Raw genomic sequence first — 72,089 nt, forward strand, 5'->3', positions numbered from 1 at the left:
TGCTGTTTATGCCCTGTATTCCTTTTATGAGGAACGTCTGCAGACATTAAAGTTGTTGCATATCCCTGGTCAGGTACATACTGAAGGGAGTGTTATACTCAATGATGGGCCTGATGAAGGACAACTACAGTTAGGCTAAAAATCCCTGAAATGATTTGTCAAACCTATTTTCCGCAAAGGCTCTTCAAAGACCAGGGAACCCAAATAGCAACCTGATATTATGAATTACTCTGTGAGTGCACACTTAAGCTAGCAGTAGATTGCTAGTTAAAAATGCTCAGCATTGTTGATTTGTTTCAGAATATCTAATATTTTCTGCTGCTACTGTAGCTTAGCTGGATTTGTAGAACCCAGTAAACTAGTTTCTGAATGAATAATCCTCTCTCTCAACCCTCCAGTCAACCCCTCCTTAACAAGCATTCCTTATATATCTATAGGACTGATAACAGGAAATTTGTGTTTATTACTGACAGTATAATATTAAAGAGGTTTGGCACCCAAGAAAGTGTTTAATCCTAGTTAGAGAAAGTGCAATTACAAACAGCAAATAAGAAGCAGAGTACTGAAATCTATTAAAAGTTCCTTAGTGACTTAAAACAGAGCCATACACTGTAACAATGGAGGACAATAAGAAACATTAAACTAACTATTAAGGGGAAACCTTTAAAGATAAAGAGAGTGACATAGCACAGTGTCTGTGATATAGTATGTTGTTAAGAGATATTCAGTGTCTCCCTGGGGCACAAGGGGAGGATGCTTGAGAGGATCTAGTTATTAGCGTTTTTCCTAACTATAGATGTTATGTAGTCCTATCTCACCGTAATTCTTGCTGGATGGGTTCGGCTCTGACTCGGCCGATATTAAAGCTTGAGAGATTTTACTGGCTCGAGGCTATCCCCTATCCCATGGTGTACCACAGCAATTCCCCAGATCTCATTTGCCTTGAAAGCTTCGAGGTTTTCTTTACTGGCTCATTGGCTAAGTAGAATTTTTCGATATTTTTGCCTATTTTTCTTATTCCTTTTTATTAATAGTTTTACCTTTATTATCTAGAGTGATTGCATGAGTGTTATCATCCCCTGTCCCTTTCTTTAAGGATTGTATGGCCCATTTAAGTTAGAGGGCCGTAATCGCCTGTTTAAATTAGAGGGTCTTCCTCTCTGTGTGCTAGTTTCTTCTTTTTTCTTTTCTTAAAAAAAAAAAAAATCAAAATGTCAAAGGATAAAGATAGAGAACACAGAGAACACCACCCTTCTAGCTTTAAAAAGTGTGATAAGTGTTCTCAGAAAATGTCGTTCACCGACAATCACACCAGTTGTGTATATTGTCTTGGGGAGCCTCATTGGCAAGAACCCTGTACTTTTTGTCATATGTTCAGTACCATGGTTCGTAATGAATGTAAAAGGAAACTTATTGATAGGGGTCTGATAAGAAGTTCCTTCCAAGAACAGCTGGAACAAGGTCAGATGGGCCGTATTGTGCTGGAGCCCTCGGTTCCGAGAACTCTTTCTGCTTCCTCGGAATCAGTAACTCTAACTTCATCTGTTCATTCTGGAGCCAAAGAGTCTGGGAGCCGACACTCTCCAGTCGACTCCAGAAGGGATAGTCGCACTGTTTTTTTTTCCAATCCGACCCTCCCTCTCAGTGTTTTGGCTCGTGTGAGCGTGGCTGCCACATCCACTTCGGAGCCTGCTCCTCTGGTTTGGAGTCAACCTACCGCTTCCTCAGAGCATAGGTCTTCTTCAGAGTGTAGTGGTGAGGCCTTTGAGGCAATAGAGAGAGCTTTGTCAAGTACTAAAGCCCTGCCATTGGACCTTAAGTCCCTCCAGCAGCCGGTAGCAGCTTCTTCTCCCCCGCCTGCCCCCAAGCATAGGGAACCAGACCCACAAGGAGCCCCCATAGGAGGTGCCCTCTCTTCCAAAACCTTCACAGATTACCCCACTGGAAAGGTCCCTTGGAAGAGAGTTTGCAAGAGGAAGCATATTGACTCTCCCAAGTCTGTCACTTCTGACACTGATTTGGCTGAGTCAGAAGGGTCCCCAAGATCCCCCTCTGAAGATGTCTCTTTTGCAGACATCCTAGAAATCCTCAGACAGAGGGGTGATTGGAAGACCGCTAACCCTACTGAGGACGAATCAGTATTACTTGAGGCTTTTGGTTCCCGACCTTCCATCTCCTGGGTGACACTGCCATATGATCAACTGCTAGGGGTCATATCTCGGAAAGCTTGGAAATCTCTGGACACAGTGGAGCCTGTCCTGAAGAGGCCAAATAAATTTATTACTGCTCCAGAAGACAAAACCTTTCTAACCAAGGGAGTACTTGTGAATGCTATGGTGGCAGCAGCAGCCACAAAGAAGGCATTATCTGAGACATCCTCAAATATCCATCCTCCTAATAAAGAGTCTAGGACGATGGATAGGTATGGAAAGCATACTTTTTCTTCGGTGGCTTTTACCTTATGATCGCTGAACTACCTGTCCCATTTTCCTAGGCTACAAAGGGATCTCCTAAAAGAGTTGGGATATTCCCTTCAGGGTTCAGTAGCTTCGGGATCCGCTGACAAGGTATTTTCTCAGCTCTCTACACTTACCTCTATTGCTAACTCCTCCATGAGACTGATTTCTTATGCAGCTGATGGAGCGAACAGGGTGGCTGCATCAGGAATATCTCTTAGGAGATATTCCTGGATGCGTCTATGCAATTTTGTGGAATTCTTTAAGTCTTCCTTTACCAGTGTCCCCTTTGATGGTTCAACTCTTTTTGGACCTCAGGTAAAAGAGACTTTGACCACGTGTGAGCAGGAATGGAAAACCTTATCTTCTGTGGGCGTCCGTTTTTCCCTTCCTTCCAGACTCTATCCCAAGGGTCACACAGGAGGAAAAATGTGGTTCCATAAATCACAAAAAGGTTTCCCTCAAGCACATGGTCAACCCTCCCCTAGAGGCAGAGGGGGAGGTAACAATGGAAGGCGCCGTTCTCACAGCAGAGGGGGTCCACAACACCAGGGTGATAGAGATGCTTTCTCTGATCAGCCCTTTCATCGCCCCTGAAGGGTTGCCCGACTCTGGAGGCAGTCAGGGGTCATATCTCACTGTACCCAAGCACCTGGCTACAGATTTCTCAAGATCGATGGGTACAAAATATAATTTCCAGAGGTTGCCTCATTTCTTTTGTTTCTGATCCCCCTACAAATCAGTCTTTACCAGAGGTACCACCCAAACAGATAGACTGTGCAACATTAGAGGTTATCTCGTTGCTTCAAAAAAGAGTCATCCAAGATATCCCCACAGAGCAAATAGGATCCAGACCTTACTCACGATTTTTTTAGTTCCAAATAAGACCGGGTACTGGAGACCAGTTCTAGATCTCAGCAAGCTGAACAAGTCTGTAAAAAATATCGAAGTTCCGAATGATCACTCTGCAGTCAATTTTTTCGTTTATTGGAAAAGACAATTGGATGTGTTCCATAGATCTTCAGGACACGTACTACCATATCAAAATGGACAGGCACTCCAGAAGACACCTACTCTTTCGGCTGGGAAACAGTCATTTTCAATTTCAGGCACTGCCCTTTGGCCTCACTACAGCCCCCAGAGTGTTTACCAAATGTATGGTGGTGGTCATGGCTCATCTGAGACATCAGGGATTCCGGGTGTTTCTGTACTTAGACGATTGGCTCCTACATCAGATTCAGATGAAGTCTTGTGCCTAAGACGAAAGTGCTTATGGTAGTTGCTCCTGTGTTCGTTTTTCAATAAAGTGGATTATTGATGGACTTTTTGGTCGTTTTTACTGGTATTTGGACAGCATTTTTCTGCAAACATTTGTAGGTTGCTTCCAAGATGGCCGCACACAGATCAACAGCTTCACTTTAGCTCTCCCAGTGTGAAAACAGAAACTGAGAATCAACAGCCAGTGATATTATCAGCTTGAGTAAAATTCATTTACTGACTACTAAGTACTCTGCCTGGATGCAAGCAAAGAAGAAATTTAGAGAACCTGAAAGAAAATCAACCAGAAAAGGTGAAGAGAAAACACTGTTTGGGAAGAATCCTGTAGCTGTTCAGCAAAAAGCAGTTCAAGCTCCAGCATTGGAGCAAGAGATGGCTTCCAGCAATTTAGAGGAAATAAATAAGTCAAATGTGCTCAGAGTTGATTAAAATAAACAAAACATTGAAGAAGTATATCAACTCAGATAAAAAAGGGCTGGAAAACGATTTCAACAGCTGTTCAGACAAACTGATAAACCTGCAAACATCAAAGGTTGAAATGAAGGAAAGGCTAGCTAAGTATGAGAATGTCCACAAAGAGGTGGAAACATAAGTGAAATGTACTCAGATTTGATTAAAATAAATAAAACATTGAAGGAATATATCAACTCAGATAACAAAAGGCCGGAAAATGGAAGAATATTTCAACAGCTGTTCAGACGAACTGATAAACCTGCAAAAATCAAAGACTGAAATCAAGGAAAGGCTGGCTGAGTATGAGAGTACTCAAGAAGAGCTGTTTCAAAAAATAGTAGAGCTAGAGGACATAGTACACAGAGAAAACCTGGATTTTCTGCTGTACCTGAGAAACTGGAAGGAATACATTGTAATAATTTTATGGAAACACATATAAGTAACTGGCCTGGTATTGCAAAGGAGGATTTGTTAACTGAAACAGCACATTGTGTGTATGCTCCAAATCTGGCCATAAGAAAGCATCCAAGACCTGTATTACTAAAGATGTAGTCATACCATCAGAAAGAGTTGATCCTGACAAACTGTGGGAGAAGGGCAAAGTATTAAAAGCTGAAGACAGTAGAGTGTTTGTGGAAAATGGTTATTCACTGTACAACAGGCAGAAGAGAAGCCCATTTATCCCAGCAATCAGGGAAAGTCAAGAGACAGGTGTGATATTCAGGCTGCTGTACCTAGCTGTCACCAGAATATTTTTTCCTGGAGGATCAAAGTCATTTTTGATGCAGAACAGGCTAAGGAGAAATACAAATTCTGTCCAGCAAGGGGTGAGCCATCAGACAGAAGCAGACCCTGCTTCTCATTCTTCTGATGCTAAGAATCATAGACAGACATTGCTAGTGAAACCTTTTCCAATGTTCCAAAGGAAAATGCTTGAGAGACAGAAAAAAAGTGCAGGAGTTGACTAGAAAGTTCTGGAGTACATTGGAGTTGAACTGAAGCCTGGGATTGGGAGAGAGAGATAAACAGGAAACCAGCAAGACTAAAATTAATGAATACGTGTGAGACTATAAAGCACCAATCACACTTGTGAAATCTGGCTTTACAAGATAAAGTGGCTGAGAAAGGTTGGATTTTTGTTGACTTTGTTAAACTTGTTGGGGGACTGACAGGCTAATGCCTACTTCAAGTCATTAATGTTTGGAAGGACACTAAAATGAAAAAGGAGGGAAAAGAAAAGAAAAAATAACTGTAAGTAAAACAATTTTAACAGTATTTGCAAGGGAGGAGGATTACTCTGGCATGTATTTATATTCCAACGACAACTGCTATTATGGAGCTTAAGAGCTTTCAGAAGGAAATATTACTTATCGGTGGGGACTGGAACTTGATTTGCAACAGTGAGGCTGTATCTGGGGACATAGAATGGAAATTATAACAAAAGATGGTACATTTCTGAAGAAATTTATGAAAATATTTGGTATGGAAGATGCAAATTCAGTAGTAGGAAAGTAGAGAGAATTTACATATTATTGCCCAAGGTACAGTACCTGGGCTAGATTAGGCAGAAATTATATTCTCAGGCACATCAGCATTTAATTAAAAGTCTCTATACACAGCCAATAACAATTTCAGCACTAGTAATGCACTAGTAATAACTATGATAAAATGCAGGATAATAAAGTAGAAAGGAGACACTGGTGATTCCCCACCTACCTGTTAAAAAGAGAGGAATTTAAGGATTGGGTAGTGGAAATTATTAGACAGTTATTAGGGAAGATAGACATTTCTTCAGAAGGTATAGCTAGTCAGTGGAATAAAACAAAAGTGGAGTTTAAAAACAGGATAGAGATAAAAGAAAAAGAGATCTGGTTAAGTAGTAACAATAATTATTTATACTGACTGGCAAAGGTTAAAGCATTGCAGAATAAGATGGATCTCACAAAACAAGAAGAGGTGCAAACGTAGAGTGATATAAAGAAAACAAGGGAGTTTCTGGATAACGTGCATGAATTTAGAAAGATTGCTGTTAAGCAACTGCTTTTTGATAACTCCAGAGCAGAAAAACTTTCAGCACAACGATTTAGGCAGGACAACGTAGAAAGGGTTGTTGCTAAATGCAGGGAGAAAATAAGAAAGAAACAAGAAAAATAGCCAGACATCCTATAGAGGTGTAACAGATATTTCAGAAATTTTATGAAAATTTCTATAAAGCAGAGGGGATGTGGAAATCAAGAAAAATATCAAATATGCCAAGGTTAGGATAAGAGGAGAGATAAAAATGGTGATGTATAATCAGTCTGCAGGAAAATCTCCAGGAATAGATGATATTCCTGTGGAGGTTTGGATGGTAGAAAGGAAGAAAGTAATAAGGATCTGGAAGGTTTTGTTTAACAGCATTTTAAATGGATGGGAAGCACCAATATTGCGGAAGAAAGCTGTGATGGCTATAATATCTAAAGATAGTAAGACTCATAAGAGCCAGCTTCATGTAGGCCCATATAAGTTTTAAATGATGATTATAATGTGTTTATGTCTATAATAGCTAAAAGAATGGCAAAGGTGTTGCTAAAATTGATAGATATGGACCAACATGGTTTTGTGGAGGGGAGGTAAATGTTTAACAGGATTAATAGGACAATGATGATTCAGAGGAAAACAGAATGTAAGAAAATACTGCTGTTGTTGTTGGGTCATGATAGGGAAAAAGCATTCAACAGAGTAAGTTGGGAATTTTCAAGTAGTGCAATGGAAGCATTTGCATTCCACTGATATAATAATAAGGTTAGTTAAGAGAATATGTGAGGGATCAGAGGCAAAAATTGAATGGGGAGGGTTCCCCTATGATAAATTGTGTCTGAACAGAGTAACCAGGCAGGGGTGTCCCCTTTCCCCTTTGTTGTTTGCAATATATTTAGAACAACTGGCAAAGAAAATAAGGGACTCAGAAATTCAAGGATATAGTTGGTATGGTAATCAAGAAAATCTGGCTTTATTTGCAGATGATATTATTTTGTACTTGATAAAACTAGAAAAGGACATCTCAGTGTTGTGGAATATTCTGAGAGCATTTTAAGTCTTTTCAGGATATAAAATTAATTAAGATAAAACAAAGCCTATAGTTGTAAACCACATACTCACACATGAATTGGTTGCATAATGTTTGTATAACACGCAGATACACACACACACACACACACACACACACACATATATGTATATATATATATATATATAGAGAGAGAGAGAAAGAGAGAGATAGATATAGATATTAATATACATGAGAATCAGCAACTTTTTGGTTGAATGTTTGGAATATTGAATGCTTGTATTTCTGGCAAAATATGATCACAGACTGCAGGAATTACTTAGTAGGAGATTGTGGTACAGCAGGGATTGGGAATTTGCCCTTTCCCTGCTATTGTGCGACCTCAGAGTTTGTATTTATAAGTAGCAGGGAGTGTGGGGGTGTGGGGGATTCCCCCTGCAAATTTTTATTTATTTATTTTATGTTTTGACTTTTGATCTTTTTAGATCAATCAATTTATGGTTAATTTTGTGAGTTTTTGACTAGAGGTAGTATCGGGTTGGTATATCAGTTTGTGGGCAGTGGTAAGCTGTGTGTAGGTTAGATAGTGTGGTAGTTTTAACCAGTTGAGTTGTTGTAGGGCAAAGCAGTGATGGGATCTGTGTGGGGAGTTTATAGCAAATGTAGGTATTTTCTCATAGCAAGCTTCAAGTTTTATTAAATCAGTGTTCTTTAGTTTAGTAAAGATAGGGGAGGCATACAGCAGAGTAGGGAGAAGATTGGGTTTGGCAATTGCCTGTTTTGTAGTGTTAGTGAGGAATGGTTTAATTCTCTAGAGTGAACCTAGTTTTATACGAGTCTTGATAGTCTGAGATAAGTGTTTGTCAAACTTCAGGTTATTATCAATTTGAAATCATAACAGTTTTGTTTGGGATACTATATCAATTATGGAATTATTGGAGGATTATATGTTTAGTGAAGATGGGGAGCCTGTAGATTTAATGGGGCCAAAGAGCATGATTTTGGTTTTACTTGGATTAAGAATCAGATGTGAGTTAGACAGCCAGGATTCCTCATCAGAAAATTACTGTCGTGTCAATGCTTCAAGTCACTGTAGGGTGGGTGCAGATGATGAGAGTAGAGTCACATGCATACTGAACAATGGAGGTGAGATGGGTAGCAGTATGAAGTTTATTAGTGAAAATATTGAAGAAAGAAAAGGACCACGAATTGAGCCCTGGACCCCCATGGTGACTGGCAGAAAGGAAGGGATATCTTGGTGCCATTTAATAGCTTGTTGACATCCAGTTAGATAGTTATGGAACCATGCAAGTGTGGAGTAACTGAGTTTTAGGATAGAGAGTTTAGTGAGGAGTTTCTGGTGGGAGATGGTATCAAAGGCTTTGGACAGGTCCTAGAAGATGGAAGATTCTAGTTTACTTTCATTTCTACATTGGTTGATAATATTAATAAAACTTAGAAGGGCAGCTGTGGTACTGTTATGAGGCTGGAAACTATGCTGTGTATTAGCTAGGAGGTTATTAGATAACAGGTAGTTTGTGAGCTGGGTATGGAAACATTTTTCTAGTATTTTGGCAAGGAGGGATAAAATTGCTATCTGTCTGTAGTTTGAGAGCTCACTAGCCTTCCCTCCCTTATGTAATGGGAAGACATAGGACATTTTCCAAATTGCAGGAATGTACTGTTCTCTAATTGAACATTTAATCAGGATGGAGATAGGCAGTAGATGGTGTCAGCTGCTAGTTTAAGGAATTTTGCAGATAAGTTGTCTGCTGTGAGGGTCGTAGGTTTAAGTTTCCTAAGTAGTTTTTTTATGGTATTAGTTGGGATAGGATTAAAGGAAAAAGTATCCTTGTTTTCCTTAGGTAGCATGGGGTGGTTAGGGGAGAACTACGGTAGTTCTTGGTGAGAGATAGTATGGAATTTTTAAAGAATGTGTTGAATTACATAGCTATACTGTCTTTATTGCTTATGGTTGATGGTGTTGGTACTAATAGTTGGCCAGGCTGAAGGAGTTTATTTATGGTGGACCAGAATTTTTGTGGTTGTTATGGTGTTTTTGCTGAATTTTGCTATAGTAATTTTTTTGTCTAGTTTTATCTGGGTTTTGACTTTATTTCTAAGTTGTTGATAGTAATCAAGGGAGATTTGAATTTTGTTTTTATGGCAAAAGGTCCAAGCTTTAGCTCTTTTCTTAAGTAGTCGTGTACTTTATTTTGATACTCAAGAAGTATAGTTTGATTTCACTCAAATAGTTCTGCAAGGAGCTAATTTATTTAGTATGTCAAGGAAGGTACTGTTAAAGTAGTCTGAGGTATTATCTAGGGGTAAAGTCTTAAGTGGGGACCAGTTTCTGAGTTGCAGGGTGGAGCTGAAGGTTTGAGGGTTGAATGCTTTTCTCTTTCGAATTTGATAATAGGTAGGGTTTCTGCGTGGATTAAGACATTGTCTTAGTAGGAAAGTGGGGAGATGATTGCTAATGCTATCAGAGAGACAGCCTGTTTGGAGTGCATGGGATTGTTTATTTGCTAAGGTCCAATCAAGTATAGACTGCCTTTTGGTGATTTTGTCTATTCTGATAGCCGATTGTATAATTTGGGTAAAGCTGTGCAAGCTTAGGAAGTTAGAATGTTTTTCAGAGTTAAGGAGAACCAGTCTGTGTTAAAGTCATCCATTATAATAGTTTCCTGATGAAATGTTAATGATGTCCAGTGTAGAATTTCTTCAACTATAGTGACGTTATTGCCAGGAGGAATATATGTCCCGATAATGGTTATGTGTTTATTGGAGTTTATTTCGAGTTTGGTAAATAATATCTCAGAGTTGTGAAATTCTGGAATGCTAGGTTCGATAAGTTCTAGTTTGAGATGCTTTTTATAAATAATGGCTATACCACCACCTTGTTTTTTCGTATGTTATACCCTGGGGAAGAATTTCTTTACTGTTTATTTCTGGTTTAAGCCAGGTTTCTGTAAGTACTGCAGTATCGGGGGAGTAGCATGAAAGGTTGGCGATCATGTGTCTTATTGACTATGCTCCTAAGATACATATTAAAGAGTAATAGGTTTGATCCCTTAGGGGGCTATTGACTATGCTCCTAAGATTTATATTAAAGAGTAGTAGGTTTGATCCCTTAGCGGACGTATTTGTTATACTGCATGGCTGTAATGTTGGGGGGGTGGATGGATTGTTGCTGACTGGGTGTTAGGTTTAGATGCACTGGGGGGGTGGGTGAGAATTGGGGGTAGGGTAGGGGAGTGGAAAGAGCCTGAGCAGAGTGAGGGCTAACAGAGCAGGTAGAACCTGACAGCCAGTGAACCTGAGACTACTGAAAACTATCAGTGAGTGAAAAAACAAAGCAGGTCTGTGCCAAAATAGATGCATTTCAAATACACTATAGCAAGATACAGCTAAGTTAAATCCAAGATTTTTTCTGCTTTACTGGCAATACAGTCAGAGTCTTATTGTTTTAACATCCATACATATGCTATTGGCATTCAGCATGGTAAGTACTATTTAGAAGAAAAAGCAGGGAAGTATGATAACAATCTACTGTGATATACCTACTTGCAAATCTAAATAAAAAGACTAAGGACTATAGACTACTATAGAGAGATAAGTGAGGGGAACTAATGGAACTGTCTCTAGTTAGTGTGCACTCCACTTTTCATATATACCTCAAATTAAAAGTGTTTAAAGTACCAGTTAAATTATAGGGCGATGACATGCATTATGGTTAAAACAACTTCTTCTTCTTCTTCTTCCGGCTTTTTTCAGTTTAGGGGTCACCACAGCAGATAGCCTGTCACTCATGATTGGCAGTGGAGTTTTTACGGTGTCGAGTTGCCAGCCCGGCACCCAACCTTCCATGGAAGGCACACACATACACACACTCACACCTAGGGCCAGTTTAGAGCATCCAATCCACCTACAGCATGTCTTTGGGATGTGGGAGGAAACAGAAACACCCGGAGGAAACCCACATGACCACAGGGAGGACATGCAAACTCCACACAGAGGGCACCCTAACCAAGGATCGAACCGGAGAACCTCTTGCTGTGAGGCAGCAACGCTAACTACTGCACCACCGTGGCCACCCCCTTATGGTTAAAACAATATTTTTTCCAATTTAAGGGCATATTCTAGTTGCTGAAATTGGGTCAACCACTCAGTGTCAGAGTGAAGGAGGGGGGGGACATGAGTGAGAATATAAACGCATTGGTGGTAATGTTTATGATAAGACAACTTTGGACAGAGAGTTTGACATAGTTACATCCAAGTTAACTAGCAGGGGTTATTCTAAGGACATTTTGAAAAAAGCTGAAGACAGGGCCAGAGGTGATATTATTCCCTCGAGGTCATCAGGTTGTAGAAAAGCCCCTAGGCACAATGGTTCTAAGAACATTTCTAAGGATGACATATTTTTTGTTAAACAAATGTTCTCTTTTTTCAGGGACTTTGAAAGCCCTTGTACATAGATTTTGGCCCATCATCAAACAGGATGATGAGGTGGGGAGGTTCTTCACTGGTAACGTTGTATTTTCACACAGTAGATTTTTTAATCTAAAGGAGTTACTCAATGTGAAGGCCACCAATACAGCTACTGATAATGGTAGTTTGGTGGGCACCTTCAGGTGCAGAAGATACACAGTAGATTTTTTAATCTAAAGGAGTTACTCAATGTGAAGGCCACCAATACAGCTACTGATAATGGTAGTTTGGTGGGCACCTTCAGGTGCAGAGGATGTAAGATATGTGATAAAGTTAAGAACACCTCAGGGAACTTGATTAATGGGAAATAATTCAGGGCCTCAGGGTCTTATAATTGCAATAGCAGTGGTGTTGTTTATGCCATTGGATGTAGTTGTCAGCCCATTAAATGGTATATTGGAGAAACCAGATGGATGGTTAAGAAAAGAATTATGGAACATTTAGGTGATGTTAGAAATAAGAGGTTCAACAATCCTGTAGTTCAGCATTTCCACTCTGCCCATAATGGAAGTACTAGTGATTTATTTTTTACTGTATTAAACAAGCCATATGTAAAACAAGGTGTTGATCATGTATGTACCCTTTTAAGAATGGAGTGTAGATGCATTATCAATTATGGGACCTTATGGCCTGGTGGTCTTAACATGGAATTGGATTTATATGTATAAAATCAGTTGCAATATCAGTGTTATAGCATTAGTTGAAATTCATACAGTGTTTTGCAGTATACATGTTTTTATTCTAAATGTTATTTGATTTATTAGTTCTCTGGCACACATTTGCTGAATACATATGAGTTGTTATATAGTTCCAGTGTTTAAGAATGTAGGTTTTTCATTTGTATGTATTGGCATTTTATATAGCAAAATGAAAGACAAGCTAGTAGTAAGTCAGAGTTGATTATCTTATTCAGCTGTTAATGTTTTGATGTATTTTTGTCACCACGACTCACCCATTGGTTAATTGTTTTATTGAATTGTATTTAATTCAGCACTAACATTGGGATGAATTATTCCCTGGAAGGCATTATGCCAAAGTACTAAGAAGCACAGTAAAGTTTGGATAGTGACCGTTAACTCCAGTTTCTGTGTGTGTTTTGGGGTTTTTGATAGTTTTTTTACTGCTCTTGCAGTGTGGTGTTTTTTTTTTAAAAAACAAAGTAGGTCAGTGCCAAAGTAACCACATTTCAAATACTCTATAGAAAGATGCAGCTAAGTTAAATGTGTGTGTGTGTGTGTGTGTGTGTGTGTGTGTGTGTGTGTGTGTGTGTGTGTGTGTATATATATATATATATATATATATATATATATATATATATATATATATATCTGTATATAAAAACACATGCACGTATATATGTGTGTGTTCATTCTTATTGCCATATTAAGTAGTGTTGTCAGCCTTACCTCTTTGTATTATTGTGCATCATACGTACACACACACACACACACACACACACACATATAGATAGCTATAGATATAGATATAGATGTCATCTCATATCATTGAATTATTATTATCTGGGTGTGCAGTATATTCTGTATGATCTGAATGTTCTCTGTTGTGATTACCTTATAACTTCCTCTTGGCCTCTGCTGAATATTAGATTTGTCCAAGTTGGACAATTCCATTTGCATATAAATGTAGCAGTAATTATGGATGAGTGGGCGGCCACAGTGGTGCAGCGGTTAGTGTTGTCACCTCACAGAAAGAGGTTCTCCGGTTTGATCCTCAGCTGGGATGCCTTCTGTGCGGAGTCTGCATGTCCTCCCTGTGGCCACGTGGGTTTCCTTTGGGTACTTCGGTTTCCTCCCACACCCCAAAGACATGTTGTAGGTGGATTGGACACTCTAAATTGGCCCTAGGTGTGAGTGTATGCATGTGTGTGTGCCTTCTGTGGAAGGTTGGGCGCCAGGCTGGCAACCCGACACTGCAAAACTCCACTGCCAATCATGAGCGGACAGGTGATCCTCTGTGGCGACCCCTAACCGGGAAAAGCCAAAAGAAGAAGTATCAGTTGCTCTACTCTACACTGAAAGCAGACGCAAATAAATATTTTACTAATGCTGTTAATAAGCTGCTTCCTTTAGTCAAAGGTATAGGGGTGGATTTCTTCCACTTCTATTTGCTTGCTGTGTGACTCTGAGCAATCCCCTTGATGAGAGAGTGCCCCTCAGGCTTACCTCTCAAATTTCCAGATTTTCCCAGAATGTCCAGATTTTTGCCTCATATTTTTGGTACATTCCTCATAAAATTTTGGTTTTCTGGCAAATCATTGAGGATTACAGTCAGAAAATAGTGATAGACATTTGGGTTTCAGACTTCATACCCTTCAGAAAATCCATGTTAATATAAACATGTTATTCCATCAACTTTCTAAGTTTATAAGAGCAATATTTAAAAAAATGTCTCAATTTTTGGGCCTTAGTCTCCGCTGTAATTTATGGCTTTGTCCAGATTTCTTGCCCTAAGAAGTTGAGAGGTATGTTCCCAAGTCACCCCTGTAAAGGGGCATTTCAATTCAGTGGGCTGACATGGTTAACAAATGTGTAAAATGGCTACTTATACTATATGTAATATTAAAAGACTTTCTAAACATCTGAGTAGTTACAGGAGATCTCATGATAATTACATCAGTGGGGCTGAGGATGATGTTTTGGATACTGATCCAAAATTATTAGTTACTGTATCTGCAAAGAAGTCTTCATCCTTATTTAAGGGTGCTGCAATGAACAATGAGCATGTTTATGGATGCTTTTGTTTAGTTCCTGCAATTTCACTTGCTGAGGTCAAGGAAGTACTAAGAGCTATAAAGCTGACAGCATCTGGGCCCAAAATTTAAATGTATTTCAGGTATCTATAAATCTTTGATTCCTTATATTCAATGGCTTTTTCAACTATCTTACAGTAAAGCTTTGTTCAACAAATTTGGAAAACTTCTATTACTGTACCTTAAGAAAAACGGGGCAGATAGTTGGTAATTAATAGAGCTGTATCAAATTCAGCATGCATATCCCAACTGTATAAGAAACTACTCATGCCGTAGTCTGTAGCACAAAGCAATGGTGCCATATTCTCAAATAACAGTGGGCCTGCATCTCTAAACTGTAAAAGGAAAAGTATGCACGCAGTACTTTGTAGGACAAAGAACCGAACATTATTTTAATGTATTCATTGGTTGTGGGTTCAAAAACTGCACTTCCCAAATATATAATACTGTTATGTTTTCATCCTTATTGGAAAGTAACTTCATACCTCTATATTATTGGCAAAAATTACCTTTTGTAATCTGTAATCAGTATAACTGGAACATGCATATGTGCAATATATGCACACATCAAGGATTGGTGGCTGTGCACCTCTTTTAAAAACTGGGTAGTATTAAAAGTAAGGAAGAAACTTGTCCCTTTTTTCTCTCACCCCAACACTTTTTCTTCTTTTTTGTGTTTATTATTTTTTTTGTTTACTTTTTTATTTTTTGTTTTTCCCATAGCACAGCAGGTTAGGACTATCCCATGGGATCCACCTGCCCCCACTCCACCAGCTACAGCACCACTGCCCGGCATGTCTGGTGTAGTACCTGATAGCACACTCCCTGCTGCCCATGCACTGCCCAGCCCCTCAGGTAGTTCTGCCTTGGAGGATAAGCCTGTGGCTCTCCTGAAGCAGTGGCAGAGGGGATGAGTTTATCACCCGTGGCAAACTGCTAGGGATTGTGCACAGGATTGTGTGCTGCACTGTTGGCACACTCCTACAATGGATGGAGCATCTGTTCTACATCCTAGTGCAGAGAACCCATAGGAGGCGCAGATGTTGGGCACTGCAGCCAGCAGTGCAGTGAGGTGACAGTGACGGCAGTCCACTTGGTGAGGAGTAGATTCTCACTGTCAACTACCTCAATGTGCATGGGACTGAGATTTCCCACCCTCCCCCCATCCATGGTGTTCACCTACCTCATGTATCCTTCACCATCCCTGTCTCTTGTCTTGTTTGTCTTGTCTGTCTGCAATTGCTTCCTCACCTGCCAAACTTACCTCACCCTGACATTCCTACAGCCCTTCCCAAACATTCCTCTCTTTCATGACACACATGATTCTTTCAAATTCTCTATACAATTCTGTATACAACAGACTGTGTTGTGGTCACCCCTCTCTCTGGGGGAGACGGTCCAAATTCAGCCAAATCTGTATGTTTTATTCTGGAAGACATGGATAGCTATGGTTCTTTCCTATATCCTTTCTGCACATTCCTGCCTTGTTTTCACTTTGTGCATTCTCCTGCTTGCTCTCCATTTCACCACTTTCCTGTCTTCCCCATTTTTTTTTCTTTAAAGTATAATTGTGAGATGGTGTGCAGTGCACACCAATGAGCAGCAATGGTAAAAGGCAGCAATATAAGTAGACTATAAGTCTCATACATGCTTGTAAAATGATTACTTTCACCCTTATTCGAACCCAGTACTATCTGCATCCAGCAACAATGCATTAACATTTGAGCAGTTAATTCTGCCATTTGCTATACAATCTCTAAAATACACCTGCTAATGAGCTGAGTCTGTAGCACCACCTCTTAATGCATTGATACATATATTTTTTTTGTTTAGATGGTACTTGGTTCAAATCTTAACAGTGTCAACTAATTTTATGTGTATATCGAAATTCTGAAGTGTGTTAGTTGTTATGGAGCATCCATAATATGGCTAGATGGTACTGGTTTTCAATCCAACTATATATTACTTAGAACTGGTTTTGCCGTAGCTGCGTGTTAATGTGGGATGCACACCATTGCACAATAATTCTTTAAAGAAAATAAATGGGGAAGACAGGAAAGTTTTGAAATGGGGAACAAGCAGGGGAATACGGAAAGTGAAAATAAGTCAGGAATTTCAGATGGAGACGCCCTGTGAGGCATCAGCTACTCTAGCTTGAAGAAGGCATGTGCAATATCTGTGTAAATATCCATCTAATACAGAATTAGAAACTACAAAAATAATACAAAACAGGAAGAGAAACAACACAAGGTTAGTCTATGGCAAAAATACCCTTCTAGACCTTCGATTTATGGGCTGCTTTCTCTAGGGCCTGTGAGTCCTAAAAAACTCTGAGAGATAAGAATCTTGTGTAATCTAGACTCAGAAGCTATGTTGCTGAAGCAGTGCTGTGTATGAACAAATACAGCCTACATTGCACCAGAAAGGAAGAGACAATTGAAGAGATGTGAAATACCTAGGAAAAGAGGAACTAGAGCTGGTATCAATGTCAGGCTATAAGGAATCCCTTACAGACCTGAACTCCCATCTATCAGGCTACAAAATTTTCGATCCCTGGAAAACAAAATGGGCTACCTAAGATTGGACCTAAGCATTTAATGTAGAGGTAAGAGACTGTTGTATGTTCATCTTTACAGAAAGCTGGCTAAATCCTAGTATCAGTGACAGTACTGTTCATGTAGATGGGCTATTATTATTTAGAGCAGACATAAGCCAGGCCCTTAGTAGCAAATCCAGGGCAGGTGGAGTTTGCATTTACATAAACAACAACTGGTGCTCAAACTGCAAGAAAGTCTCAACCCACTGCTCTGAGAATATAGAGTTCATGACAGTAAAATGTAGACCTTTTTACCTGCTGAGGGAATTCTCAGCTATTATCATCTCAGCTGTATATATTCCTCCAAGTGCAAACACAAATGAAGAGCTGGCCACTCTAAACCAGTCAATCAGCCAAATGCGGAACAAAAACCCTGATTGTGTCTATATCATAGCTTGTGACTTTATTTTTTTTTTTTCTCAAAAATCTTTTTATTGATTTACATAACAACAACAAGATGCATTGTTCTAGGAGTTGAGTGAAGATTTACAACCATTGGAAATAAATTGCAACTCATCCGGATAAGACAACATAACAAAACATCAATATGTACAATATATACAATAGGCAACCAATGAGCAATTCCAAAAAAAAAAAAAACTTAAAATTAAAGACATCATTAGAAAGTGTCATATGAGAGTAAATAAATTATACCTTATGTACCAAGACCAGAAAACATTACACCATTAAATATTGATAATACTCAGAACCTTTATTAAAACTTTGTTTTTGAGCCATTTTTTTGGGACTTTTTATCAAAGATTTTTGGGCGGCAATGTATAAGTGAGCCATTTTTCTAAAAGAATCCCAATTTAATTTAGTTCGGTCAAGCCAATTTTGGGTAATGTAAAGTTTAATAAGAGAGCAAATAAAAATCAATACCTGTATATCCATTTTGGAAAGATGCACAACAGGTATATGAAGTATAGCAATTTCCCAAGACAAGGTGGATTTATGATAACCCATTTTCTGCAACCTTACTTTTAAGGAGGTCCAAAGTTTATGGGAAAAATGACAATACCAAAGAATGTGTAAAAGATCAGCTCGGGGAAAGGAACAACACGTGCAAGAAGAAGATTTACTATCATTAAATTTATTCATTTTATAAGGAGTAAGATAGGCATTACTATTAATCATTAATTATGTATAAATCAATTTCTTAAATGGGGAGTATTCAAAAGTGTTTTTAATAGCCCTAAGTTTTTGATTCTCAGTTATTTGCGGATTATGTTTCAACCAGACATCAGATAAAAGACAGCTCGAGCCTTGTACTAATTTATTTAACAAGTTATAAGAGTTAGATAACATTTTTACAGGTGACGATATTGTTCTAATTATCGTTTCTAAGTTCTTAACATCTTGCTCGGTAGGTATTATGGGATCCCACTTTGCCATGAATCTCTTAATTGCCTTAAAATTAAGGTATACTTATAATTTACTTTCAAAGTATTACGAAGGTTTGCCATGGCCAAATCTTTATATTTCAATAGAGCTCAAACATTCAAGAACTTTATAAGGGGATACTTTGTTAGATTAAATGGTACTTTATCTAGCGTTATGTTAGGATTCAGATGAAGTGGTTGAAGCAAATGGAAAAACTTGTCAAGATTGATAAGTTTTAATAGCTCCTGAAAATCTTTGATCTTTTGTTTAAGAAAGTTAGATATTTTTAGATTATTCAGAATATCAATAGATATGAAAGGAATGGCCGCAGGATTTATATTCTTAGATAAAATGTAATGATACCATAGCTTAACCCAAGTTGGAGATTGTATGTGATGAATATTACTCATTTTAGAGATGGACCATAATTTATTTGCAGAAACAATTAAATAATAAAGATAAAAATTAGGTAGCCCTAAACCACCTCTGTCTTTAAGGATTGATAATCTAGAATAAGAAACCCTAACAGATTTAGGGAACCACATAAATTTAGCTAATTCCTTATTAATTTTGTCAAAGAAGGATTTTGGAATTATCTGATCTGAGGAATTAAACTGATATAAAAATTTGGGAAGAATGTTCATTTTGATTATTGCAGCTTTAGATAGAAGTGATAAATTCATATGTTCCCATCTACGCATGTCAGAAATTATTGATAGCCAAACCTTATTTAGGTTATTTTGAAATGCAGAATGATTATTATGTTCCATATAAATGCCCAAATATTTCACTCCTAAAGTAGTATGGAAACGAGAGTCAGAAAATAGGAAAGGTTTATGTACCAAATAATTCAAAGGAAGAATATGTGTTTTCAAAGGATTGATAAGATAATTCGAAGCAAGAGAAAAACATTCAATAGAGTTAATTATTTTATTAAGATCTGTGATAGGAGTTTGAAAATATAAGACTAGATCATCTGCAAAAGCAGAGAAAACTAAATTAGTATTAAGAATCCTAGGAAACCTGTGAAAAGTATTTTGAGTTATATATAATAATAATGGTTCTAAATATATATTAAAAAGAAAAGGAGACAAAGGACAACCTTGTCTCGTACCTCTGGTAATCTTTATAGGGGATGAAGCTGAACCATTAATGTAAAGTCTAGTAAAAGTTTCTTTATATAAGGTTTTTATAAAATTTATAAAAGACAAGGGGAACTTGAAACAGGACATTGTCTGAAATAGAAAATCCCAACACACTCTATCAAAAGCGTTGGATGCGTCCAGAATCAATGCATACAATGGGTTGTTGTCCCTTTTTGTAAGATGAATAATAGATTCCAAAGTCAAGGTGTTGTCCCATACATGTCTTTGAGACATAAACCCTGTTTGACCTGGGGAAATTATCAAAGGTAGAACCTGCTTCAATCTATTGGCAGGAATAGATGATAAAATTTTAATATCCAAATTAATTAATGAAATTGGTCGATAATTGTTAGGATCCGTCTTATCTTTATTATTTTTCAAAATTAGTATTGTTTTAGAAGTATTCCAATGAAGGTCAGCTATGTCTTTAATTTTTATGTAATTGTATACTTTGAGAAGAAAAGGAGCAATCACTGGTTTAAAAGATTTTAAAAATTCTGGTGTGAATCCATCAGGTCCAGGAGATTTACCAGATTTAAGTCTATCTATTGAATCATAAATCTCTTGAAGAGTAAGAGGAGCTGAAAAAAATTTGTTGATTTACATTTATCATAGGAAATATTAAAGAGTTTAAAAAACTGTTAATATGACTATTCACCTTAGCTTTGGAAGATTTAGAATATAACTCTGTATATAGTATTGTAAAAAGATTCAAAATTTCTTTGTCTGTATTATATAATTTGTTATTGTATTGTATGGACAATATTTTAGGCCTTTCAAAATTATTTTTAATAATTCTAGCCAAGGTCCTAGAAGGTATTTGAGCCCATTCAGAATACTGCTGAAAACACTGGAAGCAGACCACCACGATAGATAAAAGGCTTTAATGAAGGAGGACAAGCGCTTTCACGTACATTAAGCACGCTTCTTTAGATCCATAAAAACTACATACTGCTAGCATTTTATATATACTGAATTCTTTCAACTAATTAGTTAATTAATTGACAATAAAACAATTATAACAATTAAATAACAGTCAATCTCTAAGATCATTATTCAATCAGAAAACATTCAAATCACAGAACTTTGCTGGGAAACAAAGACAATGTGTAAGCTTTTAAGACATTTTAAAACATTTTTTAAAAACATTCGTAAAGCACTTTATATATGACTTCTAAGTCCATGTAAGCATTTAGACATTTGTATCTGAGACATTATTATTATTATAAGTAATTTCAATTCATCATGTACTAACCTAGCTGTATCAACTAAATGAACTGCATAACTATATAAAATAAAACGAATAAATAACCATAAATATAATAACAATGCAAAAATGCTAAAATGCTAAAAGTGTATGTGTAATAATAACCTCAACTTGCTTTATTAGATATTTCATATATGATCATTCTAAATAAGTTGAATTTCATTCTAGATAAATGAAATTAAATTTATTTTCATTCAGAATACGTCGCTAATAATCTTTGCTCCAATATTGATAAATTGTTTTGATGAAGTAAAATAAGATCTTTCTGACAATCTATAATTTGCTTTTCAAACACGGGATCAGGATTTAATTTACATTGTCTTTCAAGAGAGTGAATTTTTAGTTTAATAACTCTTTCTTTCTCATTAAATTGCTTTTTAAGATAAGCCGCTTTATCGATAAACATTCCTCTTAACCTCGCTTTACAAGCAGCCCACTGTATATCATATGGAATATCCGTTGAATCTAATTGTTTTTCCATATCTTGAATTATTTGTGTACATAATTTGCAAATTTCTTTATTTAGAAGAAGATTGTTATTCATTGTCCAATTATTTTGTTTGGATAGATTATCAGCTTTAAGATTTACATTTAATTTTAGTGAAATTCTAGAGTGATCTGAAAAAAATCTGGGTTCAATAACAAAGTCCAATAAACTATTTGAAAAAATATTAGATAACAGAAAGACATCTAATCTTGACTATGAACGATAACATTTTGAGTAATAAGTATATATATCTTTTTTACTTGAGTACTCTATAAAATGAAACGGGTCTATGAGATTATATTCTAAAATTAAATCTTCGAGAGCAAGAGATGCTTGTTTATTATAGGAAATAGAACAACTAGTGCGATCAATGTCTGGGTTTATAACAGCATTCCAATCCCCCCCACACTATAACGTAGTGGTCTTTATAAGAAATGAGTATATTATAAATTTGTAAAATAAATAGATGTTGTTGACTACAAGGCCCATATAAATTTAGTAGCAGAAGTGGTTTGTCCAAATTCTGTAAGGTAGCAGTAAAAAGGCACCACCTCCCCTCATCATCATATTTCTCATCAATAATAGTTCCTTGAAATTTTTGTTTAATAATAATAGCCACCCCCCTAGAATTTGAAGTGTCCCCAGAGGCTATTATTTTTTTGATCCATTTTTTACAATTAACTTTATCCCACTCATCTCTGGGAATATGTGTTTCTTGTATAAAGCATATATTAGCTTGTGATTTATACATCAGATGAAATAATAAAGATCTCTTATCTTTATTTTGGATTCCTCTTTCCAGGAATCAACTATTAATATGTTTGTCATGTACAAAATAAAGATTTGATATCAAACATAAAGGAAACTAGTATTATTTCTTGTAAATACAAGTTACCAATTAAAATAAGGCCTAAACTAATCTTGGTAAAACATTTACTCTCAAGTACTTTATGCTTCAACATAATAATGACCTTTAAAATTATAAACTTCCTTCTTCCCAACCCCAGTGCCTACCCACCATAACATATCTATAGAAGGAAGAAAAAACAATGTCAATATACAATTAATGAATTTGGTTGCCAATAACGTCATAATGAAAAAAGAAACTTTAAGTAAAGTCCTGAAAAGGACTAAAACACTATTAACCCAACTAAACATATTTACACAACTAACAAAGCACAAGATGTCCGACATATTCAATCCCCATTCAAATATACTCCCAAGTACTTATAAGACAAAAAAATTATTACACTAAAGTAATTAACCTTTTATAGCAAGTTTTATAATAGAGATAAAAAGAAGAAACAAAGGTCATAATGTTTTGGAGAAACTAATGAGATTTAAAATAAAATTAATAAAACCTATTAATTCTATGCATATTATAAGCTTAATACATGCAACACAACACAACAGCTCATCATAAATCATGGCACAGAGAAAGAACAGTATAAATATAAACTAAATATACTGTCCCAAAAAATGCACTACTTATATACCTATTTCTAATTAAAACAGTAAAGTGCCACCAATCAACTAAAGTTAACGTGATTAAACTATTACACACCAAAAATGTAATGTTACTAGTAATAATAAGATCATCCTCAGAACTAACTATGAGTCAACCAATAACATAAGACATCTCCCTACCCACCTTGAAATATGCTACACATTAATCAACATAACAATTATTATAAACTATAAAACATGACCATATAGTTCAGTCAAAAAACAGCCTAGACTAATTAGTCATTCCTTTAAATTTATGTAGAATGTGTATTGATATGTAATAATGGGTTACATGTTGCCCCTGACAGTCTGCAAGAGAAGAAGATATATAAACAATACCCCCGAATTTTTCATATTCCGTACCTCCCTATCTGGCTCATATTACAAGATAACTAACCCATTCACCATATGTTGCAAACGACTGTATAGTCAAAAAAAAAAACAGAATAATGACATTTTGTAATATATTACATACCCTCTCAGTTTAACGAGAGTTTAATATACATAGCATGAACTTTAGCGCTCTTTTCCTGTATGCGAAGTATCAGAACTTCCACATTCACGCAAATACCTGCAAGAGCGTTGAAAAGTCATTAGCAGAGTGTAAGACTTCTGACAGCACTTTGTTTTTCCTTTATTTCACATTACAAGTTAAAAAGACTGCTATGAAGAAAAATAGATGTTAAATAACTGGTGCTATCTTCAGTTTCATCTAACGGAACACTGACAACAGCCTTGAAGTGAGGAGTTACTTTCTATTTCTGATACCAAGATACGTCGCAATCATGTGACAGATATCCGAAACTCACTCCTAATTCCTTGCAGCAAATGCACAAAGGCGATAATTGTTTATTTAGAGATCTTGACGTCATCCTGAAGCCAAGCAGACCCAGAAAGAGTGCACGCATATTCCGGAGAGAAGGCTGAAAAGAAACTAAATGTTTTGGTAACTCTATAAAGTCTCGAGACCATAGAAATTTCCCTCCAATCTGTTTTTAACACTACCTCGTAAACACTGTTAACTTAAAGATTGTGAAAATAAAAATAATCTATGATAGTGACAACACAAAATAACAATAAAAGCGAATAAAAACATCCTCAGAAGCTATCTTAATTAATCTAATTATAAAACCAGTCACCAGTTCAATAAAAATTAATAAAAATATAACAAATTAAAGCATGTTGATTGAAACACAAACATCAATTACAGCTGATTAGGATATGACATTGATTCTGGAAGAGCCTTGAATATTTTAAGAAATGTATCTTTAGCTTCTTTGGGTTCTGTGACCATAAAACTTCTGTCATTATAACTAAAAGAAAGAGTGTTAGGATAGCGCATACAAAACCTTATCCCTCTTTTAATGAGATCTGCACAATATGGTGAAAGTTTTTGTCTGTTCATTTTTATTTGCGGAGGCAGATCCTGTGAGAATGACAGTTTATGATTATTCCAGACAAACTGTTTTTTCCTTTTAGCTGCTTCTAAAATATGATGAGCATCTTGAAAATTAAGTACTTTAGTATATATGATCCAAGGAGAGGTGGAATCCTGACTGGCACGCAGGGCTCTGTGCGCTCTTTCTATAATTACAGTTTTTGACATTGCCTCACAGTTTAATAATGCTTCAAAAATCTGTTTAGTCACTGACAATAAGTTTTCATTCTCATAGGATTCTGGTAGTCCTCTAATAATGATATTATTTCTGCGGCTCCTAGCTTCTAAGTCCAGTAATTTAGCTTGAATTTCTATAATAAGCTTATCTTTAGCTTTTATATCTCCTTCAACTGAGTCAGCTCTTATTTCTAAGGCTATACTTTTACTTTCAATAATGTCCATTCTTTCACTTATTTGTTTTAAAGTTTTGCCAAAATCAGTGAATTGTTCAGAGAAATTTTGTATAGCATTTTGAATAGGTTCTAATGCCATTTTTAGTTCATCTAAATTAAAATTAGAGTCATTTTTGTCTTTAGTACTTACTTTAATAATCTCAGAATATTGTTTAGTAGTTCTTAGTCTTTTTGAACTAGTGTCTTTTTCAGGTGACAGCAAAGAAGAGAATTTGGCCTTTGTTGTCTGTGACTCCATGGAATTAGAGTTGCCAGCCATATCCACAGCGGAAGTGTGAAGTCAGGGTAGCTGATTCTGAGAAGAGCCTTGAAGCTGCACGTGCCCAAAAACTGTTGAAGCCAAAATTGTTCTGAGGTAAAAAACTTCCAAAGCTGAATTTTCCAAAAGAATAAATAATCCTATTACATAGGCATAGACTCACAGGAACTTTGTGTAAGAAAAGCTGAGAAAAAATATTACTCCAAAGTTGTAAAAATTAGCCGGTTGTTATATAACAATGAGGAGCACAGTGAATAGAGACTAGTCTAGCCGGCAGACATCTTGGAACCTGATAGCTTGTGACTTTAACCGGGCTAATCTGAAAACAGTTCTACCACACTACTACCAGCACATAGACTTTGCCACCAGAGGTGCCAACATACTAGAAAATGTCAAACACCAATGTCAAAGAAGTGTTCAGGGCAAAGTCCTGCCCACACTTTGGTAATTCGGATCATCTATCCATTATGCTGACGCCAGCCTACAGACCATTACTAATCAGAGAGAAACCATCCAAGAAGCAAATAAGATTCTGGCCAGAAGGAGCAATGCCTGCACTTCAGGATTGCTTTTTGAATGCACAGACTGGAACACATTCAAAGAAGTCTCCACTGCAGATCAGCACACCAACCTGGAAGAGTACACTGAGTCAGTAGTAGGATTCACATCAAAGTGTGTGGATGACATGACAGTCACCAAGAACATCATCACATGTGCCAACGAGAAACCCTGGCTCACAAGTGACGTGTTTGAACTCCTAAGGGCACACAGTGCAGCCTTTAAGTCAGGAGATGAGGAAGCCCTCATGTCAGCCAGAGCAAACACAAACAAGGGAATAAAAACACCAAAAAGTGCATACAGTCAGAAGATCCAGAGTTACTTCAAAGACCTCAGAGACTCAAGGCGAGTGTGGCAAGGCATACAATCCATCACAGATTACAGGCTCATGTCAGCACAGTGTGATGACAATATTGACTTTCTCAACAAACTGAACACCTTCTTCAACAGATTTGAGGAAAGAAATAACACAACTGCAATGAAAGCCCCTACCAATCAAATGGAAGTACTACATTTAAACCCTACTGATGTTAGAACTCTGCACAGGGTTATCCCAGGGAAGGTGGCTGGACCTGACAGCTTCCTGGGATGGATGCTTAGAGAATACACTGACCAGCTGACACTTTCTTACAGATATCTACAACATCTCACTAAGTCAGGCTATTGTACCCAAATGTTTTAAAACTACAGCTATAATACCTATCACAAAGAAGTCCACACCATTGGATCTTAATAACTATCACCCCATAGCACTCACCTCTGTAGTAATGAAGTGGTTTTAGAGGCTGGTCAAGGACCATGTAACATCCAGTGTCCCTGCATCCTTAGATGCATTCCGGTTTGCATATTGACCAAATTTCTCCACAGAAGATACTATCTCAATGGCGCTTCAAGTATCCTTGGCCCACCTGGAGAATAAGAATTGTTATGTGCAAATGTTGTTTATAGACTTTAGCTCTGCCATCAACACAGTGATCCCCAATACCTGATAAAGAAACTTGACCAACTGAGAATAAACACACTATTATGCAATTAGATACTGGACATCCTCACAAACAGACCTCAGACAGTACGCATTGGAAATAACACCTCTGAGAGCATCACTATGAATACTGGGGTTCCTCGGGGTTGTGTACTAAGCCCTCTGTTGTTCACCTTGCTAACTCACGACTGCAAAGCCAAGTTCAATTCGAACCACATCATCAAGTTTGCAGACGACACAACTGTTATAGGTCTCGTCAGCAATTATGATGAATCAGCCTATAGAGAGGAAATTAGTCAACTCATCGTCTGGTGCGACAACACCAAAGAGATCATTGTTGATTTCAGCAGAAGGCATAAAGCACACTCTCCACTAACAATCCACAAAGAAATAGTAGAAAGAGTGGAAAGCACAAAATTTTGGAGGGTACATATCACAGATGACCTAACATGGAGCATTAATACTACTGCAGTTGTAAAGAAAGCACAGTAATGCCTTCATTTCCTGTGAAAGATGAGAAAGGCAAACCTCCCCTCTCCAATCCTTGCTATCTTTTACAGAGGTACCATAGAGAATATACTAACCAACAGTGTTGCAACCTGATACGGTAACTGTTCCACCTCGGACATAATGGCCCTTCAGTAAGTGGTTAAGGTAGCAGAGAAAATCATTGGAACCATGCTACCTGCCATCCAAGAAATACACCTGTCGTGATGTCTCTGTAGGGCCAACAACATTATCAGAGACATTACCTACACTCCCATTAACTCTCAACAACCACACTATCTCTCACCCTCACTTTATCTCTCTATCACTCTTTCCTATTTTACCCTTTGACCTCTTCAAACGCACCAGTTTTTCTACTTCACCTTCTTCCATTAACCGGAAACCAAGACATTCCACTATTTTAACCCTACTCACATATCTACTTACTTTCTTTGACACACTTCTCTTGGATGGGAACATCCACTCCCAACCCAGGACCTCCTGCCTTTAACTTTGACAAAATCTCTCCCACTCACCTACTCCACCATACCGACACTCCCTCACCCAAATCGCTAAAGATCTTCTTAAATATCCAAAGCATTGTAAATAAAATAACAGAACTTCACTCATGGATTTCTAACACTTCTCCACACATCCTATCCTTATCTGAAACATGGCTTAAACCACACATCCTTAACACAGAAATCTTACCTCCTGGTTACAACATATTTCGCTCAAACAGAACTAAGAAGCGGGGTGGGGGGGGTTGCTATCTTCTACTCTGAACAACTCAACCTGTCCCCACTCTCTATCCCTTTTCCTTGCTTTTCACCTGCAGAAATTTTTATGGTAAACTGTCACCTTAACCTTCACAAAAGGATTGTAATAGTCTCTATATACATTTCCCCCAGTGATAATATCCCCATCCTAGAGAACTTTCTATCCTGGCTCACTCAATATGTGTCTTATGAAACCATTATACTTGGGGATGTCAACACAGACTGGACTAAACTGTCCTCCACATCCCCTACCCACTATCTCAGCCTTCATGGATTTCACCAACTCATATCTACCCCCACTAGAATTAATAAAAACTCCACATCTAGTCCTATCCATGACTGGATCCTTACCTCAGCTCCTAACCACTATCATAACCCTGGTGTACTTCCTAACTCTTTAAGTGACCAGTCCCCAACCTTTATTCATAGATTTAACCTACATTTACCCAAAGATCATAAATACAGAGTATGCTATAACCTTTCCCACTTCAACTGAGATATATTTAACTCTAAACTACTTAACATTAAATGGTCCTTCCTATACCACCTCCCACTCAATGAGTCTGTAGAATCCTTCAATAACATTTTCCTCAACACACGACTCAATTTCCCCCTGTAGAAACATTAGAATTAAATCCAACCTTGCCCCCCTGGCTTACAAAACAAACCACCTGCTCAATCATGCACAAAAGAGATTGTGCCTGGAAAGCCTGGGCTAAAAACAAATCCCCTGTCTTATTTCAGAGATACACGGATCTTCAAAACATGACCAAAAACAATAGTCAACAAAAATAAGAAAGCTTTTTTCTGCTCTAACCAATGTAGCCCACACAAAAATCCTAAGAAATTCTGGACTACCATCAATAATCTGCTCCATCCTGGCAACCCTTCTACTCCCAACCCTTTTCCTCACAACACTGCAACTGAAACTGCCATCCTCCTTAACAAATACTTCATAGAAACAATCTGACAACTTACACAACATACACAAAATAGTACTTTTGACTTAACTCCTGCAACACCCCATAACAAAACTCTTCCCAACACATTCTCTTTCCAACTGGTTCCCACTTCCACTATTAAATCTCCTCTAAATAAACTTAAGCCTGGCTCCCCATCTGCTGATCAACTACCCTCCTATTTTGTAAAACTTGTTGCACATTCTAGCACCTACCCTGTCTCTATTATTATCATTTATTCCATTTCCGAAGCCCAAGTCCCACATATATGGAAATCCTTCGATACCATCCCCCTCCATAAAGGTGGAAACTCTACTGATCCTTCTAAATTTATACCTATTGCTATCCTGTCCCCCATACAAAATCTTGGAAAAATGCATCCATACTTAACTACTGAAACACATCCTCGACAATAACCTCCTCACTCCCACCCAACATGGCTTTAGACCCTACCATAGCACAGCTATTGCATTACTTTCACACAAACAGTAGCTGAAGCATGTGACAACAACTTGCTCATCTCCTGCCTATTTCTAGATCTTTCCAAGGCCTTCAATACAGTCTTTCACTCTAAACTCCTAACAAAACTTTCTGACTTTCATTTCTCTACCTCCTCTGTTAATTGGTTCTCTAGCTACTTTGGAAGTAGGCAACAATCCATCCACTGGCAAACTGTACACTCTCCTTTCCTCCCAGTAACTCTAGCATTACACAAGGATCCGTTCTGGGCGCCATCCTGTTTAATATATTCACTAATCAACTTCACACTGCTACTAATCTCTCTGTACTTCTACAATATGCCAATGACTCCCCTCTCATCACCTCTTCCCACAGCATCCTTGAACTTTTAGCACACACTCAACAAACGTTCTCCTCTGTAGAAACCTGACTCTCAGATAATCAACTTATACTAAATCCAAAAAAAAAACCTCCTTCTCTTCTTCCCCAAAACACTAGCTCACCTCAAACCTTCATTTTCCATCACCTCCCTCAACAATACCATTATTAAAGCTAAACCCCATACCAAACTACTTGGAGTTACTATTGATGATGAACTAAAATTCAATATTCATATTCAACAATGTATAAAAAAGACCCACCATAAACTCGGTTTTCTCTATCACAACCATACATTTCTTACATCCTTTAAACCCCTCCTAGCCCAATCCCTCCTCCTACCCTGCCTACTTTACGCTGCCCCTGTCCTTACTAATAATCAAACATGTCTCATGATCAAACTAGAGCAAACATACCACAAAATAGCCAGGCTCACCTCCAGTCTTCCTCATAAATCCCACCACTGCCTCATCCTTAAGACACTCCAATGGCCAGAATTCTCCAAACAACTACTACTTCCTGAACGTTATATTACACACACAATCCTGAATAACCCTTCTCCCTGTCCTGCCATCTCTAATCTAGTCTCCTACTGTGACCCCCATCACCACCTCCATACTACCAGCAAACACCTCCTTGACATATATAAACCAAATAAAAATACTGGAAAGTCCCTTTACAAATACTCTGTAGCCCATGTTTGGAACCCACTTCCTGTCAACATAAGAAGCACTCCTCAAAAGTACCACTTTAAACATGAACTAAAACTCTACCTATAAAAGACATGGTCCAACCCATGCCAAACCCCCCCCCCACATGACGTATTCTCCCCTCTCACTAACTCAGCCTCTACTCCCCATTAACCCATCACTTCATTCTACCTTTCCCTGTTTCTTTCTATATATATATAAAACATTTTTTTATACTACTACTGGCTCGTTATACAATTTCTGGCTGTTCTTTAAGTATGATTGGCTCTTTGTTCATTGAATCTACTTCATGTGTAATATTTATTTAATCTTTATTTGTCAACAATGTTACTTGCCGATTATTATGTTATTTGTTGACTCTATTTTGTGACTTTTTTAATGATTTTTATTTTCCTGAAGCTTTTCTCCCTGGGTCTCCACTGAAAATGGGCCCCTGTCTCAGCTGGACTAACCCAGTTAACAAATGTAAATAAATAAAAAATAAATAAAATTACCAACCCTGCCCATGGACTGTTTACTTGTTTATCTTCTGGTAAACACTATCGCAGTATCAGATGCAAAACAGCCAGATACAACAAGAGCTTTTTTACTAAACACTATGCTGAACTCTGAACTCTGAAAAGGCTGTTGGGATTTCCCTCAGTAGTAGCACATATTTTTGTGCAATAACGTTGGTGCAATAATCCCATTAGGATTCTCTTACTTCATATTGTTATGCAATCCCCAGTGTGTAGTAATGATTACAGCAATCCTAAATGTGCAATAATGATTACTGTGAAACTGTTCCCCTTTCTGTTCAATTTTTATGTATAGCTAGTTAAGAGTCTAAGTTAATAATGTGTGTCAAGTCTGTAGTAGTTGTTGTAATACAGATTGTCTATGGTGTGAAAATGCCACCACTTTGAGAAGGAGTAACGAAATTTCATTCAGTGATGCAGAAGTTGTATAATCTGAATGACAATAAAGTTTACTTTGACTTTGAATGCAGGAAGGATGTAAGAAAGAAACATAGCTATCCATTTCTTCTGGAATAAAACAACATTTTTTCTGAATTTGGACTGTCACCTTTATAGAGCGGGGTGACCACAACACAATTGGTTGTATAGAGAATTGAACAGAATCATGTGTGTCATGAAGACACATGTACAAAATGGAGAGCTATATGTAGGACACTTTTTTTTTGTGGGACAGGTGCCCATTTTTTTTTTGAGAGAGAGGAATGTTGGGAAGCACTGTAGGAATGTCTAGGTGAGGTAATTTGGGCAGGTGAGGAAGCAATTGCAGACAGACAAACAAGACAAGAGATAGACACAGTGAAGGATCCATAAGGTGGGTGAACACCATCATTGGGGTGCAGGTGGGGATATTGCAAACCCATGGACGTCAAGTTGGGTGGCAGTGAGAATCAAGTCCTCACCCAGTGAACTGTCATCACTGTCACCTCACCGCACCGATAGCTGCAATGTCTGACATCTGTGTCTCATGTTATTTAATACAACAAAGGAGAGCAGTGTCTCCAGCTGGCGTAGGCATACACCAGCAGTGCAGTGCACAATCCTACTCACCATCTCTGGCAGTTCATCATGGGTGGTAAACTCACCCCTCTGCCACTGCTCCCAGAGGGAACCATAGGCCTATCCTCTGGGGTAGAACTACTTGACGGGCCTGGTATGGGCAACAGAGGGGATGCTGCACCAGATGTGCTTGATCATGTGTGACAGTCCTACCCCACTGTGCTGTGGGAAAAACAAAAAAGAAAACACACAAAAAGTAATAATAAACCAAAACAAGAAGAAAAGGACAGAAAAGGTATGGGGTGAGAGAAAGTAAAGGGAGAACATTAGTAACATTAGTAACTTCATATGTGACATACAAAGCATTGATATAATTATTTTGACCCATTCTGTTAATCTGCTCTGTTCCCTTTACATTTAATAATGCAGACCTCTAACAAGTGCCTTTGTTTACTGTTAAGACTACCAAGCTTCTAACAGATGCACAATATACTACAGATTGTAGTAAGCAATCCTTGATGTGTGCATACATTGCACATATGTGTGGTCCAAATATACTAATTACAGTTTACAGCAAGCCAGACGTGACACTGCTTTACACCTTTGATATTACATTGCAATAGTGATTAAACCTTAACATATTTAATATATTATATATATTTAATATATTTGGGAAGTGTGGCTTTTGAAGGCACAACCTATGACTACTTGTAATAATGAACTGTTGTTTTGCCCTCCAGAGTAATGCATGCATACTTCCCTATTACATTTAAGAAATTAATGCTCAATTTGATACAGCTGTATAAGTAACAAATAAATGCACCATAAATTTTAATGCTAAAATAGCTCCACTGATAGGATGCATATATAGCACATGCATCTCGCATTCATGCCAATCTACTGACATGGGTTTGCACATTCAGTCTGTGATGGCTGCAGAAAAAACAGAATGCAACAGAATACCATTAAGCATATCAATCCTGGCTATATCCAGCTTTTAACTCTGACAAGTAGTCTCTGTAAGTAATACACATCTGTCGGGTGCCCTTAGTCCTACATTCCTTTATCCAATGGTCGAGGATATCCCTCTTCCTCATCCTGAGGTCCCTGTATAAAAAAATGTAGAAAAAGTGGGCCATTTTGAAATGTGAAGCCATTAGCCTGAAGAAGCCCTAGAGGTGAAAGTTTGTTTTACTAGCAATGACATTTTAATACATCTATTGTAAAGCATTTGTAATGCCTATTTAAATTAAACCTGATTTTTTACTATAGACATTGTTCTGTTTTTTTTCTACATTTGTTATATGATTTACTTGGATTACCAGATTTATTGTCAAGCAACTACTTTTCTTCTCTATCCTGAGGTCAATGTAGTGGTTCCTACATTGTTCACCAGTGTGGAGGATATTGGTAGCACTGGTTAGAACCTAAGCCAGACTATTCCATACTTCTGCCTTGTAATCTCAGCCACAATAGTCCCTCTGCAACAGCCTGAGTCCATTTTCATTGACTAGACTAGGGGTCCAACAAACACTTTGGACTTCTAGACACTCCATCTTTGAGCACAGAATCTCAAACACTCTCCAGAAATGCCAGCCATGCCTATCACAGATCAGGAACGATGTGGAATGATATTTTCCCACTAGTTGCTGGTATTGCGCTTACTGAGAGTGTGCACTTTCTGGATTTGCAACATTTGAAAGTGTTTTGCATTGCTTAACATCATCAAGCACATTGTGCGATAGTGCGTGCTGCCAAGAAATGTGTTTCCATGATGGCCAATAGTATTAATTGAATGTATCCGGTGGGTTCGTTCATAATTTCGAAATACTGAAATCCCGAATTTCAGTATTTCAAAATTATAACACCGAAGCCTTGAAATCCCGAAACACCAGAAGCTCGAAATTCAAAATCCCGAATTATGGAGATTTTGAATTAGCGCTTCTGGTGTTGCAGTGTGTAAATGGTTAGGTGTTAGTTCGGGTATTTATGTATGTGTAAGTGTGTTGGTTAAGGGCTTTAGTGTATGTCAGTGTGTGTTGTGACTGTGATGTGTGTGTGTGAGAGACTGTGAAATATGTGAATGTGAGTTACCTTTGTGTGTCTGATTGTGTGATCTCAAAGTTAGTGTATATAAGTAGGGGTGGGGGTGAAGCTCACCACATGGGGATGCAACCTTTAAACATATGTGTGTGGATTGCTGCTTTTTAATGTGCTTGTGGAGTGTGTGTGTGTGTTTCTCAGAACAGCAAATTTTTCCCTGGGAAAAGATTTGCTGTTTTAAGGTTTCGATATTGTTAGGGTTCGGGTTTTGCAGTTTGACGTTACAGCATTCGATAATGAGCCCTTTCGATGATCTGATATAGACCCAGAAGAAACAGTTAGTACTGATAGTACACATGATATATGACAACACAGAGGGATTTATCCATCCTTGCCCCACAAACACCTTTGCAACAAATACTTGATATAATTCCTCACACAACCAAGTGCAATTGAATGTACACTGATATCAAGGCATGTCCTGTTTTTGTAAATGTATTCTACATAATATATTTGGATGTAGTGCACACAAACTGCTATAATTACTCCTTACAAATATACAGCTGTGTCCTACCTCCCTGTATTTCATGGTCATCCATCAGTTATCTGACCAGTACTCAGAGACATGCAGCGTGTAAGCCAATCCATATCATTTACCTTAAAATGTGTGAGGACATTCACTGAGGACAATTTTATATGCAGTTGCTATTAAATTAATGGAAGGTTGGATGCCACAAGCAAGCATAGACTGCTGTTTTGGTGGTGGGGAGCAAAGGTGGGTTCCTGTCATGAAACATGGGTATAATGTTCTTTCAAGGGGAGTGGCACTGGGCTGAGCTACTGTTATGGCACAAACAAGGCTTAGTTGCTCTTGTTACTCTCCTTGTTTTCCATCCTGCTTGTTTGATCTTGTGAAGGTGGTGAAGCTGGAAACTGCTATGTGTCTCATTCCTTTCAAACTTCTCTGTTATGATTTCCCATTTCAAATGTATGTTGCTAAAATGAAGGCATGCAGTGATCATTACTTTGGGGAGGTATCAGTGTGTAAATCTTTGAGGCCTGAGGCCTACTACTTGCTAATGGACACATAAAAGTCAAATAAGTATCTGCTGTCACATGTGACATTACGTTCTGTGTAAATCTCCCACTTTGTAGTTGCATACTGTACCAAATGGTAAAATACAAGGACATGTCATAATATTGTTATACAATACAGTACATGTTTAGGAATTACCTTGTAAATGCAGCAAATGACACAGTGATAGTTCAGGGCTGATTGTGATGCAAGCAGTACACAGCCAATACCTGGGGAGGCATAGGCTCTGGCTCTGAGTTGAGGCTTACAGAGGTCACAGAGTTCCTGTACTGTGTCCCTGTCCACCCTGTAGCTCTCTACAATATCCATGTCATGTATGTTGTGATAAGGTAAATTTGGCATGAAAACTCTCCTCTGTCTCAGCCTAGGCTTATTGGCAGCAGCAACATTACCTGCAGCCTGTAGCACATACAAATGGAGTTAAGCAGCAGCTCCTAACATTCTGTCTGTGCAGACTTTCTGTGTCTGTTCTCCACTACTTTTGACATCCACAGGAAAAAACAGCATGGAGTCTAAATCATTGCTTTATAAACTCGTGAATCTTTCCACCAGATTGGTTGGCTAGCATACAGTTCAGCTTATGCTGTAACTAGCATCTCTGAAACACATCCTAGACAGATACAGTCCAATAATAATCTACTCCATTATAAAAAGGCAAATGTGTAGCTAGCCAAACTGATGGTGAGGATACCTGCTACATGTTCAGCAAAGCAGACTATTTCCCAAGCTATCTTTACAGAGGAGTATTGAACTCCAGCAGGTATGCTGTAATTTTTTTTTACCTACATAATGCATATACTTGAATACTTTAATGAATAATGTGAAGCAAAGCCTTTTACACTATTATCTGTATGCATTAGTTACACGTGTGCCGATGGCATGGCCATGTTTGTCAAGCCATTTCAGAGCTACAAATGGTTGGCAATACATGAAAATATTAAGCTGTGTGATACAAATGTACACATGTTTCAGGGACAGGTCCAGTCCTTTGAATGCATGTTTAGCATTTCAAATGTGTTTTATTATCAAAATTGTTCATGTGCCTGTCCTTTAGTGAGTGGAGGAAGCAAAGAGAAGTTAATGTTGTGTCACAAGCTATAACGGACTGTTCTTTTGAGGGGTGGCACCGTTGAGTTACTGCTATGGCACATACAATGATATGTTGCCCTTGCTTCTCTCCTTGTTTTGCATCCTGCCTGTTATTAGTATTTCACATATGTTGTATGTACTATGTTGTTCCAGTGGGTACTACTGACTGCCTAGCTTGACCATTTTATTTGGTAACAGGTACTTTGTAGTTATGTGATAGTTATGTGTATTATTATTCTCTTGTGTTTTAGGACCAAAAATGTCATTGAGGCACAGACCCCCTCCCTTCATTGAAGCAGAAAACATGATAACAGTGGACATACTACACTAACATGGCACCTTCCTTTATAGAAGGGGTCATTCCAATATGCCAGAGAGGCTGAGGATATGGCAGCAAATCATTGATAACATAAATGCCGTGGACGGCCATGGCCATACTTATGAGCAGGTGTACCACAGGGCCACTGAAATACTCACATCTGCATAGAGGCATGCAGCTGATGTTGCCTGAGACCAGAGGGTAACTGGAGGTGTGCCTGCTGCAGAGCCAGCTCTCACCCCCAATGAGGAATTCCTGGCAAATCTTCTGATACAGGACAACTCAGAATGGACCACAATGTGTGATTGATGTGGGTGCAACTCCTTCTCAGTCCCAGGAAGAGATTCCAGGTAGACTTTGTTATATGACCAGTTCAATACTATTGCATAGTAAAACAACTGAATAAAAGTTACTTCTGTGTCACTTGTGTTTTTTTTTTTTTTTTTTTTTTTTGAGGGGGGAGACTGAATATTAGTATATTAGTATAGTGATAACTAACTGTGGGCAAAACTGCAATCCAATTTGTAGCTTGCTACAGATCCCCCATCATGCCCCAGGATTCCCACTCCTCTTTTCTTGATGTACTGGAAAATATTAGGGTTCAGCCAAACACCTTAATAATGGGCGATTTCAACTACCCCACCATGAACTGGGAAAGCAACTCCTTTGCTCAACACTTTCTGTAATTCATAAACTCCAATGCCCTGGATCAACTTATCCACACCCCCACCAGGGGCAACAATATCCTAGATCTAGTCAATACCAACATGAGTGACCGGTGTTCCACACCTGAAGTCAACACCTCATTGGTCCGATCTGACCATAAGCTAATCACTCTAGATATCCACATCCTGCCCCTACTCCCCATTGAGAAAACCACGGTAAAAAATTTCTCCAAAGCCAACTTCATGCTTCTTAAGACAGAAGTGGTGAACTTGATGACACCCAGGCAGATTGGCAATACAGTTACGACTACAGAATCCTACACAATTGCACTTTATAAGCACTTACACGAGTGCATGGATTGTGCTATCCCAAACAGAACCAAGACGCTATCCTCCACAAAAAGGAAGCCAATCTGGTGGTCCCCTGCTATTAACAAACTGTACAACAGAAGAAAGAAACTGTTGCAAAAGAGAGTAAAATTCCATGAGTGGAGGAGCTCCCTGGTCAGCCTCAGTAAGAAGCTGCGATCCCTCATAAAATCTTCCAAAGCTAGTTACAAAAACAAAATCACCACTAATACTAAAGACAACCACAATGCATTCTATAGCTATGTCAAGAATCTCAATGGCAACACTCAGATCTGCTCTGAGTTACAGCACAATGGCACTAAATATACAGACCCAACTGATATTGCCAACATCCTGGCAGATAAATTCAGTGCTGACTTTACCCCCCTCTCACCCCCTAAAAGGCCCATTTCTATACCGGAAGAATGCAAAGTTCCTGTAATCACAGCTGCACAAGTAAAAAACACACTCTCCAAAGCCAAGAACACAGCATCCATGGGACCAGACAACATCCCAGGCTGCGTTCTATATGAACTACAGAATGAACTGGCATCCCACCTAAGTACCATGTTCAATCATAGCTTCACCTCAGCCTTTGTGCCCACAGAATGGTGCACAGCGACGGTTATCCCAATCCACAAAGGGGGAGCCATCACGGACCCCAGGAACTACCGCCCCATAAGCCTGATGAGCCTGGTCTGCAAAGCCATGGAACATATCATCATAGAACTTATAAACAAAGACATTGGTAATCTCCACACTCTGGACCCCACCCAGTTCGGGTTTGTAAAAGGCAGATCATGTCTCCAAAACATGATAGACGTCTTTGAAACAGTCACCAAAGCCGTAGATGAGGGTAATGTGGTTCACACAGCCTATATAGATCTTGCCAAGGCCTTCAACATCGTCCCCCACTCTGGAATTATAGATAAACGCACTAAACTAGGTATAAATCTCTATATGTCACAAGATGGGTTGCCAACTGGCTCACTGACAGAACCCACACTGTGAAAGTAGCAGACTCCAAATCCGACTTCAGATCAGTGACAAGTGGAGTACCACAAGGTTCAGTCCTGGGTCCTCTCCTGTTTGGTATCTACTTCTCTGAAGTACAGGCTAACACAGAAGGTCTTTGGCTAATGAAGTTCGCAGATGACTGCAAACCAGGAGCCATAATCAAAACTCCTAATGATGTGGACATCCTACAAAAGGGCCTCACTGAGACAGATGCCTGGTGTCAAAGCTATGGCCTCAAGCTCAATGCCAAAAAGTGCATTGTCATCCCCTTTGGTAAAAACTCTGTACCCATGAAATACAACATAGGCGGTAGTATACTTAACACCGAAAGTGTGATAAGAGACCTTGGGACACAGGTGGACAGTAGTCTCTCCTTTGATAATCACATCACCACAGTAGTCAGGAAATCTTTTTAAGTGGCGCACCTAATCACAAAAGGTTTCTCATCCAGAAAAAAAGAGGTAATTGTTCCCCTCTACTCATCACTCACTAGACCCATTATAGAGTACAATGCCCCTTTTGGTATGTACCTGACAAGACATGTACAACAACTGGAAAGGCCGCAGAAATACCTCGCAAAGAGGATTACCATCCTCAAACAGATGCCCTACGCAGACCGTCTCAAAAAACTCCAGCTTTACTCCGTTGCATATCTCCTACTCAGAGGTGATCTCTGCCTAACATACAAAGCAATGTCAAACCCAGAGCTGTTGGACATGCTCCACTTAAAGAAATCCCAATCCCTCTGAGCTACACACTGTAGGGACCTAAACCTTGTCACCACAATAAACAGAACATGCCAGAGGGATAGATTCCTGTCCCAGAGACTTCCCATATCCTGGAATAAACTACCTATCTATATCAAACAAAGCTCCTCATTAGCACTCTTCAAGAAAAATCTTGATGATTGGAGGGGAAATAGGAAATTCACCCTGGGGTTCACTTCTGTGGCTCTGCTCGACAGTGGCACAGGAAAATAATACCTTTTTGGCTGGGCTTGTATAGGCCCTAGGGCCAATAGCCTAGCACCTACCTATGAACCTATAAGCTCAGTTTAGAGTTGTCAGACACATTCTTGTTAAAGTAACACATCATGCTGATTGAGATGAGTACATGTAATACCTTCTGTCTTACTGTTAAATGTAATAATGTTGGCCTTACCTCTTGCTTAACTTCTTTCAGGACCATCAGGAATCCAGCAACGTACACCTTCTGCAGGTTGTAAGCCAAATTCAAGTTATTTCAAAACTGCAGATCAATTTCTAGTAATCTAATGTGTCATTTTAGGCCTGTTGTGTGTATTGCTGTACCATCTGTAATAGTGGTAGCACTGTTAGTTAAGCATATATACTGCATCACAGTAGTGCAGGTATTAATGTATGCTTGTGTTTCCCCTTTTTAACACAGGTGATCATGACAGTGGAAGTGTGGGCCCTGTGCCACCTGATGCTAGTGTGTCATCAGAAACTGATGATGATGGTGGCAAAACTGAGACACAGTCAGGGGGTAAACAGGTTGAATTTGATACAGAGGATGACATACAGCCAACCCCTTCTTCTTCCCCGGGCACAGCCAGTAAGCCTACACGTACCCAGTTCACTGAGCCCATAGATATAGGACAGGTGGAGGGCAATGACACTGAACAGGGAAGTGTGGCTACTGCGGCTTCACTGCCTGTTGAGTCTGGCTGAAGCCAAAGTGTTGGCGAGGTGCCACACAGGAGGGTTGATAGGGGTGGTCAGAAGGAGCCTGCTGTCCCTCCTCTACCTGCTGCAGGTGTCTCTTTCTGTATCACTCAGAGTATGTTTAGGGCCATCATGGACGCACAGGCATGTTCAGAAAGATGCTCCAAATAAATGCTCAGGGCTGTGGATGTGGCACAATCTAACATGTGTGACTGCTTCCACTGTGTTGCCGATTCCCTGGATCTGCTGAATGACACATTGGAATGAGGGGTGTCTATGATGGACCAAGGGGTGTCTTTCATGGAACGAGCAGTGTCTTTTATGGAACATCTGCTTGGAAGGGAATGGTGTCCTCATGGGTGTAGGTCAGCCACAACATCTGCTGAGAGCCAACATGGCTATTCCCGATCACTGTCCCATAGTGGCAGCACGTCTACTGGTCCATCAAGGAGTGTCCTGTCCACTCCTAGACATGGCAAGCCATGGGGGTTGTTGTCCTGGGTGTTCCCGTGAAGGGACAATGTCCAGCAGACATTGGTCATGCTCAGGTAGCAGCACTCCATCTGACATTGGGTGTGGAGGTGCCAGTGCAACTCTTAGCAGAGCCAGTTCCAGAGCCATTTCCCATGGCTGGGGCAGCAACGATCAACTGCTACCTCTACCATGCACGACTCACATCTTTCCAACATGCCAAGATGCAGAGCTAGTACTGAGCTTGCCTGTGTTCATGCAGACTCTTACACACCACTTTCACATGAAGGACCCCTACAGAGACACACACACACACACACACACACACACACACACACACACACACACACACACACACACACACACACAGAATGTCTGCTTCCCTTTCTCCCTCATACACACTCACTGGCCTTTTGTGTTAGCCTAGGCCTCCTGCCCCCCAGCACTCTGTGCAAGTGATGAAAACTGTGCCATATCCCCATTTTCTTTCTTTTGGATTTAGGGATACAAAGGGTTTATGTCTGATGCACAGGGTGCATAGCTAAATTAGTGCCTAGTATATCTGCATTTGTGTTGTTAAACTGATAATTGTACCTGTCAGTTATATTTGCCTTGTCAAATGATACAGTGGATAGCATCATCATGACAGTACTTTCTAGTGTATTCTCTTGTAAGGGTTGTGAAGTCAGGAACTGCAATGTGTGTCATTACTTTATGACCTTTCTCTTTACTGTTTTCCAGTACATACGTATGGTGCACATCATAAGACACACCATCACATACAGATCTCAGGGTTGTATGACAGCATTGTAGCCAAACTCATAAGAACAGCAATACAAAATAATGCTCTCTTTTGCAGGAACCTTACCAGACACATGCAGCAGCTGGACAGACCACATGGCTTTCTCATCAAGATAACACAGGGCCTACTAACCGTGGCATGATGTATTTGGGTAGATTAAAAGACATGTCACTGTCATCTGTCTGGTATCACATTACATTCTAACTGTTATTTTAAGCCTATTATTTTTGGTTTAAGAACTTGGGCTTCAGATCTGTTGTCTTACATTATGAAGGTATGTAGTCTACACTCTGGTGGGAGGAGAGGATAGCCTCTGTCCTTCTGAGCTGGGAACTGCTGGTTGAATGCTTATTGTGGCTGTTGTTCTAAGCCTCTTTGTTATGGTTTAAGCACTTGGCCTCCAAACCAATTATTTTATATTAGGAAGGTTTGTGGTGTAGAGTCTTGTGGCAGGGGAGGATAGCCTACACCCTTCCAAGCTGGGAATTGCTGGTTGAAGATTTATTGTGTCTTGTTATTCTGAAAGTGTCTTAGTTCTGTTTTAGCACTTGGTTTCCAGAATACTTATTTCACATTAGGAAGGTTTGTTCTCTACACCTTTGGAGTATTCTACTAGATTGCTGCTTTATTTAAAATGTTTGTTCTTGAGTTGTGATTGCAGTTTTCTGCACTTTGGATTTCTAGGACTTCTGCATTTTATAGCATAGGCTTGATTCAGGCTTGCTGAATCTAGACTGTTTGGTATCACTGGAGCATTAAAATCAGCCCTCTTACGTTAAAAAGGTCCCCCTCATCCCTTGTGGCAGAACTGGGCAGCCAAGAACCCATCTGACTTGGGGATTGCTGGAATAAGACACCCTGTTGGCCTTTCCCTTGTTTTACGTGTTTAAAATAGTTTAACTTTGCTTGTATTCCAGCATTGTATTTTGTGATATTTGCATTCAGTTTACTGTAGCTGCTCAGGGCTTGCACTGCTGCCCTGCGAGCAACTCAGTTGTGCATTGTGAAATACTGACACATTTTTATAAACTTAGCCCTGCATAGAATAGACATATTTTGTTAACTTTACAGCAAAACCTGGTCCATCTAGCCCACTGCCCACTACTTACTACAGTATATACTTTCCATAATGGCCAGACAGTTTCCCAACATGTCTCTAGGCAGTCTGATATACATGGGCATCCTGAGGCAACAGAGAAATTACCTCATGTTTACTGACAACCAATAACTGCTAAAACAAACTAATACAACATGCGAGAGCTGTATTTATACTATGAATTTGGAATGAGTTCTCTCACATAACAACAAAGCAGATATCAAACATGTCAGCACACACAATTCACCTGTTGCACATAAGCTCACAATACATAAATACACATGCATGGAGGTACTTGCTAGAAACCTAACTAAAGATTGGAGACCTCCCAGGTGGAAACCAACTGAGCAGAATGCAGACCCAACAGAATCCACTACACATAATAATACACACACCAGTGTCTCAGCCAATAAGCCCCTCAGGCAAAACACCTCAAAACCAAATGTCTTGCTCATAAGTGACTCCATAGTGAGACACACAGATGTCCCCCTAATCAAGCTTGACAAGAAGAAGGTCACAGTCAGCTGGCTGACAGGTGCCAGGGTCCATCAGATCATGCACGCACTCAAGTCTCTCAACAAGTACCGTTATGACTTTGTCATAGTCCATGTTGCAGTGAATGACTGGAGATGTACCTCACTGTACTATATGAAGGTGCTTGCCTCCTCCATAGTGACTTTTCTAGCAATGTCAGAAGTAAAGTCCCAGCATAAAAGTATCCACCACAGACAAACTGAAGGTTATGCTGCTTAATGTATGGAGTGTAAATCAAACTACACTCACTAGAAGAACTCATTACCTTGGCAGATGCCCATGTCTGTGCAGTCACACAGACATGGTTCAAGACTGCAGAGAGCACCCTGGCCATGCAAGGTTACAATGCCTTCCACACGTTCACACATCAAAAAGAGGTGAAAGAACCAAAGATGGAAGTGTATACATCTTCATTAAAGACAAATACACTGCAAGACTGGTCAAAGATTACTACTCTGTAGCACTACTCCAATTCTGACTAACTCTATGTAAAACCCCCTTACGTATCATTGATAGCTACAGGTCCCCCACCTTGAACCACAAGGACCACTCTGCCTGGTTGGACCTAATTGAGTCACTCACTAGACAGCCAATCACCTTGGTCATGTGTGGTTTCAACTATCTTTCCATCAATTTGGAGTCATATATGTGCACAAACACACTCACACTAAGGTTCCTGAACTTTGTTAATACACATGCTGTGTAACAGACAGTCTGCACCCCCACAAGGGGCTTGAATGTCTTAGACTTAGTACCGATCAACATAGTGGTTCTCTGCACTAACCCCTGAGTGTTGGCCCCCCTGGTCAGGTCAGATCACAATTCAGTCTTGTTCACATTCACAGTCATACTCAACACCCCCTGAACAGCAGAAAGGATCAAACATTTTTCCAAAGCAAACTATAGGCTCCTAACGGAGGCCATAAAGAGTTGCAAACCCCCTGATACCACTGTCAACAATGGCTGCTATACAGATGTGTATACAAATGGCTTGTATAAACAGCTATACAAATATGTAGAGTTGGCTGAAACTGAATGGATCAAAACAAGTTCCTCACAGAAAACAAGCCACCTCAGTGGGCATCAAGCATAGGTTATACAACAAGTGGAAGAAAGTACTGTCTAAGAACAAGAGGGAACCAACTCAGCAGAGGAAGGACAACCTCCATAGCTTGAAATTAGTTATCTTGAACAGTCCTCTAAAGCCACATACAAATGTAAAGTAGCATTCCTAGGTAAAGATAATCAGGAGGCATTCTTTAGCTATGTCAGACATCAAAAAGTGAGGGCCAGCTTTGTGACCAACTAGTAGTAGATGGTACCACTCATACTGACCCTGAGGATATCGCCAACCTGCTACCAGACAGTTTGGAGCTCACCTCCCATGTCCCCACCAGACATACCCCAAAACACATCTATCACCAGTCCACTACTTAGTAACTTCCTATGAACCTAAGGTGATGTCTGACTGGGCTCCAGGCCAATGTCTAATCATGGCCTGGTGGAATGCTTGGATATGCAATAATCATATAGCTGATTATATTAGCATTGCCTGTTGAGCATATGGTGATAACAGTGTTTCGCATGCTGGTATAAAAGGATCTCAGTAATGTCAAGTAACATCTGTCACACACACACACACACACACACACACACACACACACACAGTTCACTGCAGTGAGAAAAGAACCACTACCTATCTAAGTACACAGATTACAGAACATAGTACTACATGCAAGCACCATGGCACATTTTTATTTTTATTTATTTTACATTTGTTAATCGGGAAGCTCCGACTGGACGCAAGTCTTTTTTCAGGGGAGGCCCGGGCAGAAAACACCTTATGAAATCAAATACATCCAAATGCAAACACTAGTAAGTGCACAGTTTAAAGGACAAACTACATCTCAATGCAATAGCAATTAGTCAATAGTTGAAGTAACAAGTACAGGTACATTTTGTTCATACAAAAGTGAAAACAATGTTATATACAGTAGGCTTGAAATTTAAGTAGGTAACTTAGGCTGTATCTTAGGAAGAGTATACAAGATGTACATAAAGCAACAGTTTTGCAACCCAAGATGGATAAATAGTAAGGACCTTATAATAAGAGGTTCATTCAGTCATGATGTAGTAGGGAATATTTAAGCTATGAAGAACAAAGAGCAAAGGGAGAGAAACTGGGGTGTGAGAGTTAAGAAGCAAATAGACAGCGATGTTGTGGTCAGGTAAGGTTAGGTTATTAATTAAACGGTGAGACTAACCAGTACTAGTACAGGAACAGAGGCATGTATTAGTTAGATGTGTTTTTAGAAGTTTTTTAAATTGCACTAATGAGGAATGAGATGTAATATGTGTAGGTAATGTGTTCCATATTTTTGGTATGAAGTTAGAAAAGAAGGATTCCTCAGCTCTGCTGTTAGCTTTTGTTACTTCCAGAAGGAATTTATTACTGGAGCAGAGAGGTTGATTATTGGAGTATGGATGTGTAAGATTTTGCGGAGTAGGGGTTTTCTCAGGCTGATGTAGACTTTTGTGGGAAAAGGTGAGCTGGTTGTATAGTAGGAGTTGTTTTAGAGCAATGATGTGCCCTATAAGGGGAATCAGTGGAAAATGTGGCTATTTTATTGTGTCAGGCATTGAGTTCAGTCTTTCTAAGGTTTGTGAGAATAGAACAGGGTAGAGATGATATCAAAGCATGCAACAATGGCCTTTGTGTTATTTGTGAAAAATTGCTTATTTCTATCAAGTACACCTAATTTTTTGTGTACTTTCTCTATGGTCTGAGCGATATGAATGTCAAACCTCATGTTTTTGTCAATCTCTACTCATAGCACTTTAGTGTGTGATACAGGTGTAATCATGGTATTATTTCTAGACATAATTTTAAATGAGGGACTTGAAGTGGTAGAACATGTAGAGTGGAAGAGAAGCAGTTTAGTTTTGTTAAGATTCAGTATCAAATGAGAATTAGTAAGCCAGTCTTCAACTGCTAGAAAGAAGCCCTGAGTAATAGAGTGGAGGTCTTAGGGGGAGGGAGCAGAACATATTAAAGCAGAATCATCAGCCAATTGGATTATGGAAGCATGTAGAGTAGAGGTGTGAAGTTTGTTAGTAAATAGAGAGAACAGAAGGGGGCCCTAGGGTGGAGCCTTGAGTAACTCCTAGCATCACTGGGAGAAATGGGAAGAGGTCCTGGTGCCATTGCATTGCCTGCGGGCAACCTGATGGATAGCTTTGGAACCAAGCAATATCTTTTTGACTGAGATTTAGATCATAGAGATCATTACCCTATCAAAGGCCTTAGAAAGGTCAAGAAAGATAGTGGCTACAAATTTGCCAGTGTTTCTGTGGTTATTAACTGCATTGGTGAATGACATAAGAGCGGTGCTGGTACTATGAGAGGGATGAAAGCCATGTTGAGTATTTGAAAAAGTTTGAGGATGTAAATAGTTTGAAATTTGTGTGTGCGTATTCACCTCTCTAGGATTTTAGATAGAGGAGCTAGAATAGCAATTGAACAGTAATTGGTTAGATCAGTAGAATTGCCCCCTTTATGTAGTAGTATAATGTGGGAGACTTTCCAAATATCAGGGACCATACCTTCAGAGAGATATCTATTAATCAGGATGGCAACTGGGTAGGCTAATATATCAGCTGCAAATCATAGAAAATCAGCTGGAAGTTTATCAGTGGCTAAAGTGGTGGGCTTTAGGTTTTTAAGTATTTTCATGGAGTCAATAGAGACAGAGTTAAAAGTGAAGGAGTGCCTATCAATACATGTCTTGGGAATTTCTGTGGAGGGAAGGGAGTTCAGCTGGTTAGACAGTGCTAAAATGGTTTCTGTGTAGTATTTATTGAATTGAGTGGCTATATTTTTGTGGCATTATTTGTAGTAGGGAAAGGTGAACTGGCTTTCCCTGGAAGGAGTATATTTTGTACGGCTCCCCAGAACTTCTGAGGGTTATTTTGGTGCTTCATTTGTAAGTTGTGGTAGTATTTAACATTTTTTTGCTTTATTTCTGAGTTCTGGAAGGCTTGTTTTGAGGTTTGGGACATAGCTTTATGCCAGTGCTCCTAGGCTTTATCTCTGGACTTGAGTAGAGATCTGTTTTTTTAACTTAACCATGGAGCAGGGTTTGATTTAATTCTGATGGTTCTGGGGGGAGCATGGAAGTTTAAAACATCTATGAAGGTAGTGTTAAAGTAATCTACTGCTTCATCCAGGACCTGAGTTTTAAGGGGTGCCCAATCAAAACTTTTGTGGGGACAAAGTCTTTTTTACTCCTTAATTGATGGTATGCTGTATGTTTGGTATGAAACATATGGTGTCAAACGTAGAAATGTTGGCAGATGATTACTCAGGCCATCTGGAGGCAACTGGACTGGTATGAGAGGGATGGTCTATTTGTCATTATCCAGTCTAGGATTGATTGTCTTTTAGGCACAGGCCTGTCCTCCAGGGCAAAAGTACCTGAGGGTTCAGATAGTGCAGGAGCAGTAAAAGGGGTGCTACCAGGTTGTGGCTGAGATTTTCAGGGGCCTTGGTGCCATAGCCACTGATGTGGAGGTAGGTGGATCCTGTGGGCCAGGCCTACACTGCTGTGCTGTGGGGGAAAGAAAAAAGAGAGAGAATAAAGGTTGGGGTTAGAGATTGCACAAGTTGTCTTATTTGTTGTTTAGGCTGAGGGGTGGTCTTCCAGGTCTGGGTTCTCACTTTTGTATTTTGTAGACAGCAGCTTCTTTTGCTGACTGTATAACCTAGTAATGATAGACATGTGTCTGTCTAGAACAAGATAACAGTGTCCCACAGGCTGCTATAAAAGTCTCACTGTAAAGTCCAGCAATAGCTCACACATGGAAACCAACCTCCCCTCCATTTGATTGCAGTGAGAAGAGAACCCCTATCTATCTAAGTACACACACTACAAAACACAGTACTTAACACATGTGCCACAGCTCAAGTCTGGCTTGGAGTGTCTCAGACAACACTTTATAGATGATGACATCAGCAGTGTCTGTTGAGGACAAGAAGACATTATCCAACAGGCTGCTGTAAAAGGCTCAATGTAAAGTCCAGAAAATGCTCTCTCTCTCTCTCTCTCTCACACACACACACACACACACACACACACACACACACACACACACACACACACACACACAAGCCCACTTAACTGCAGTGAGAATAGAACCACTACCTCTCTAAGGTACACAGACTATAGAACATAGTATTTATCACACACACCACAAACTTGATTTTAACAGGACTGCAGGTGAACTTATAGTAGATGGCATTGACAGGCCATGTGGGAGATGAGGTTGGGAAGCCAGCATGAAATTATGGATGTGTAGGCTTGTGCAAGTCTCAAAAACTGGCAACCCATGCCATTGGAGAGGTAACTGTGGGACACACACTTCTGCTTTTCCATATACACACAAGCACACACCCAGTTGACCGCAGTGAGAATATAACTTCTACCTATCTAAGGACACCAACTACAGAAGGCAGTACTTATCACACGTGCCACAGCACAAGTTTGATTTTAACAGGACTGCAGGCGACCTTATAGTAGATGACATCAATAGGCCATGCAGGAGACAAGATGTTTGAAGGCCTGCATGAAATACGGATGTGTAGGCTTGTGTAAGTCTTAAAAAACTGGCAAGCCATGCCACTGGAGAGGTAAATGTTAGATACATACATCTGCTTTTCTGTGTAGATACACACAACCAGTCGACTGCAGTGAGAATAGAACCCCTACCTCTCTAAGGACACTGACTACAGAACACAATACTTATCACATGTGCCATGGCACAAGTTTGATTTTAATGCAACTGCAGGTGAACTTATAGTAGATGACATTGACAGGCCATGTGAGAGACAAGAGGTTGGGAGGCCTGCATGAAATATGGATGTGTAGGTCTCAAAAACTGGCAAGCTATGCCATTGGAGAGATAATCATGGGATACACACTTCTGCTCTTCTGTGTAGACACAAAGACCCAGTTGACTACAGGAAGAAGGGTCTATATCACATAGTTGAAGTCTTATAACTTCAAAAACGTAATGTTCAAACCATTATGTTCGAAGTTACAAAACTTCGACTATGGATAAAAAAAAGACAGAAAACAAAATAAACTGTTTTAAGCAGGGGGCAAACCCCCCTGCACCACTGACATGGGGGGCTGTGCCTCCCCCCCACACCCCCGCTACATAAATATACCAACTCTGAGATCGCACCCCATTGAACAAAATGGAAACCTCCGTTTATGGAAATTTCCATTCAACTGCTCAAACTTTTTACAAATTCAAACCTATGGTCTCAACCATATGAGCTTTGAACTTGTAAAAGTTCAACTACTTGATAGGAACCCCAGGGAGAATAGAACCCCTACCTATCTAAGGACACAGACTACAGAACACAGTACTCATTGCACATACCAAAGCACAAGTCTTATTTTATCATCACTGCAGGTGACTTATAGTAGATGACATTGACAGGCCATCTAGGAGACAAGAGGTTGGGAGGCCTGCATAGGTACATTGCTTCATAGTGTTATCTGAGGCAGGTAACCTAATAGTAGTAGGCTATTTGGAAGTCTAGCTGTGTAACAACACAAGTACCCTCAGTGAGCATACTACTTGGCTGTTTGTGTTTTGCAGAGTAAGGCTGTGAACATACCAAGTAGCCCTATCCATGAGTGAGCACACAACATTTTGTATAACACTTTGTATTGTGGTTGATATATGTGTGAAAAAGGTAATGAGACCCCAGGATTGTAATGCTTCTTTGGGGTGGTTTGAGCTGGGGGCAAATTAATGTTTTGTAAATAACATATATTATTATTGTCATATATTATTATTATATTAATATATATTAGTATATTATATTATATTATATTGTGCCCTTAGTTTGCAATGTTTCTACATGTAGTTTTATGTCATATAAAGGAACTGGACAATAAACAGCAATTATAAAATATCATATATGCAGTTCCATAGCCCAATGAGCATTGTTTTTGCACGATGATAAACAAAGTGTACACGCATGTGAGCTAGGCCTGTTTGTGTGCAGGGAAGCAGTGTGCAAATGCGAGGTGCATTGCTAATGCTTGCTACTATACCCCAGTCCCATCTGTACTCCAGGCTGGATTTTCGCGATGGCTAACAGCATTAATTGAATGCATCTGTTTTTTTTATTTTTGGTGTCTGCTTTCTAGGAAATCTGGTTTTCCTCTGTTTCTGCAATGTTGCAAGTCTCGCAAACAAGATAAGCTAAGTAAATTTTTTTTGGGGATGCAGCACATCACACAAACCTGAAATTAAAAGACAACAAATAGGAAAAGATACTAAAACTAAGGAACACATATGCAAAATCTGTATAAGCTCAGTAAAATTTGACAGTACACATCACGCATATGTCAGGATTTGAACCCTCACACCAATACAGCTACAGAAAACAGGAGGGATGCCTTAGTCCTCTTGGCCACACAAGCTTTGCATCAACACAATGGAAAGTCATTCTTCACACAGCCAGCTGTTTCAGAATGTACACTGCTATCAAACCATCAGCTGTGATTTGTACATTTAATTCTCTTTACTATATTTGGACATAGAGCAGTTAGTGATCACACAACCTGTGATAGTTGTGCTTACAAATGTACAGCTCTGTGTTACCTTTCTGTGTTTCTTGATCACTTATCAGTTATCTAACACATGCAGTGTGTAAGCCATTCTATATCACTGCTCTTAACGTGTGAGAGGATCTTAACGGGGAATGATATGTATGCATTTTCCAACAAATGAAGTCCAGGTTGGATGGCACAAACACACATATACTACTCTTTTGGGGCTAGCATAGCTGAGTTACTGTTAGGGTAGGAACAAGGGTACACTCCTCTTTTTTTGGGGGGGGCAAGACTCACTTACTGTTATGACACAAACAAGTCTGAAGTTTGAAACTGCAATTTGTATTATCACTTTCTAATGTCTGATGTCCTTCAAGGATGCATCTGCAGTCATAACATATGGGTTGTCCTGCCTCAGGCAGCCCTTCGGTCGGCCGGATTCCAAAGTCTGGGTCTGACCTCGGCTGATGTCGCACTTCACCCGACGTCATAGCTCCTGGGGTATAAAGGCATCAGCCGACGCCATTTTCCTCAGTCTTTCTTGCCGCGCGGTGCCCGAAGCAGAAGCTGTTCGCAAGTGCCGGTCGGTCAGATCCAGAGATTTCAGCTACCGAAGACTTCTAAAAAAGCTAAGTACCCCGTTGGGGACTCTTTCTTGCCTCAGCCGATGTCAGACAAAGTAAATAATTGTTTAACTTGTGGGAAACAAATACCTCATAAGGATTTCCACTCTTACTGCCTTCCTTGCTTAGGCCCAGACCACGACGTATCAGCTTGTTTAGCCTGTGCTTCCTTCAACCGACGGACTCTTAGACGTCGGTCGGAGTTTGCTGAAGAGTTTTTTGGCTCCGCTTTTGCATATAAAATGCCGTCGGAGACTCCGACTACTCATTTAGCTAAAAAACGCAAGGATAAGGACCGACACTCATGGCCCGTGGTTTCGGCTGAAACCACGGTTAGGCCTACCGCGAGTGTCTCGGTTTCGGCTGAAACCGAGACCTCGGTTCTCTCTTCGGCCGAAAGCATGCCTCTGACAACCGAGGCCACACAGGCCCCGGCTGAGTCGGCTACAGAAATTCCTACTGAAGAAGCAGGCACACAAGATTTGTCCGACACCATTCCGTTGGACATCTCTACTCCTGCACGTGGGGCAGCTAGACCCCCTGCTTCTATGTCTATCAAGGCCTTCTCCAGGGCTAAAGCAGCTAATCTTTCCAAGGCCTTACCTACAAAAGCTCCCTCTCACAGACCTACCTCAAGTTCTCAGATTCTCAGCCTTGCTGAGGACCTCATTTCTCTGATCAGGGGATCCCAACCTCACCCAGACAGGGCCTCACAACCCCCTCCTGAAAAGAGGCCTAGGACTGAACCCCCTGAACCTCTCTCCTCTGACTATTCCTCGGATGGCTCAGATTTATCTGACCATCATGAAGGACCTTACTCGCCTTATGAGGATTCTGATGCAGAAGACTCTATTCCTTCTGCCTCCCCTCCAGAAGAATTTTCATTTGGGGAAACTCTACACTCAATGAGGGAACTCTTCCAATGGCAGGGTCAGGATTTTTCTGATTCTAGGAAAAGGTTAAGGACTTTTTTACACTTACCACAGCATAGGCCTTTAGCCATACCACCTGTACTATCAGTTGTTGATGATGCATACAATGATGCCAGTACTGCCCCTGATTCTCTTCCCCCGGCCCCTGCCAAACCTGACAGATACTACAGGGTCCCGGACTCTCACTTCCACTTGTATAAGGCCCATGCTGCAGACCCCAAAACCATTTCTCAGGGCCCTAAAGGTGTTGCAGCTGCCTCTGCCAAAAACCCCCTACCCTCTGAAAGAGAATCTAGAGCATTAGAGAGATGGGGTAAAAAAGTTTATACATCTGCCACTCTTTCTGCCAGGGCTTTAAACTGTCAATTTCACATGATACAGTACCAAGAATTTCTGTTAGATCAGCTGAATAAAAAGCTGTCCTCTCCTGAACCTTTAGACCGTAAGTCCCTTCAGGATTTGGTACACAACTCTCAGCAGGTCAGTAATCATTTCTTAAAATGTGGCTATGATGCACTGGAGGCTTCATTTAGATCAGCTATGACTGGAGCAGTGATTCGAAGACATGCCTGGCTAAAAGAACAGTCCTTGCCAGACCATGTTAAGTCTAAACTCCTTGATGCCCCTATGGAGAAACAAAGTTTATTTGGCTCCCCTGCACAGGAGGTTCTAAAGAAGGTGGAAGAAAAAGCAAAATCTGTCCAAACAGTCAAGGATTTTCTGCAGGTCCAACCTCCCAGGTTCAGCAGAAATTGGCCTTCAAAGAATTGGTCCTTTCCAGACACCTCCAGAGCACAGAGGCAGAAATAGACACCCAAGAGGCAGAGGTCAATCAAGGGGTGCCTACAGGGGTCGTCAGTGGCAACCTGCCAACCAGAGAAGTGCCGCCACAGCTGCGACTGCAACCACTTCCACAGGACAGACACAATGACTTGGCTCTGATTCCGCCCACCAGGGAACAACTGGAAGCACCCTTGGGCAGAAAGCTAGCTTTATTCTCAAAAAACTGGCATTGCATTACAGGAGACAAATGGACTTTGCGAACAATAGACAAAGGCTACAGGTTTCACTTCCACACTCTACCAAAAAAGAGAGGAATGCCAAACCTTCCACCAAGCCAAAAATCAGAGGCTCTAAAACAAATAATCAGCTTACTAAAGATGAGAGCAATAGAAAAGGTACCATCTATGGAACAAGGCCAAGGATTTTACTCCAGACTATTCCTTGTACCAAGAAAAGAAAATCAATGGAGGCCTATTCTCGACTTGTCCGCACTGAACACATATCTCATTGTTCCAAAATTCAAGATGCTGACCCTACAGCAACTTCTTCCCATGTTGGGCAAGAAGTCTTGGCTGGTGACTCTAGATCTCAAGGAGGCATACCTGCATGTCCCTATATGACCAGATTGCAGAAGACACCTCAGATTTCTTGCAGGATCAGAGCATTATCAATTCTCAGCATTGCCCTTTGGCTTATCTACTGCGCCCAGAGTATTCACGAAATGCCTGGCATCAGTAATTGCACATTGCAGGCTTCAGGGAATTCAAATCTACCCATACCTGGACGACTGCCTAATACAAGCGGACAACAAGACAAAAATAATAAAGGATTTGGCCTATGTCATACAACTGCTGCAAGCCTTGGGATACACAGTCAACATACAAAAGTCAAGACTAGTGCCATCCCAAAGGATAACTTTTTTGGGTGCAGAACTGGACACAATAACTCAGATGGCTTTTCTCACAGAAGAAAAACAAAAGCAACTACCAGTCTACTTCATGGCATTAACAACACAAACTCAGCTTACTGCAAGGAAAGTCCTGCAGGCCCTGGGTTACATGGCATCCTGCATTATCTTGATCCCACATGCCAGGCTGCATATGAGAAAATTACAATGGTACCTAAGGAATGTATGGTCTCAGCACAGACACAGTCTAGAAGCCCGGATACCAATCATTCCATGCCTGAAAAAATAATTCCTGTGGTGGGCTCAGGCCTGCCAGATCAACAGAGGATTGCCTTTCCACAAACCACATCCAAGGCAGACCATCACCACGGATGCCTCAGACCTAGGCTGGGGGCCACACATGGAAGACAAGTGTATCCAAGGCCTATGGTCCCAAGACCAGCTGAATCTACACATAAATCTAAAGGAGATGCTGGCAGTGAAGCATGCAATCGAGGCATTCAAATCATTCCTCCAGCAAGGACACCTGCTGATAAGGACGGACAATACCACAGTCATGTGGTACATCAACAAACAGGGAGGCACACATTCATACCCTCTATGCCGGATGGCAATGGACCTGTGGAACTTAGGCCTGAATCTCAACATCCAACTGCAGGCCAGATTCGTACCAGGAAAAGAGAATTCACTAGCAGACAGCTAAAGCAGAACTACCACGGATGCTCACGAATGGATGCTGCATCCAGATATCTTCAAAACCATAACAAAAAAATGGGGAAAGCCAGAGATAGACCTGTTCGCCTCCCCACACAACCACCAACTGAAGAAATTCTGCTCAAGAGTTTACCACCCACAAGCCTGGAGGGTGGACTCCCTTTCTTTCAGCTGGAAGGCCCTGACAGTATATGCCTTTCCACCTCTCCCATTGATGTACAAAGTTCTACTGAATATCAGAGAGGAACAGCCAAAGGTAATTCTGATAGCTCCAGACTGGCCAAGGCAGCATTGGTACCCGCTACTGAGAAGCATGTCTCGGACAAATTCATGGCCTCTACCTCTATGTCCTTTACTTCTAACGCAGAACAACTACAAGACCCTGCATCCAAACTTGAAAACCCTGCAGCTAACTGCTTGGAAAATTGCATAAAACAAACCCAACCTGTTTTATCTCAGAGGATTAAGGACATTATCCTGGAGGCTCGCAGACCTTCCACAAGGAAAACATATTCAGCCAAATGGAAGAGATTCCTCATTTGGAGTGCAGCAAAGGGAACAAATGTCACACTGGCAAACCTAGCACACATCCTGGAATACTTAGCAGTGGCCTGTCCTATTCTTCCATTAAGATTCATGCATCAGCAATTTCTGCAGAGTACAACATGGATCCTCCTGTCTTCTCTCATCCTCTCCTCAGACAATTTCTGAGTGGAATCAAAAATGTAAAACCTCCAAGGAAACCACCTCTGCCTGCATGGGATCTCAATTTTGTGCTAGAAAAATTAACACTTCCCCCTTTTGAACCAGCAGCAACAGCAGACTTACAGTTCTTATCTTGGAAAACTGCCTTTCTGCTAGCAATCACTTCAGCAAGAAGGGTATCCGAGTTACAGGCATTAATGGCAGTGCAACCTTTCCTTATCTTTCACCAGGATAGAGTGTCTCTGAGAACCAATCCTACTTTTATGCCAAAGGTGGTATCCAGGGTATCCTTGAACCAAGCTATTCATTTACCTACATTCTTCCCTAACCCACAGAACAGGGGGGAAAAACTACTACACACCTTGGATGTACACAGACAACTGCGCTACTATCTGGACAGAACTAAGGCCAGCAGAAAAACTGACCAGCTTCTGGTAGCATATGCGACAGGAGTGCAAGGAAAAGCAATTTCAAAACAGACAATATCAAAATGGATAGGAAATTGCATTTGATTCTGCTACTCATTTCATGGAAAGACAACTCCTGAAAATATCAGGCCTCACTCCACAAGAGCTACAGCCACCACTACAGCTTTCCTACGAGGAGTGGCTACCAAAGACATTTTAGAAGCTGCTACTTGGAGCTCCGTGCATACATTTGCCAAGCATTACAATCTTCCTTTATACTCCAGATCCCGAGCAGGTTTTGCAACTGCAGTTTTACAGGGGATCTTAACTACACCATCATTATCTTAGTGCCTCCTCCCCCAGTTTGGCTATGGTATTCTACCCATATGTTATGACTGCAGATGCATCCTTGAAGGACATAGTACAGTTTTGTACCTACCATAAATGTAGATGTCCGATAGGTATGCATCTGCAGTCAGGATTACCCACCCTCCTTCCCCTCTGTGGTATTCCTAAGGTACTTACCCCTCTCTTAGCTAGCTGGGGGAATCTATTATGGTGTATTTGTTTGTATGTATATATGTATACATACTTTTTGATTTCTACTGTTTGGAAATTTCTACTTTTATACAAATTTAGCCTTCCTAGAGGGCACCTGGCATCTGGGGCAAGAAACACTGAGGAAAATGGTGTCGGCTGATGCCTTTATACCCCAGGAGCTATGAAGTCAGGTGAAGTATGACATCAGCCAAGGCCAGACCCAGACTTTGGAATCCGGCCAACCGAAGGGCTGCCTGAGGCAGGACAACCCGTATGTTATGACTGCAGATGCATACCTATTTGGACATCTACATTTATGGTAGGTACAAAACTGTACTTTTTCAATGATTTACAAGTAGTAAGTTATGGTGCTAAACTGAGGCCATACAGGGAACATCAGATTTTTTCACAGGTATAACTGTGTGATTTTTCATGCCTGAGGCCTACTAATTATTAATGGACAGATATAACTAATATAGTGTCTGGTGTCACATGATAAGGCACTTTCTGTACAAATCTAGCACTATTTACTTGCTTACTGTACCAAGTTAGGAAATAAAAGGATATACCATAATATTATTAAAGAATACACTCTAGGTTCAAGACTTACCTTGCAAATGCAGCAGTTGACACACCTTTCATTTGGGACTGACTCTGTTTGATGCAAGCAGTACACAGCCAATACATGGGGAGGTGAAGGTTGTGTGAGTTGCTCGACATTAATTTTACTATGTGTATGTGAGTAGGAAAAAAGTATTAGGTCCCTAGGTGGTCAGGAAATATGATATGCATTGTTTCTTAGCAAAGCAAGGGCATATTGAGCACACCTACATCTGCCTACAGGGACAGCAGCTGGGAGTTCCTCCTCCAAGTCCTCCTTTGACTGTGGCTTTGGTGACCTAGGCATTGGTGGGGGGATGTGTGTTCCTTCCCCTTACTGATCCCGATGCAGCTGTTTCTTCAGGATCAGATTGTGGAGCATAGCACATACTGTGAATATTTATGTACATGTGCATGGATTATACTGCAGGGCTCCACCAGATATATCTAGGCACTGGAACCATGACATCAGAAGCCCAAACACACACTCTATGATGTTTTTAGTTTGATCATGTAATTCATTATGGCGTTCTTCCATGGGTGTGTGTATGCACTTCTGATGGGTGTCTTCAGCCACTGTTTCAGGGCATAGCCAGCATCCCCCAGTAAATGGCCCTGTGGGATGTCCCCCCTAGCAAACATCTGGTACAACTCTGATGTGTGCCAGATATGGGAGTCATGATAACTGCCAGGGCTGCCAGCACACACATTCCGGATAATTCTCTGGGCGTTACACATGACCTGGCAGTTGATGGAGTGGTATCCCTTGCAGTTAATGTAGATTCTACCGTACTCACCAAGTGATGTCTTAATGTGTACATGAGTGCAATCTATGGCTCCCAGTACTTCAGGGTAGTGTGCTACATGGGGAAACAGCTGCATATTGCTGGGCCTGTCTTCAGAACTATGGGGAAAAATATGTGCTCACTGCCATGTATGAGCAGAAATTGGAGGAGAATCCTGGAGGCTGATGCCTGTGACACACCCATCATGTCCCCAGTTGGTCTTTGAAAAGTACCAGTAGTTAATATTCTAAGGGCTACACATACCTCAGTTTCCACTGGGATGGGTTCCCCTCAGTTGGCTCTGGCTCTGAGTTTAAGATGGCAGAGCTCACAGAGTTCTTGTAATGTGCCCCTATCCACCTGTAGCACTCTACAATCTCCAGCTCATGTAGCACCTGGAAAGTTACCCTGGACCTGAACACTCTTCTCCTTCTTGGCCTAGGCCTATTGTCAGCAGTACTAGCAGCATTGGCTTCAGCCTCTACATCACGCAGATGTAGAATAGCTGCAGCAGCCCCTAGCATTGTGCAAGGTTAAAATTTCCTTCTCTCTACTCCAATGCTATTGAAGGATAAAGGAAAAACCAGGATGGAGGCTACATGGATAATTTATACATTATTGAATAGTTCCACCATATTGGATTGGTTGATTAACATGCAATTCACCTGCTATAAGTAGCATCTATTAAACATACCTGTTGCTTGCTCATTAGTGAGCTATGTGCACTTCAGTGTACCTCTGTGCACCTTTGCATAAATAAGATAAGCATATGAAAAATGAATATATCCTCCTTTCTTGGGATATCATGCAAACATTGACCAGAAAAAGTGAAGGAAAGGTTGCACACCCTAGAGTCAAACCCAGGACCATCAATATTTCAGCCTTAACACATACATGTGCTTCCACAGGAATAATTAAATAACAGCATAGAAAAAACTGCCATTTTTTTCCCTCTTTTTCTCATGGTTGTACAAAGCACTACATTGTGCAAACAAGGACGAAAATTAAAAAATAAATTTTAAATTAATGTGGACAGATCCAATGCATTTTAGCAAACAATAAAGAGGATGACACAGAACATATGAATTGTGCACTGCTTATATGCACTTTCACCCTTCACAGCCCTACATGTTCACCTCTGAAAGTGCAATCTAAAACACCCCTTGATGTCAGCATTCACTGTTGCCATGCATTCAACATGAGCACTGTGGAAGTGCCTACATGAAGTGAACATCCCTATATGGTTACTCTTTTTTGATATTCAAAAATTCTAATGAGTTTTGACCTCATTTGCATATTCACTTTGCTGACAGCCTGGAATCTACATGGTTAGTAACCGTGTAGACAGGGAAACTGCATGGGAGCCCAGTGCTGTAACAGAGAAATACTGTAATCCATCAGCTGCATCCTGCATATGCACACATTACATATCCGCGGTGGTGCAGTGGTAGCGTTGTTGCCTCACAGCAAGAGGTTCTCCCGTTCAGTTCTTGGCTGGAGTGTGAGCAGTACCTTCTGTGTGGACTCTGCATGTCCTCCCTGCAGTTTGGTGGACGTTTGAAAGACATGCGTAAATGGGCATGCCTTCACTGAAGGTTGAACGTCGAGCTGGTACCTCAGTGTTCCTGAAAATCTACTGCCAATCATTAGCGGACCGGAGTTCCGCTGTGGCAACCCCTAACTGAGAAAAGCCGAAAGACAACAACAACAACTCTGTTTCACGAAGGTTATAATATTTTAGCAGCCTGCATTGCCTACAAGTATATTCTTCATTTGGGGGTGAGGGAGCAAAGCTGCATAGGTTCATAGGTTCATAGGTAGGTACTAGGCTATTGGCCATAGGGCCTATACAAGCCTAGCCAAAAAGGTACTCTGGCTTTCGCCACCCAAGAAAATTATTTTCCTGTGCCCCTGTCAAGCAGAACCACAGAAGTGATCCCCGAGGTGAATTTCCTATTACCCATCCAATCATCAAGATTTTTCTTGAAGAGTGCTAATGAGGAGCTCTGTTTGACATAGATAGGTAGTCTGTTCCAGAGTATGGGAAGTCTCTGGGACAGGAATCTATCCCTCCAGCATGTTTTGTTTATTGTGATGACAAGGTTTAGGTCCCTAGAGCATGTCGCTCGGAGGGATTGGGATTTCTTTAAGTGGAGCATGTCCAACAGCTCTGGGTTTGACATAGCATTGTACGTTAGGCAGAGATCGCCTCTGAGTAGGCGATATGCGACAGAGTAAAGCTGGAGTTTTTTGAGACGGTCTGCATAAGGCATCTGTTTGAGGCCAGTAATCCTCTTTGTAAGGTATTTCTGTGGCCTTTCCAGTTGTTATAGATGTCTTGTGAGGTACATACCAAAAGATGCGTTGTACTCTATAATGGGTCTAATGAGTGATGAGTAGAGGGGAACAATGACCTCTTTTTTTCTGGATGAGAAACCTTTTGTGATGATGTGTGCCACATAGAAGGATTTCCTGACCACTGTGATGATGTGATTATCAAAGGAGAGACTACTGTCCACCTGTGTCCCAAGGTCTCTTATCACACTTTCAGTGTTAAGTAGACTACTGCCTATGTGGTAGTTCATGGGTACAGAGTTTTTACCAAAGGGGATGACAATGCACTTTTTGGCATTGAGCTTGAGACTATGTCTTTGACACCAGGCATCTGTCTCAGTGAGGCCCTTTTGTAGGATGTTCACATCGTTAGGAGTTTCAATTATGGCTCCTAGTTTGCAGTCATCTGCGAATTAGTTAGCCAAAGACCTTCTGTGTTAGCCTGTACTTCAGAGAAGTAGATACCAAACAGGAGAGGACCCAGGACTGAACCCTGTGGTACTCCACTTGTCACTGGTCTGAAGTCTGATTTGGAGTCTGCTACTTTCACGGTGTGGGTTCTTTCAGTAAGCCAGTTGGCAACCCATCTTGTGACATAGGGATTTATACCTAGTTTAGTGAGTTTATCTATAATTCCAGAGTGAGGGATGGTGTCGAATGCCTTGGCGAGATCTAGATAGGCTGTGTGAGCCACCTTACCCTCATCTATGGCTTTGGTGACTACTTCAAAGAAGTCTATCATACACATACATTTATGTTGTGGCACTTAAAATGGAATTATTATGATTGTTACACTAATTTTCTAGTATCAACCCTGTGTAATTAGGTCAGAATATGTGTGGTGTTACATGTTAAGGGCAGTTCTGTACAAATGTAAGAACTTTTACTTACTTGTGTTTCCATGTAGACTCCTTTCCATGGCTGTATTCAGAAAGTTTTGGAATACAGAGCCAACACAGACACAATGTCTACATGGTTGCTTTAAAGGTTGTTGAATTGTTCCACTGTGTTAATTTGCTTAATTAGCATGAAATTCAGCTACTTATGCTGTAATTTGTATTCCACAAAAGTTTCAGTTTTTGAATGTGTATGTGCGCCACTACCCAGAGTTTACTGGATCTAAAAGTTTTTGCACCCATGTGCACATCGAGCTGAGACTCACACATGGTAAAAAAATGATTGTGTAAACTTTATTGAATCCCCTGGTGATCTTTCTGTAACTATATTGCTTTCCTTCTTCATTCCATGCTTTGTCATTTATCCTTTTTATTCCTTTGCCTATTTTTATATATTCCTTGTTTTCTTTTATCTCTAGTCATATTGCAAGATAATCAGAAAATCCTGTTTCAACTACCTGTGTAAGAGTGTCTCTGCATCTTCCTTTATTTTCTGGTTCACTCTGCATCACCATTTCTTTAAGTAAATCATCCCACAAACCTCCTGATTGGAGGGTTGTAATTATACATCCATTGCATCAGACAGATTTCTTTGAAACACCTTCTCAGAATCCTGCACACATTCTCTGGTCTCGATATTTGCCTTCTCCTCCAATTCTGTCATGCATCCATTATCTTCTTCTCTTTCCTTCTGCCTGCGTGTTCCTCAGGGCTGCCTCTGCACCTGGAATGGAAACAGGAAATGCTCCTGCAAAATGGGTCCCACTCGCAACAATGACGAGTACTGGAAGTTCCCTGATGCCCTGTGCAAATTTCCCATAATTATATAAATACCACCTTGGGTTTCTCCTGAAAAGAAGTCACTAGCCAATCAGGACTAAACTGATCAAGAAAATGATAGACAGATAGATAGACAGACAGCTAGATAAACTTATCTTGGGCAAAAATATATTTTCATTTAAACAGATGAATCAGAATGACAACCTTAATGAGCTCCGTTGTTGTTGAAGGATAAAGCCCTGACAATACCTTAGATGACTCATGTTTGACTAGAGTTTCTGGAACTGGATGAATTGGTAAGCAGTGGAAGAGGAATTATGAGGTACTGCCTGGTCACTTTTCTCAGCAGTGAGGGTGCATTGCACATGTTTGGGGTGCCCTTTCCATGTTAGAATCCTCAGTGGAGACTGGAAACCACACAGAAGTAGTTACTCTTGGGGTTGTTATTCTCACAAAAGCAAGTTACACAGCTTTAATAAGCCTCATTGTGCAATGAACTCTGAGTATTTTGGTGGGCATGAGCAGTGGGGGTGGTTGGACTTAAGAGTAAAACCCTAATTCCCCAATGGATGATGGCACTATGCTGCCCAAACCTCATCCCAGTGACAGGATGAATGGGCCATAGTGCTTTCACCTCGCAGCCTCTCAGGAAAACAAATGGCCAGTCTGAACAGAGGATAAGATCTGGTTCTTCCATGCTCGTTTATATACCAAATTATTGTGGTGTTGTTTATAAACTTGTAGAGGTCCCAGGTACCACAGATTATTGGGAGAGTTGAGAGCACTTATGAGAGCTAACATCCAAAGACCCTGCACTTATATTCCAGTTGGCTCTGCTCTGTAAGCAAAGTCTGAGGTGTCTGTTTTGACTTTCTATGCTGGAGCAGGAGGGGAGAATAGGAGACATGCTTTCTCATTTCACAAATCTCAAAACTGGAATCTGAAAAGTCAAGGGATGTTGATGTGGGGACCATACATATTTCAGATACCATTGCATCTTTCTGATGTTCTTGCAAGAGGTATCATGAGTATAATAGATGCCATGAGACCCAGAATCCTTGCTGAGAGAGATGTCTGAGTGGAAAATCTCAGGAACAGATGTAAATACAGATCCATTTTTTTTCGTATGGAAGAAAGGCTCTTTGAACTGAGGTATCCAACAAACACCCAGGAAAACAATGCTCTGAATTCCTTGGAAGTCAGAAATGACTTCTGAATTTTCTATTGGAATACTAACCTGTGTGGGAGATTCCTTACCCAAGTAAGAAATTCCTAACACTTTAAAAAAGACTCTGCAGTCATCTAAATATGGAAAAATGTGAATGCCTTGAAGTCTTCAATAGGTTATCACCAAAGCTATATACTTGTGAACACCCTTGGACCAGTAGATACTCCAAAGAGTAAGGAATAGAAGTGATAATGTGATTCAGACACAGAAAACCTAAAAAATAGCCTGAAATCCAAATATATCGGAATGTGATGATATGCATCTTTTAAACATAAGGTCACTAGCAAACTCAAATGGGGAATAAGGGGTAACAAGTTGTGAAGTGACAGCATTTTGAACTTGGGCATTATCACAAGTGGCTCAGAAAGGAAAAGTCCAGAACTGGTCTCTCAAGAAACATCTTTCTTTGGCAACAGAAACATCCTTGAATAAAACCCTTCTCTTAAATGAGGAATAGGATCAGCTTTGATCACCCTCTGTGATAGCATATGCTGGATGACAGGAAAGAAAAGAAGAGACTGGTCTGGCAGATGAAGAGGAATCCCTCAAAAAGGTGGGAGAGACTCCCACTGCTATCTATACCCTTGATGGATTACTCTTAGAACTCATCTGTCTAAAATAGTTTGTTGCCAAAGAGAGAAGTAGAGGTTCAGACTGTAGATCAGAGTGTGTGATGTACTTTTAAGAAGCATTACAGTCAGTGGGCATCTGCATATAAGTACTGAGCAGGAGTGCCATTTTGAGTGAGCAGCCAGAGTGAAAGCACATGTGTGTAGCAGATAGTCAGTTAGTTCCTGTCATCCATTCTGATGTGTCTGTGTGTAATAAACTATTTAAATGAACACCCAAGCCTCATCTTCTTATTCAGATACACAAGATGAGCGACATGGTGTCAGAATGAGATACAGAGTCAAAACCATGAAGCACACAGTTAGAAATGGGGAATATACAGGAATAGATCGTCCAAAGCTCAAACAACTCGCATACAGGTCAGAAACAAATTTCAAGGTACTAAAACTCTCTTAAATGTTTTTTTTACACAATAAGTATAAAATAAAGCATTCAAAATGTTCAAAACAAATTTCGAATTAAACAAAATGTTTGAAGCTGCGATATATTGATAAAAATATTCAAAATAATCATGAAAACATTTGAAACAATATCCAAATCATATAAAATGCATAAAAAAGGGAAAATGACTGTATTTTTTCACACTGTAGTATCTGAAGTGTGCAAACTGTTGGCAAGTGTGTGCAGTATTACAGTACAGTTATTTTGCAAAGTACAGTCATTCCAAAGAGATTGTTGAGCATTTGAATATTATTACAAGTACCTGGTGTGTGTATGTTTGTACATAATTACAAGGGACAAGTTTGCATTGTGTTTAAACATAATTTATTGACATGGCAGAAGGATTTTGTAAACCTGGTCCTCTTGTGTTTGGTAACAATATTGCAGAAAATTGGAGAGTGTTTGAGCAACAGTGCGATATTTCATACAGGCTGCTTTTTCTGACAAAGACACACATACAAAGGCATTTATTCTGCTTAATTTAGCTGGGTCAGAAGCCATTGAAAGGGAGTGTTCATTTGTCTATGCACCTGCTGTGTTTGCAGGAGAGGGGGAAGACCTCCATATTGTGGTACTGGCTGAAAAGCGGGAAGATCCTGAGTGCTTAAAATGTAAATTTAGACAAATGTATAACCCCCAAATGAATATTACCTTGGAAAGGCACTTATTTTATACAAGAGATCAAAAGCCTGGTGAAACCTTTGCAGCATATATAACCGACTTGAGAAATAAGGTTAAAACATGCAGATTTGGTGATCTGAGAGATGAGTTGATAAAGGACAGGCTTGTATGTGGTGTTAATAATGATTCAGTGAGAAAGATTTTGCTTTGAGACAGTAATTTAACTTTGAATAAGGTCATATAGAGTTGTCAGATATATGAGCTCACAGAAGAGCATACGAATATACTTACAAATGAGAATAGCACTGGAAGAAACTACAAGAGTGATAATGTTGATAGTATGCAGCATGAAGTTATGTGATACAGGCAGGGCCATGCTCTAGCCCTCCCTGGCAAAACCCATGGTTCCTAAGAAACCCAGAGCAGCTAAGACCTAGGGAACACGCAGAAAAGCACAGGGGTGACTCAGTAAAACCTGTAGCCAGTCTCATAGTCAGCTGTCGTAAATGTGGTGGTAATTATGAACCCAAATGAAAAAAGTGTTTAGTTCTTGGTCAGCAATGCCACAAATGTAAAAAGTGGAATCATTTCAAAAGTCTTTGTAAATCAAAAGAAGCTCATTCTTTTATTAAACAAGAGCATTCAAAGAGGCAAGTCGATCAATTAGATAACTGTGACCCTACTTTTATGTTGATGGTGTGTCTGTGCTTGGTGAAACAATCCATACCGTAAGTTTGTGGGCAAAAAGTGAAGTACATTATACTGTCTGGATTAATGGGAGGCCTGTAGAGCTCAAAGCAGATACTGGTTCAAAGTGCAATGTCATGTCAGCAGAAAACATTTGCTAGAGTAAAAGCTAGAGAACAACTTGATTTAGCAAAGTGTGTGAAGCTTGTTGCTTATGATGGTGAAGAAATTCAGACCAAAAGCTTAGTAGTGCTTTCATGTTACTCTGCAGGGAACAGCTATGACTTGCAATTTTACATAGTCAAAAGACACATGCATTATTAGGCCTCAGAGATAGTTTGAAAATTGTTCTTCTTTCATTTAATAAAGAAGTCCACCATGTAAGCTTAAATGACAGCAGCTCAAATTTCACCCAAACTACTATTTCTGAGTATGCTGATATTTTTGAAGACAAACTAGGCAAACTCACAGTTGTGTATGCTATGAAGTTAGACCACAAAGTAAGCTCAGTCATCAGACCAGTACAGAAAGTTCCAATAGCTATGCATAACAGAGTCAAGGCCAAGCTAGACAGAATGGTGCAGCTAGGAGTAATTTGTCCAGTAGAAGAACCAACTGAATGGGTATCCTCCATGGTAGTAGCTCACAAGAAAAGCTCAGATAATATCAGAATATGTATTACTCCAAGAGACTTGAACAAAGCAAACAACCTCATCATCCAATGCAAACAGTTGAGGAAGTTGCTGCCCTCATTCCAAATGCCACTGTTTTTTCTGTCATAGATGCAAAAAGTTCATTTTGGCAGATTTTGCTTGATCGTAAATCTTCATTACTAACCACATTCAGTACACCATTTGGAAGGTACAGATTTCTGAAAATGCCATTTGGAATAAATTCTGCCAGTGAAGTCTTTCAACGTGCAATGGAACATTTTTTTCTGGCTATCTATGTGCTGTCATAGTAGATATATTCTAGTAGGAGGCAATGGTGAAGTCGAACGTGATAGAAACCTCAAGAAAGTTCTGGAATGTGCTCATGAAATGGATCTTAAACTGAATCCTCAGAAATGTAAATTTAGGCTAAGAGAAGTTACTTATGTGGGTCATTTGTTTACCAGTTCAGGCTTACGACCAGATCCTTCCAAACAAATAGCAGTTCTTGACATGCCAGCTTCAGACAATGTCCAAGCCCTACAACTTTTTCTTGATATGGTCAACTATTTGGGCAGGTTCATTCCAGATTTGAATCAACTTTCAGCATCTTAAGAGAGCTAACAGGCAAACCTGGTCCTGGCCAGAACAACACCAAACAGCATTTGATGTCCTGAAACAGAAAATTGCCAGTCCATGTACTTTAAGATACTATGATGTTCACAAACCAGTAACTCTTTTCTGTGATGCTTCTAAATTTGGTCTTGGTGCAGTCATTCTTCAAGAGGGGTAGACCAGTAGCCTATGCATCGAGATCTCTAACCCAAACTGAGATGCAGTATGCCCAGATTGAGAAAGAGCTCTTGGCAATTATGCTTGCATGTTCGTAGTTCCATGATTACATTTATAGACCTATCCAAATGGAAACTGACCACCAGACTTTAGTCGCTATTTTGAGAAAGCCAATGCACACAGCTCCTGTCAGACTGCAACGCATGATGCTCAAGTTGCAAAGGTACAATTTCAATCTTGTTTACACAAACGGCAAACCTCTTCATCTTGCTGATACTTTATCCCAATCGCCCAGAAAAAAATACAGAACAGCATAACAATGAGAAACCTGATTTTGATGTCATGCAAGTAAAATTTTTTCTTCTACATGTGTTGATGATCTTAGAACTCACACAGCTTCAGACCCAATTCTTCAGAAGCTTAACCACTATATCAGTCAAGGATGGCCTTCAAAAGCAATCTTGTTTACCAGTAGATATGCAGCAGTATTTTCCCTACAGCGATGAAATTTTATCAGGCAATGGTATTTATTTATTTATTTATTTAAGTTTGATGACTGGGGAAGTCCACTGGGCCATAAAGAGCCCATTTTCAGTGGATGTCCGGGGAGAAAAGCTCCAAATATTGCAAGTTACATATTACATCTTACAAAAAATAACAAAGATTTGTACAGAACAATTAAAACATTTACAGAAATATACTACATTATGTAATAAGCTTTTAGTGAGTTAACATTTATACAGAAGGTTGCTAGCCCTTTTGGAGGTTGGGCAAACTGAACATTTGCAGAAAAAGATATTTTTGTCAAATAAGGTCTTTGTAAGTAAACATTAAACAAGTAGCTACTAGCCCTTTGCAGGTTAGGCGGACCATTTTGCATGGAGAGAGTAAAAGAAAATTGAATTATGGAAAGTATAATACATTAGATAGCAGAGAGAAAATCAGTCCCTGGTAGGGTTAGAGTGTTTTAGGTTGAGATGAAGCAACAGAATTGGTAAATGGTAATGATTTCAGTGCAGGGTAGAAAGAGATGGGGTGGAGAGGGGTTTATGTTGGAGCATGACATGGGCATTCCAATTTGGCTGATAGAGGAGAGAATAGCTGAGATTTAAAACTGGTATGGTTTGGAAGGTTGCAAAGGTTGGGGGGGGGGTTCCACTGCTTGGCTAAGGAGTAGGACAGTAGTAGGTGACCAGGAGGTCATGCTGGTTTGTGGACCTGAAGGAGATTTTGGTTTGTGGATCTGAGTTGGCGGTTGTGTATATAGGGTTTTAAGGATGTAGTGAGAGATGGGCAGTTTCTGGGTTTAAAGATGAGCATGTGGGCAATGGTGAGTTGTAGGTAACTGATGCATTTGGGGAGTTCAAGCCAATTGAGGGTGAGGAGGGAGTGGCAGTAGTGGGATAAGTTTTCTTAATTGGTTGCAAATTTGCAGATCTTGTGGTAGCAGGATTCAAGTTTGGATCATAGGCTGAGGTGGAGATTTGTGAACAGAGGGGCACCATACATCAGGGAGGGGAGCAGGAAGGTGGATGCCAGGGTTTGATGGGTAGATGGGCTGAGGAAGCGGTTGTGTCTGTAAAGGAGACCCATCTTTTGGTGTTTTTTTATTGCGGAGTGGATGTGGGTATCAAATTTTAGTTCATCATCAATGATGATGCAGAGAAGCTTGGTGATGGGAATGATTTCAAGGGGGGGTGTTGTTCTGGCTCTGTACGGTGAATGATGTTTTGTCAATACTAGAGTTTTTGATAGGGGAAAAGATCATTAGTTTGGTTTTATTTGCATTTAGAGCTAAGTGGTTGAACTGCATCCAGGTTTCAGTTGTGGAGAAGGCTAATTGGGTTTTTGCAAGGAGCTCAGAAGGTGAGAAGGCTGAGCAGATGATAGTCAAGTCGTCTGCATATTGGATGACAGATGACTCTGGGATGGAGTGGTGAACGTTGTTAATAAACAGAGTAGAGGGTCAAGAACGGAGCCTTGAGGGATGCCTGTGGGTGTAGGGAGGAAGGGGGAGGTTGAAGTTTTCCATTGGACAGCTTGTTGGCGGTTGGACAGGTAGCTGAAAAACCAGGCTATGGTGGTGGGAAAGAGATGTAGGGTGGAAAGTTGGGATATGAGTAGGGTGTGGGAGATGGTGTCAAAGGCTTTTGACAAATCTAGGAATAAAGTAGATATAAATTTGCCTGAGTCTCATTTAATGATGATGGTTTCCAGAAAGGAAAGAAGGGCAGTCATGGTGGAGTGGCTAGGGCTGAAGCCGTATTGGGTAGGGGTGAGGAGATTGTTTTGGGTTAGGTGTGTCATTAGTTGTACTTGGATGGTTTTCTCTAGAATTTTAGAAACAGGGGAAAGAATGGCAATAGGCCTAAAGTTGGTGGTGTCAGTATTCTTGCCACCTTTGAGTAGGGGGATGATGTAGGCATGGCAGCAGATGGAAGGGATGTATGATTCTTGTATGGATCTATTTATAAGAATATAGATGAGATAGGTGATGCTGTCTGCAGATAGTTTGAGGAAGATGGGTGGAAGATTGTCAGGTGCATTGCGACAGGGTTTGAGTTTGAGGAGGAGTCTTATTATAGTGCTTGTGGGAATGGGAGTAAGGCAGAAGGGTGTGGAGGGGGGTAGGTGATTGGGGGTGGAGGTTGTGGTGGGAGGGGTTGGGGTGGGAAGGAGGTGGATAGTTTGGCTATGCAGTCTATGAAGACTGAGTTGAACTGGGAAGCTGTGTCAAGGTCGGAGAGGGTGGGATTTGGCATGGGTTTTCTTTATTACCAGGGTGCAGAATGGATGAGATGAAGTCCCAGAATTATTTAGGGTTTGTTGAGTGCAAGGACTGGAGTTTGGAGTAGTGCGCTTTGCAATCTTTAGTTATTAGCTTTTTTGTGGAGTTTCGGGGATGCTTAAATTCTAAGAGGGAGTTTGGGTTTTTATGTTTTTAATGCTGTTTCCATTTTTTGTCCCTTTTGTTGCATGGCTAGTTTAGTTTCATTTGATAACCATGGGCAGTGATTGGTTTTGATGCGTTTGGTTCTCGGGGGGGGGGGCTTGCTGGTTGAGGAGGGTCAGGAATGAGTGCTTAAAGTAGGATATGGCATCTTCTAGTGGGAGGGTTTTTAGTGGGGACCAGTCAATACACTTTAGGCATTCTGAGAAAGTTTGGGATTAAAAGAGGAGAGGTTGCGGGTTTGACCGTAATGGTATTGTTTTTGTAGAGGAGATGGGAGCCAGTCGGCAAAGGCAGGTAAGTGATCGCTGAGAGGATCTGGTATTATTCCAGTTTTGGTGATTAGATTTGGATGAGTTGTTAGGATCCAGTCAATGACAGTTCCAGAGGTACCATCTTTATTTGGTCTGGTTGGTGAATGAATTAGTTGGGAGAAATTGTATAGGTTGATAGTGTGGGCAGGAGCATCAGAGTTAATAGTGGTCCAGATGACATTGGTATCTCCAAGGATATAGGTTTCATTATTTATGTGGGTGGAGAACCAGGATAGGATGTTCTCAAGTGTTTTGATGTTATCACCTGGGGGGATATAGAGGGAAGCGATACATATGGATGTGTGGTTGTTTATTTTTAAAAAGCCTATTGTAATTTCAGCATTGGCAAAGGTTGGAATTTTATTGGTGTAGGGAGTTATGGTATGGAGGAGGAGGAGTAGATTATAGCTACTCCACCTCCTTTTTTGTGGGTATCATCATGAAAGGTCCAAAAGTGATTGTTCCTAAATCCTTGCAACAAAAGTATATTAAGATCTTGCATCATGGCCACCCAGGAACTGATTCTACCAAGAGAAGGGCAAGAGGTCTACTATTCTGGCCTTCTATGTCAAAAGATATTGAGAAAGTACTTTCATCTTGTTCTGTTTGTAATAGTACTAAACTACATAAACAAAAAGAACCACTTCAGTTATGCCAGATTTCCTGAACTACCTTGGTCGACAGTAGCCACTCATATCTTCGAGTGAAATGGTCAATATTACTTGGTGATAGTAGACTCATATTCAAAATGGTTCAAGGTTGACCTTCTTCCTAACCTAACGTCCAGTACTGTCATTAAATTGAAGAGACATTTTTCTGTCCATGATAGTCCACACAGAGTCATTTCTGACAGTGGTGCACAGTTTACAAGTCAGCAGTTCAAAAGATTTGATTAAACGTAGGACTTTGTTCATATTACAAGTAATCCTAAATGTTGTGTCTTTCGGCTTTTCCCAGTTAGGGGTCGCCACAGTGGAACTCCGGTCCGCTAATGATTGGTAGTTGATTTTTATGTGCCGAGTTACCAGCCCTGACGCACAACCTTCAATGAAGGTACGCCCATTCACGCATGTCTGCATGCAGAAGACGCTCTAGCTGAGAATCGAACCGGACAGCGTCTTACTGTGAGGCGGCAACATACCCGCAGTTAAATAGCTTGGCTGAACTTGCAGTTCAAAGTGCAAAACAGCTGTTAGAGAAATCCAGCTGTGACAATACTGATGTTTTTCTAAATTTGCTTAATCTCATAAACATTCCTCGTAATAATCAACTTGGTTCACCTGCCCAGAGATTTATGTCGAGACAAACCAGAACCACATTATCAATCAGTAAGAATTTGTTGGTTGCGTGTGCTAAAAACAACAAAGTAGTGAAAGCCCAACTTCTGAAAAAGCAAACAACAAAGCAGTGATAGTCCAACTTCTGAAAAAGCATTTGTCACAAAAGTCCTACAATGATAAGACCAGCAAACATCTCAACCCATTAAAAGGAGAGATAGGATGCAGACAACAAAAGGATTTGATCGGATTGGACTTGTGAAAAATTTGTGTGAAGAACCAAGATTGTACATCATGGAATCGCAGGGAATGGAATTTAGGTGGAATCAGAAATATTTACTACCAGTTGTCTGAGCCAGTGTTACAGCATTTTATTTGTAATGGAAACTCTAATTCTCAGAATGATTTGTCCAATGTTCCTGTTCCAGAGAACATTCCATCAATTATTCCTTTTCCTGATAATGTCTTTAAATTCCTGCAGAAGAACATTCCCCAGTGACTGTCCCTGTTGCTAAACCCAGTTCTAACTATTACATTATGAGGTCAAGCCATATCTCAAGACCTAGTCCAAGATAAACAGCAACCTGGACATGATTGTTGTTTTGTTTATTATTGTCTGTCAGTGTGTCATTGTCAGTGTGAGACAGATTAGTCAAAGAGGGAGGATGTAGATCAGAGTGTGTGATGTACCTTTAGGAAGCATTCCAGTCAGTTGGCCCATACATATAAGTACTGAGTATGTGCAAGCAAGAGTGCCATTTTGAGTGAGCAGCGAGAGTGAAAGCTTATATGTGTGTAGCAGTCAGTCAGTTAGCTCATGTTTAATGTTCCTGTTATCCATCCTGGTGTTTGTGTGTAGTAAACCACTTAAATGAACACCC

The sequence above is a fragment of the Protopterus annectens genome, chromosome 5.part1 (assembly GCF_019279795.1).
Source record: "Protopterus annectens isolate FY-2018-M chromosome 5.part1, PAN1.0, whole genome shotgun sequence".
Classification (NCBI taxonomy): Eukaryota; Metazoa; Chordata; order Ceratodontiformes; family Protopteridae; genus Protopterus; species Protopterus annectens.